The 71845-nt window shown below is 43.4% G+C and overlaps 3 protein-coding genes across 4 annotated transcripts; 2 read left to right on the forward strand and 1 right to left on the reverse strand.

The window, feature by feature from the left end:
- Positions 1-6437: 6437 nt before the first annotated feature.
- On the forward strand, positions 6438-16988 carry CASP6 (caspase 6; the record flags this gene model as incomplete). Its single annotated transcript, XM_080697174.1, has 8 exons — positions 6438-6498; positions 8461-8628; positions 9035-9077; positions 9592-9738; positions 10308-10384; positions 12886-13061; positions 15369-15528; positions 16747-16988. 8 exons carry the CDS (start codon positions 6438-6440, stop codon positions 16986-16988), a joined length of 1074 nt encoding a protein of 357 aa, XP_080553300.1.
- A 2353-nt stretch (positions 16989-19341) lies between these two features.
- Positions 19342-41565, reverse strand: MCUB (mitochondrial calcium uniporter dominant negative subunit beta; the record flags this gene model as incomplete). The annotated part of the gene is made up of 7 exons (XM_080697175.1): positions 19342-19657; positions 23095-23211; positions 24046-24249; positions 28054-28214; positions 36941-37045; positions 40725-40895; positions 41532-41565. The coding sequence occupies 7 exons, from the start codon at positions 41563-41565 to the stop codon at positions 19580-19582; spliced, it is 870 nt and encodes a 289-aa protein (XP_080553301.1). The 3' UTR covers positions 19342-19579.
- On the forward strand, positions 28757-32602 carry LOC308264527 (transcription factor Dp-2-like). Of its 2 annotated transcripts, none has more exons than XM_080697835.1 (2): positions 28757-28970; positions 31766-32602. In XM_080697835.1, the coding sequence occupies exons 1-2, from the start codon at positions 28772-28774 to the stop codon at positions 32491-32493; spliced, it is 927 nt and encodes a 308-aa protein (XP_080553961.1). In that variant the 5' UTR covers positions 28757-28771; the 3' UTR covers positions 32494-32602. The 2 variants fall into 2 exon arrangements, with proteins under 2 accessions (XP_080553961.1, XP_080553962.1); XM_080697836.1 differs by having other exon boundaries at positions 28757-28912; positions 31834-32602.
- Positions 41566-71845: the final 30280 nt, after the last annotated feature.

A 71845-nucleotide genomic window follows, 5' to 3' on the forward strand; every position in this document is an offset into this window, starting at 1 on the left:
CTGTGTAACCTGCAAAGCAAAAATCATTTTCTCATTCATGGAAAAACAATGAAAAAGCTAGTTAAATTGTTTTAGCCACACATAAAGCTGCCTAAGGAATGAACTGTTACCTTTGAGCTGTGAGAGAATTCTGCTCACTGCACTGCAAATTATATTTACCATACCTTGTGTTTTAGACAAATACAATCATGCTTTTCAAAAAATACATATATTTCGCCGGGCGTAGTGGCGCACGCTTGTAATCCCCGCACTGGGGAGGTGGAGACAGGAGGATCGCGCAGGTTCCAAGCCAGCTGCTCTGGCTTAAGAGACCCTGTTTCCAATTACAAAGTATAAAATAGGTCTGGGAGTGTAGCCGGAGGTAGAAGGGCTTCCAGGAACCCCAGTACCACCCAAAAAAAAAAAATATATATATATATATATATATATATATATATATATATATATTTCTATTCCACACACTGAACATGTTCTCCTCTCCAATTTAAACTATGTAATTTAAAGTGTTTGGAGGAGGCAATACCACATGGTCCTGGGCCATCACATTTTCAAAGAAAAATCACTTTTTTTTTCCTTTAAAAGTACTTTAAAAAATATGCAAAAATACAAATGGAATTGCCAAATTATAATGTTTATTTTAGAATGAGAAGCATGTCTCTTCCTCCTTTAAAGTGCTACATAGGGAATGACATAACCATGAGCCACTTCATTTTAAAATCCAATGAAAATGGACTGTTAGAGAATGAAAAGTTTGGAAGACTTCTTGGAGCAGTGAAAGTCTGCTACATGCAACTTAGGCTACAAAGCACTCAGGACTTGGTAGCTTTTCTGGAAATCTGAGTCCCTGTCCGATACTTAATGGAAATTAACATTTACAAGGGTGCATTTTCACACACTATAATACAGGAATGATGTCCCTTTGCCAGAAAGTAAAACTGTATATTTCCTTGCTATTTCTTGTAGGAAATCTTCAGTACCTAAAAATAACTAACACACTAGCCAAGCCTGGGCTCACACTTATGACTCCAGTTCTTGGGAGGCTGAGACAGGAGGCTCATAGGTTCAAGGATAGTCTCAGAGAGCAGTGATACTCTCATCAAACTAGTAAGACCATGTTTCAAAATAAAAATGAAAAGCCAGGCGTGGTGGCGCACTCTTGTAATCTCCTCACTTGGGAGACTGAGAGAGGAGGATCACACAGGTTCGAAGCCAGCCTCCGCTACTTAGTGAGGCTCTTGGTAACTTAATGAGACCCTGTTTCCAAAAATAGGTCTGGGAGTATAGCCCGGAGGTAGAAAGTCTCTGGGTTCCACCCCCAGTACCACAAAAAATAAAAAAAATTAAAAAAAAAATGAAATAAGGCTACGGGTGTAGCTCAGAAGTGGAATGCCAGTGGGTTAAATCCCTAGTACCACACAAAATATAAAAAAATAACACACTATAAGTTTAATGTTAACTTGTACCATTCTAGGAGGTCAGTATTTACTATCCCAAAACTTCTTTGTTGTAGATTCGATCTCCATTTTACAGAGAAGAACTTGAAGCTGTGAGAGGCTAAATATCTCAGAGTAAATATGATGATGGAGATAGTATTAGAACTCAGACAGCCTGCTTCTCAATCCCAAGCACCCCACCATTTACTGTGGTTGGCTCTTGTTTAGAAGTATAAAAGTATCCACCTATAAAATTCAGCTGTAAGTACTGCTGTAGGTTGAACTTTGAACCTCTCGAAGGCCCATGTGTTGAAGGCTTCATCCCAGTCCATGGCATTGTTGGGAGGTGGAGCCTAGAGAAAGGAAGTTAGGTCACTGGGTGTGTCCTTGGAGGAGATATTGGGAACCCTGACCCTCCTCTGCTTCCTGAGGTGAGCAGCAGCTCCCTCTTCTAACAATGATGTACTATTTTGCCAGCACCCCAAAAACATGCACCAACTGACCATGGACTGAAACCTCCGAACTGTGAGCCAAAATAAACTTTTTTTTTTTTCCGGTACTGGAGATGGAACCCAGGGGCATTCTACCTCCAAGCTACACCCCCAGCCCTATTTTTATTCTTTTTATTGTGAAACGGGAACTCACCAAGTTGCAAAGGGCCTCACTAAATAGCTGAGGCTGTCTTCAACTGCAACTTCCTATCTCCGGGAACTCACCAAGTTGCAAAGGGCCTCACTAAATAGCTGAGGCTGTCTTCAACTGCAACTTCCTATCTCAGCCTCCTAAATGCTGGGATTATAAGCATGTGACACCACGCAGAGCTCAAAGTAAACCTTTTAAAAAAATTCTGATGTATCCCAGGTATTTGTTACAGTAAGAGAAAGCTGACTAACATATATACTCAACAAACTTATTCTGTGTCTTAAGATAGACACAATCTTACCTTAAAATGTATAATTACATACACTATAAAAATACAATTAATATTTTGAGGTGATGGAATACCTACAGACAAATGAGATATATTCATATCTGTTCCCATCAGATAGGTGGGAGATCAGCCAGTTAGGGTTCTCCTATATGGACTAGAGTACTTTCAGGACTCAAGCAGAGACCGTGAAAGTCAGGCTGTTAAGTACTGCTGGACAGGAAGTTCTGCTAGTGAGAGAACTTATTTAAAGTGGAGAAGGTCTAGAGTGAGAATGTTGAAACTCATTCAGTGGCTAATTTGAGCACTTCCTACAGGCTGAGCAACTGAGCTAGGTAATGAGGAGTCCTTCCAAACACCATGCCTTTCAATAAGCATAAGAAGGTGATGGCAACCACGCCTGGTGGCACACGCCTATAATCCCAGTTTTTAGGGGCTGAGATAGGAAGATCACAGGCTAAAGGGCAGCCTCAGCAACTTAGCAAGACCCTGCTTCAAAACAAAAGGTGCAAGGGGTGTAGCTTGGAGGTAGAATATCCCTGGGTTCAATCTCCAGTACCATAATAAATAAAATGATGATAATAAGAAATTACTGCTCATGAACTTTGCACGTATCAAGTGTTGTTATGAGACTTTGCAGTCATTTACCTCAATTGTCTTAACCACAATAGTGAAATACATTTTTCCTTACTAGGGTTTGTGTCTGTGACACTCAAACAACAGAAAGTAAACAGGGAGTTTATTGTAAACAGGGTAAAAGAGGCAGATCACCTTTGTGGGCAATGGGGACCCTGGTGTCCAGCACCTGCCTTCTGGATGCTACTTGGGAGTAGCCCAAGCCACTCACTGTTAAATAATTGCAAACTGCTTTCTCCCCACGTCCACATGATCTACTGAAGAGAGTTACAGGTCACCCCTAGGGACTTGGGCTGCCCCTGATGTCCCGCGGTGTGTTCTGGTTGCTGCCTGGGAGTCACCAGGCCAAGCACAGTCGATTACACGCTGTGCGAGTGAGCAGACTGAGACAGGGAGGCGCTGAGGGAGGCTCCCAGGGGAGGGGTTCTGAGTGGGTAACTGTCTAGGAGTTGACATGCATCTTTGAGTTTCCCTCTCCCTGGTGGGGTCCTGGGATTTAGATAGTGTCCACTTATCACCAGAGACAACTGGAATCCTGTAAACATCTTGTCACTCTCTGGAGGTTTTTAATCTTGTTTGCACTCAGTGGGTTTGGGTCCTGTTGACTCTCAGGAGTTAAATTTCCATGAGCTGGTCTTAAACCTGTGATTCTCCTGACTTAGTTATAGGTGTGAATCACCACATCTGGTCTGATACTTTTTCAAGGATGAGGTCCAGAGGAGTTTTTTTAAAAATGTGGACACTTTATCTAATCTTGAAGAATTGCTCCTTGAGGTAAATTCTACACAATAGTCAACCACTCAAGGAGGAGTTAAGCTAAATTCAACTCTGAGCTATCCTGTAGCGCCAATAAGCATTCCCTTTAATGCTTTAAAGGGTGAGGCCAGGAGCTCTGCCTGACCCTACATATTCCTTTCCCAAGTCGGCTATTCTTATAAAAGCCAGATTCAAACCTGGAGTTGATGACAGTTTATTTCAGCTCAAGTAACCTGCATGAACAAAAGCATTTAAAATAAGGCGCACACCTGTAATCCCAGTAGTGGGCCATCTCAAGGGTGAGAGAGGATCCTTTGGAGTCGCCACAGTTTGTATGGGAGACCCCTGTGAGGGGATGGTAGTGGCACACGGCAGAGATGGAGGTCTGCTAACCCAGGTTACTGGTATCTAACTGATGGGTGTCCTCTGCACTAAGCCAAGGGTCAGACACTCCTTATGGATCCGTTGTTTACCAAACACCTCAGAAACTTTAGTTCTTGTGGGGAGACAGGCCTTCAGATCAGGGCCTTTGGAGCATGTTTGCCTGAGGAAAACAGACTCTTGTAGGGTGAAGATAAAGATCTAGAAGGAGTTTTTAGATTTTAAAGTTACTTTCTCTTTGTTTGTTTTCTGTTTTTTTTTTTTTTTTCTCCTGTCTTACCTCACTATCAACTCAGTGGCCCTGCAGAAGGGCTCCACTGGAAACAGGAACCTCGAGGGAGTAGGAAGCACAAGCTCTTGAGCTGCGAGGAGATCAAAAGCTGCCAGGGCTCCACCCGGCTCCCGCAGGCGACGCAGAGGTAGGAGAGGCGGGAACACCACCGCCCCCCCCCCCTGGCGGGAACGCCCCCAGGCTCCAGAGGTGAGCTCCGGGATCAGGTGGAGGAAATGCGCGTGGCTAGGGGGCGGGGCTGGGGCGGGGCTGCGCAGCGCTCGGCTCTGGGGGCGGGGCTGCGCGGGGCTGGGGCGGAGCTTGACTTCGGGGGCGTGTTTAGAGGCGTGGTCGGGTGGGCGGGGCTCGCCCATTGAGGGGCGTGGCTCCGCGGGCGGGCGGGGCTCCGGGAAGCGGCGAGGCTTTCGCGACGGGCGGCTCGCGGACGGGCTGCGGGCGCGATGAGCGGGGCTGCGGGCGCGCGGGCGGCCGGCCCTGCAGGTGGGCGCGGGCGGGTGGCGCCGGCGGGCGCGCGGGGCTCGGGCCCTGGGGCGGCGTGGCGGGCGCTGGGCGTGCCTTCGCCGCCTTTGTCCTCCGCTCGCCCCGCCGTCGAGCCCGGCCTGGGAAAAGTTGGCTTTGACGCTGTCGCTGCTGGGTCCCTAGGGGAGCGTGGGGGGCGGCGCGGGGCGGGCGGGCGCGGGGCGCACCGCCGCGGGCGTCCTGAGCGGGCGCCGCGCTCCTCCACCCAGCGCGGCCTGCGGACGCCCGTCCTGACTCTAACTGGTGAAGCTCAGAAACTCCAGGCCGGCCGTCGTTGAGCGGAGCCTGCCGCGCTCGCGGGGGCGGCAGAGGACCTTACTGCGGGGCTGCTGGCAGCGCCCGGGACCTGGCTTCCGGGGGGTCGCCGGCGTCCAGCTTGCGGGTGGCCTGGGGCTGGACGGCGTGGGGCCGGGGACCCCCAGCTTGGGATCCCGAGGTGAGGGTCCCGAGGCCGCGGGCGGGGCGGGGCCCCTCGGCCTGGTCCTTTGTGGGATGGCTTCTCCACTGCCTACTTCCTTTGTTTTCTCCACCCAGGCTCTTTCCAGGCCCGAGGTGGGTTACTGCATGTTGTAATCTACAGAGGCGTGATAGGGAATATGGGCAGAAAGGTGGCAGAGAGACTCTAGAATCCACAGGTGACCTGGCTTCAATCCCAGCTCCAGGACCTGACCTTGGGCAGGCCTAGCCCACCTCTGTCTCTGCCCTTGGGCAGTGGAGCTGGGTGAGCTAGGTATCTAAACTGTCAGGCCCTCGACCTATGGTAGCTGGTGGGATTATCTGGAAGGACTGTGAAATCGGGTGTGGCGAAAAAAGCATCGATTGAATTTTGTAAAAACTAAACTGATTTAAGAAACAAGAGGGTAATGGGCACATTGTAGTAGAAAAGAAAGGAGAAGTGAGAAATGGTCAAGAATCAGTTTAAATGATTGTGTGTGTGTGTGCTGTATGTGTACGAACACGTATACGCGCTCTCCTGAGGTGCTGGAAATTGAACCCAGCAGCATTTTACCTTTGAGCTACACTCCTAGCCCTATTTTATTTTTTATTTGGAAACAGGGTCTTGCTAAATTGCTGAGAGCGTTCTTAAATTGCTGGGGCAGGCCACTAACCTGAGTACTGGGATTACAGGTGTATCTCAAGTAAATAGGAATTTATACATCCCTTATGTAGGGTATCTCATTAAGATTTTTTTTCTGTGTCAATAAAACCATTTATAGTAATTTTCAGACATTACTTCCTTTCATCTTTGGTTATGTAGTACATACTTATTAAGTGTGCCCTTCTTGGAAGCTTGGCATGTACAGCTAAGCCTAGCTGTGACAGTAGTCATGATGAATTGAATTTCTTTGGAATATGTGGCTAAAGTATATCAACTCCAGGCACTTAATGGAACTTTGGTCCCATTGACTGCGTGACTTTCTCTTCTAATTCAGTGCTCACTAGAATGACCACTGGCCCCAGTCATTAATTGGTACTGCAAGATATGGGATACATGTTATGTTACAGTGAAGGCAACAGTCAGCTGGGGCCAGAACCAAAGTGTACAAGGATCGGTATCCTTTTACATCTATAACATTAACAACAAAATTTTAAAAGTCTCTTTACTGGAATTGTTAAACTTGAACTTAATATTGAATGAGAATGTCATTTTAAACAGATGTTCTTGAGCCAGGCGTGATGGCACACACTTTTAATCTCAATACTTGTGAGTCTGAGACAAGAGGATCACAGGTTCCAGGACAATCTCAGCAAGTCAGTCTCTCATCAACCTAGCTAGACCCTGTTTCAAAAATAAATAAATAAATAATAGGGCTGGGGGTATAGCTCAGAGGTAGAAGTCCCTGAGTTCAATTCCCAATAAATAAATAACATTTTTGTTTGTTTGTTTTGTAGTACTGGGGATGGAACCCAGGGGCATTCTACCTCTGAGTTACTGCCCGATTTTTTATTCTTTCTTTTTTTTTTTTTAAATACCATCTCACTGAATTGCAAAGGGCCTCACTAAGTAGTAGCTGAGGCTGTTTTCGAACCGTGATCCTCCTGTCTCAGCCTCCCAAATGCTGGGATTACAAGTGTGTGCCACCACACCCAGCAAAATACCATATTTTCTTGAGCAGCTACTTAAAACTAACTAGGCCTTTCAAGTCTGTAGGTCTTACCTAAGCTAAGAGAACTATGTGAGACAACGCAAACTTACATCTTTAGTTACACCAGCTAGGAAGAATTGAGAAGCTCATTGGAAAGTATGAAAAAACAAGAGCTTTAAAGACCAGGCAAGAACACATGTTCAGTGCTTTCAACCTCAACTTGAGTTAGTTGGTGACTGGCCATCTTCTCCCCCAAGGCAATGACTGGCTTCTTTCAGAGCTGTACAAGAGAATCCTTAGGGGTGTGGACCAGGCTTGGCTTTCTGATATGGATTTCCTTTGCTTAGTTGGAAGTTTTTCAGTCTCTTTGTAGTATAATTAGCTGACAGATAAGGAGGTGAGGCTATCTAAAGTGGGGAAAGGCCTGGACCTGAGTGTGGGAGGAGCAAAGTCCCTGTACAGCTTCCTCAGAGCAGTTTATGGAGTAGAAAGTATCTGCTACTGATGGCCCAGAGCAAGGGTCAGACTATATGTGGGCAGTTGATCTGAAGGAAACTTCTGGAGACTGGAGACAGAGGAGCTGCCTCTGACTCTCAAACTTGGACATAAAACTCACTTGTTACAAATGCAGATTGCCACTTGTTCCTCCAAGATTCTGATTGTGCAAATTGTAGTTCAGACCCAAGAACCTACTTTAACACTCATACCAGGAATTCAGTTCTTTTCTTTTCCTTTGTGGCACTGCAGATAGAACTCAGGGGCAATCTACCTCTGAGCTACATCCCCAGCTGGCCCTGTTGTATTTTTTATTTTGAAACAGGTTCTCACTAAGTTGCTGAGAGCCTTGCTAAGCGGCTGAGTCTGGCTTCAGACCCACAATCCGGCTATCTCAGCCTCTCAACTACTGGGATTACAGGCATGTGCCATCATGCCTGGCTCATACAAGGAATTCTGGTGCAGGTGGTGAAAATCTGGCTTAGATCCTGTTGGGCAAGGGAAGACTATATGGGGGTTTTCTCTGGGTCTGATTGCTTGAGTAAACTCCTGGAGGCTGAAAGTGACTGGCTAAATAGGACTTGAGCCAAATTCCCCACCTCACCTTCACTCCCAGTGTATCCTTTTTTCAGAAAGAGGTGAGCTTAGAGCTATCAGGGGAACGCTCTTAAGAACAGAGGGAGCATAACCTTCTTGGCTAGGAGGTGGTGGGTAGAAGTCCATACTTTATGGCCATTCTGTTTTCAAAGACCTCAGCCACAGGGTGCATCTTACCATCTTCTTAATATTTCTACATATTTATTCTCTCTCCCCTGTGCATTGTAGTTTAGTCAGCTTCTCTATCACTGACCAAACCTGACTGGAACAACAGAGGAGGGATAGTGTATTTGGCTGCTGGTTTCACAGGTACCGCCCATACTTGGCTGACTTCAGGCAGATGTGATGGTAGCACAGTGTGGCAGAGGAAAACTAAGCTCATCTCAGTGGCAGCTGGGACCAGCGAAGAGATCGGAAGTGACTGGGGACCATATAGTCCCCAAGGCCACCCCCACAGTGACCTGCCTCCTCCAGCTATGGCCCACCTGCCTAAATTACAGCCTAGTAAATAAATAATATTTCAGTGGATTTACCCAGTGATGAGATTAGAGCCCTGATTAAATGTTCACCTGAACATTTTTGCATTGCCAGTTCATGAACTTTTTTTTTTTTTTTTTTTTTTGGTGGTGGTTCTAGGGTTCCTGGAAACCCTTCTACCTCTGGGCTACACTCCCAGACCTATTTTGTATACTTTTTTATTTGGAAACAGGGTCTCTTAAGCCAGTGCGGCTGGCTTCGAACCTGCGCGCGATTCTCCTGTCTCTGCCTCCCAAGTGCGGGGATTACAAGCCTGCACCACCACACCCGGCACCAGTTCATGAACTTTTCCAGAGGACATTCTGTATTCAAACTGTTAACACTATCCTAAGTGAAAAAGAAAAATGATAGAAGTCAACTTTTTTTTTAACAGGTGAGGAAGAAAATATGACAGAAACAGATGCCTACTACAGAAGGTAAAAGTGTGTGTTTTTCTGATAAAGGTCTGTTGTCATGACCATCCTGTAGAGATCAAAGCAAGAATGAAATTTAGGAACTAGAGAAGAAAGCTAAGCATGTTAAAAGTTTAGCATTCAGGGAGTTCATTTGTATGCAGAAGAGTTAGTTGCTGGCCCTGGCTGTCAAAGGGCCCTGAAAGGTGTTCAGAATACTTAATAATTGATATGGCATGGCCCTAGTCCTAGAGCTTGGCCTAAGCCAGGGGTTAGCCTCAGCTGCTGGGTTCTGGGGACTGGGGGAGAGGCCTCGGTGTGATGGGCTGGGTTGGGGTGCTCAGGATGGTGCAGGGCTGACGTTTATTAATGGGGGCAAAAGCATCTTCCCTTGCCAGCACAGCCTTTCCTGGGGCAGTGTACGCCAGCGAGGTTCCAGCCAGACGTGGAAGCAGCAGCCTCCATCCACATGGGACCTTAGCCTCAGAGGGCACGTCACTTAATACACTTGAGCTGATTGTTAAACTTTTTTTAACAGTGAAATGTTTGATCCATCAGAAAAGTACAAAATGGACCATAAGAGGAGAGGCATTGCTCTCATCTTCAATCATGAGACATTCTTCTGGCACTTGACCCTGCCAGAGAGGCGGGGCACCAGCGCGGACAGGAACAACCTTAGTCGCAGGTAGTTTTCTCTGCTGAGATGACAGGACTAACATGTCTTCTTTCCCAGGGCTGAGGGGTTAACAGATCCAGCGTTTCATGTGGACACAGCCAGTCCATTCTTGGCATGCGCAAGGCCTAGGTTCAGTCCCATCACCACAAAACAACCCCCTCAGCAGTGCCTCCCTAAGACGTGCCCAAGTTATCTTCCTTACTTCTATTAATATTAAGAGGCTTTGCACTGTACTAACATATTTGCATAGTAGATGGTAGTATTCCAAATCGAATTGCGTGTCCTGAGTAAAGCATTTCCCACTGTGGATAAACAATGAAAACCACATCATTTTTATTCTTTTCCTCTAAAGAAGAATTGGTTTATTATTATTATTTTTCTGTGTGTGGCACTGGGGATTGAATCCAGGGACATTCTACCTCTGAGCTATTTTATTTTGTATTTTGAAGTAGGGTCTTTAAGTTGTTGAGGCTGGCTTCAAATCTAAAAGTCAACTTATATGTTGTAAACATGTGTATAGATTCAAAAGTAAAGGTACTTGACAACTCTGAAAAGCTAATACTCAATTTTATCACCAGGTTTTCAGAGCTAGGATTTGAAGTGCAATGCTTCGATAACCTTAGAGCAGAAGAACTACTGCGCAAAATTCACGAGGGTAGGTAGTTTTGCTATAAAACAGTTTGTCTTCCTCTGATGAGATCAGGTACACTGTATGCAGAGATAAGTACAGATAATTAACTGGCAAAAAGTAGTATTAATTTAGCATGGGTCATGGGATTTGATCATGCCCCTCTTTATAACGACTAGATCTAGAGGTATTGCAAAGGATAATGCCTCCAGAGGTCATATGCAGAGTTGCACCCCTAACCCTATTTTATTTTTATTTTGAAACAGAGTCTCATCAAGTTACTGAGATTCTCGTTATGGCCTTGAACCTTTGATCCTCCCTGTCCTACCCCCCACCCAGAGATAAGATGTGTGTGTGTGTGTGTGTGTGTGTGTGTGTGTGTGTGTGTGTGTGTGTGAGAGAGAGAGAGAGACAGAGAGAGAGAGAGAGAGAGAGAGACAGAGAGAGAGAGAGAGAGAGAGAGAAGGAGAGACAGACAGAGACAGATAGATAGATACTGGGGATGGAACCCAGGGACATTTCTACCTCTCAGCTACATGCCCAGCCCTATTTTTTATTCTTTATTTTGTTTTGTTTTTGTTTTTGTTTGTGGGTCTGGGGATGGAACCCAGAGGCATTTGACTTCCAAGCTACACCCCCCTGCCCAATTTTTTATTCTTTTTTTTTTTTTTTTTTTTTTTTTGGTGGTACTGGGGTTCCTGGAAGCCCTTCTACCTCCGGACTACACTCCCAGACTTATTTAATATTTTATTTGGAAACGGGGGTCTCTTAAGCCAGCACGATCCTCCTGTCTCAGCCTCCCAAACACAGGGATTATAAACATGCGCCACCATGCCCCACTTATTCTTTATTTTGAAACAAAGTTTCACTAAGTTGTGAAGGGTTTCACTAAGTAGCTGAGGCTGTGTGGGAACCTTGACTCTCCTGTCTCAGCCTCCCATGTATTGGTATTACAAACTTGTGCCACCATGCCTGGTGTAGGCTTTTTTTTTTTTTTTTTTTTTTTTTTTTTTTTTTTTAGCAGTACTGGGGATGGAACTCAGGAACATGCTACCTCCAAGCTACACCCCATCCCTATTTTTTTTTTTTTAATTCTTTATTTTGAAACAGGGTCTCACTGAGTTGCAAAGGGCTTCACTAAGTAGCTGAGGCTTTCCATGAACCGTGATCCTCCTGTCTCATCCTCCCAAATGCCGGGATTATAAGCCTGGGCCACCATGCCCAGCTTCATCATTTTTAATTGATTCCTTTTATTCCCTGTTTTGTCGCTTCAAAATAGTATTGATTTGCATTCATTACATTTTTAATTTCTATAATCTCTACTAAGTAGATATTCTAATTGTAATATAACTTAAAACCATTACTGCCTTTTTGAGTTTTCAAATCACTTGCTAAGGGGCCGTTATGATATTTACATAATTATTTTAAAGTTTCTCCAGAGCTTTTCCTTAGTTAAATTGCAAATCACTGAAATTCTAACTGGCTGTTTATTCGGTTTCTACTTTGCTCATAAGCTTTGGAGGATAGCAGCCTCATGTCTTGACTCTTTGGAAACTCTCAGTCCTGTAGACCATGGGGAGGCTCCGTTGGCGGTGTGGCCACTTGTGGGCCATATTAGTAGTAGTCTCTAGGTCCTTCAGGTCTGCGCTAGGAAAGCCTCTGCTGATTCAAGGAAACTAAGTTTGCTGCCAGGGTAACTTGATCTTAAAAGGAAGTTTCTGTTATATTATCTTTTTTCTTCTTTCCCAGGGTACAGAATCCAGGGGCATTCTACCTCCGAACAACACCCCCATCCCTATTTGTTATTCTTTTTATTTTTAAAACAAGGTCTCACTGAGTTGCAAAGGGCCTTACTAAGTAGTTGAGGCTGTCTGCAAACCACAATCCTCCTGTCTCAAGCCTCCCAAATGCTGGGATTACAAGTGTGTGCCACCATGCCCAATACTATCACATTATATTTATGTTTTCTGCATTATCATTCTATGTTTAAGAGAAGCTAATAAAATTTGGTCAAACTCTTATTTTGATTAATAATTTAGATATTTATTTATTTATTTATTTACTTATTTTGCAGTACTGGAGACTGCTACAACCCCATCCCTATTTTTATTTTATTAGGGGCATCCTTCCTCTGAAATAAACTCCCTAGCCCTATTTTTAATTATTTTAAACAGGAGCTTACTAAATTGCAAAGGGCCTCACTAAGTAGCCAAGGCTGGCTGCGAACCTGTGATCCTTTTGTCTCAGCCTCCCAAGTACTGAAATTATAAACATGTGCCACCATGTCCAACTCTAATTCATATTTTAAAAAATCAGATATAGTTTGGTGTAACTTATTCTATCTGATTAAAACCTATGGTATAATGGGTTAAAGACTAAGTTGTTTTATTACAGATATTTTATGTTTATTAAAGAATAACAGCCAAATTATATGAATATATCTTTGTTGCAGCATTAAATTGAATTTTTACATGTAGATAACAAGCATCTCATTTTCATTTCTGTACGCATTTTGGGGGCCCTCATAGTGTCGACCTCAAGCCATGTAGATGCCGACTGCTTCCTATGTGTCTTCCTTAGCCACGGTGAAGGTAATCACATCTATGCATATGATGCCAAAATTGAAATCCAAACCTTAACTGGCTTGTTCAAAGGAGACAAGTGTAAAAGCCTGGTTGGGAAACCCAAGATATTTATCATTCAGGTAAGACTGATCAGATTACCATCTTACTCATAAAACCTGTGGTTCCGTATGCATGACTTTAAAATTCTAAAAGTGAATTTTGAAAGTAACTTTCTCCAGTAATTGAAAAAAACTTTTTTGAATCCTAGCCAATGAGCATTGTATTTTGAACTATTAGTAAGAATTCTTTCTTTATTTTGTTTTATTTTATTTTATTTTTGCGGTACTGAAAATGGAACCCAGGGGTATTCTACCTCCCAGCTACACCCCCAGCTATTTTTTATTCTTTATTTTGAAATAGGGTGTCATTGAGTTGTGGAGAGCCTAAGTAGCTGAGGCTGTTCACAAACCATGATCCTTCTGTCTCAGCTTCTCAAATGCTGGGATTATAAGAATGCTGGAATTACAAGTGTGTGCCACCACACCTAGCTTTAGTAATAAATCTTTAACATTATTAGAACCTTTTTTTTGGTGCTGGGGGTTAAACTCAGGGGCTGTACTCTGAGCCCTTCATTTATTTATATATATGGAGATATATATATGGAGATATATATATATGGATATATATATGGATATATATATGGGGGGTAGAACCCAGGGGCATTTGCTCTCCAAGCTATATGCCCTGCCCTATGTTTTATTCTTTATTTTGAAACAGGATCTCACTAAGTTGCAGAGAGCCTCACTAAGTAGCTGAGGCTGTCCACAAACCACGATCTTCCAGTCTCAGCCTCCTGAATGCTGGGATTACAAGCATGTGCCACCATGCTCAGCTCATTTATTTATATTTTGGGGGTAAAAAAAAGGTCTTTCTAAGTCACTAAGACTGGCCTTGAACCTGTGATCCTCTTATCTCAGCCTCAGGTGTACTGGGATTGCCAGAGTGCACCACCACACACAGCTATACTATCAGTATCTTTATTACAAAAGAAGAAGAAAAACTACTACCAGTATTTTTTTTCTTTGGTACTGGGGGTTCAACCCAGAGGCATTCTACCTCTGAGCTTCACCACCAACCTTATATTTTATTCTTTATTTTGAAACGGCATCTCACTGAGTTGCAGAGGGCCTCACTGAGTAACAGAGGCTGACCACAAACCTGCAATCCTCCTGTCTCAGCCTCCCAAATACTGGGACTATAACTGTGTACCACTATGCCTGGCTAAAAAAAACACCAGTATTTTATTGTTGTTGTTGTTGTTGTTGTTGTTGTTGCTGCACTGGGGATGGAACCCAGGGGCTTTCTATTTCTGGGCTGTACTTCCAGACCTATTTTATATTTTTATTTGGAAACAGGGTCTCACTGAGCTGCTGAGAGCCTCACTAAATAGCTGAGGCTGGCTTTGAATCTGCGTGATCCTCCTGTCTCAGCCTCCCAAGTACCGGCTAAAAAACACCAGTATTTGGATTGACCTTTGAAATGACAGAAATAACCAATGTGTTACTACTGTCTGGCCAAGCTCAGTGTTCTGGTAGAGCCACTGAGAACAGAATCTGCTAATTGGAGAGGACCAGGCAAGGCAGTCTGATTAGAGGCGGCCTAAGTTGGTCCTGTGGGAGCGGGAGAGCTTGCAAATCAGTGGGAGGGATATAGGAATTGAGACTTCTAGCCAGGAGCAGTAAGCCAGGACTTGGGAGGCTGAGACAGGAGGATCACAAGTTTGAGGCCAGCCTTAGCCATTTAGAGAGACCTTCTTCCAAAAAAAATTAATGAAAGTAATAAAAAAAAAAAAAAGGCTGGGACATAGCTCAGAGTCAGAATGACCCTGAGCTCAATCTCCAGTACAAAAATAATAAGTGACTCTTGGGTGGTATGGAGGTGAAGAAATTTTAAAACCACAACAGCTTTTTCCTCCTCTACAGAATACCTTTTTTTTTTTTTTTGGTGGTCCTGGCGGTGGAACCCAGAGGCTTTCTACCTCCGGGCTATACTCCCAGCCCTATTTTTTGTACTTTATTTGGAAACAGGGTCTCACTAAGTTGCTGAGAGCCTCACTAAGTAGCTGAGGCTGGCTTCGAACCTGCGCGATCCTCCTGTCTCAGCCTCCCAAGCGCGGGGATTACAAGCGTGCACCACCACGCCCGGCTCTACAGAATACCTTTCAACATAGTTAGGTGTGTATTTAGAGATGCCAATATTTTAAAAATACTAACGAAAGGAAAACAGTTTTTCAGCTTTTGTCCCCTCTAAACCTGAATGCATTGTTTTTGAACTGCTTATAACCTGACTTGTGTTGTTGAGATGAGATGTACTGAATTATATATATAAACGTTAAGTTTGGGAAGAAAACAGTAGGCAAAGAGGGCCTTTTTCTCCTGGCCCTGTAGGCGTGTCGAGGAAACCAGCACGACGTGCCAGTCATTCCTTTGGATGCAGTGGATCACCAGACGGGCGGGCCGGAGGACAACGTGACCCAGGTGGACGCAGCCTCTGTGCACACGCTGCCTGCCGGGGCCGACTTCCTCATGTGCTACTCCGTGGCTGAAGGTGAGTGGGTGTTGAACACAGCACACCGTTTGCTGTCTTGGCTGACTTCCTCCTGCCTTCAAGGATCAAATCGCAGCCAGACCCAGCATTCAGATTTAGGAGGGATTCCAGTGATCACATGGCACAGAGTGGTGTATTCAGGTATAAAATACCTTGAAATCAATTCCTCAGAGCCAGGCGTGGGTTTCCTCCCAAATCCCAGCATTTGGGAGGCTGAGACAGGAGGACCGTGGTTTGTGGACAGCCTCAGCTACTCAGGCCCTTTGCAACTCAGTGAGACCCTGTTTCAAAATAAAGAATAAAAACTAGGACTGGGTGTGTAGGTGGGAGGTAGAATGCCCCTGGGTTCTATCCACAGTACCACCAAAATAAAATAAAATATTCCTCAGAGCTATGTCAAGCCAAGCAGCAAGGGTAACTATGAAGTAACTCTAGCAGCCTGCTGTCCATTACTAGTGATGGTGGTGCCATTGTGGTAATACTTAAAGCTTTGCTGAAAAGTATTTTGGAAAGAGTTATTCTTTGCTCTTACAATTTTTTTGTCTTTGTAAGCTCTTGCCTCTTAAAGTCATTGGCTATCAGTTACTTTTAGGAAATAGAGGAAATTACATAAAATTAACCCCATTTATATGACTCTGTAGAATTAGCTGGGTTTTGTGGCACCTGCTTGTAAGTAATCTCAGTTACATGGGAGACTGAGGTAGGAAAATCACAGGTTTGAGCCCTGCCTGGGCAACTTAGCAAGACCCTATCTCACATACACACACACACACACACACACACACACACACACACACAATTGTTAAAAAAAAAGGCTGGGAATGTAGTTTGGTGGTAAAGTACTTACCTGGTATGTGCAAGGTCCTAGGATTGATACCCAGTACTGCAAAAATTAATAAAACTACATAATTAATATATTTTCCCACATGAGAATGGTCAGCAGAAAAAATTTAAAATTGTATCATGAGCCAGGCATGCTGAGGATCTAGTGAGACCCTGTTTCCAAATAAGAAAATAGGGCTGGGGGTATAGCTTGGAGTATAATGCATCTGGGTTCAATCCTCAGTACCAAAAAGTAAATAAAACCATATCCTGGACACACCTTAGTCTCTGTGAAGGATATTTGAGAACCTAATGCTTCTGTAATTATGAGTTATGAAGGTATTTTTCAGTCACTTTGAGTTAAAGGATAGAAAACTCCTCAACATCTCTCTTCAGGCTACTATTCTCACCGAGAAACTGTGAATGGCTCATGGTACATCCAAGATTTGTGTGAGATGCTGCATAGGTATGGCTCCTCCTTGGAGTTCACAGAACTCCTCACGCTGGTGAACAGGAAGGTGTCTCAGCGCCGAGTGGACTTCTGCAAAGATCCAAGTGCAATTGGCAAGAAGCAGGTGCCTTGCTTCGCCTCCATGCTGACCAAGAAGCTGCACTTCACTCCAAAGTCTAGTAAATAGAGGCCGTGTTGTCCTAGTATCTGTATTCTACATACGTTTCCCTTTTTACATAAATATCACTAAGGGTGATTTCGTTCCAAGCACCCCATGTTACCCCTGGGTAATATGAGGCTGTAACTATCTTCTGTATTTCTATCTTTTTAATAAACTCCTTTAAATCTTCAAAAAAAATAAATATCACTAAGTTGAAGCAACTTAAAATGTCTTAATACCCAGCAGAGAGATGCTTTTAAAAAAAAAATAGTTGTTCATATTGGATAGGGTGAAAGAAATAAAATATTTTAGCTGGGCGTGGTGGCTCATGCCAGCATTTGGGAGGCTGAGACAGTAGGATCCAGGTTCAAGGACATCTTCAGCTACTACTTAGTGAGGCCCTTTGCAATTTAGTGAGACCCTGTTTTAAAATAAAGAATAAAAAATGGGACTGGGGGTGTAGCTCAGAGCTAGAATGCCTCTGGGTTCCATCCCCAGTACTGGGGGGAAAAAAAAATGGAGAGAGAAATCCTAACCAGGCATAGTGGCACATGCTTATAATCCCAGTACTCATGCTGCTGAGACAGGAGAATCACAGGTTCAAAGCCAGCCTTAGCAACTTAGTGAGACCCTATTTCCAAGCTCTAGCTTGGAGGTAGAAGATCCCTGGGTTCCATCCTTAGTGCCACAAAAAAAAAAAAAAAAAAAAAAAAAAAAGAGAGCGAGAGAGAGAGAGAGAGAAATCCTCAGGAAATTACTAGAAATAAAAATTTATAAGGATTTATTCATTTTTTTAAGAAGTAAACTGGAAGGTTGCCCAAAATATTTGGCTCATTTAACTTGTATTTTTGAGACTTTTTCTGTGAAAGTTTATTTCATAATGTTTTTAAAGGTCTTATAATCAGATAATTATATTCCTTTAGTAAGATATTTGAAACTCATGTTTTATTAAAATTTTCTAAACTATATTCATTTGTGTAATTTATGCTTGACTTGGTCATTGTGTGTGTTGCCACGTCACTTACATATGAATAAACACTTTTTGTATTTTGTTTGTGGTACTGGGGGTGGAACCCAGGGGATTTTCCACCTCCAGGCTATACTCCCAGACCTATTTTATATTTTATTTGGAAACAGGGCCTCACTAAGTTGCTGAAAGCCCCACTAAGTAGCTGAGGCTGGCTTCGAACCTGTGCGATCCTCTTGTCTCAGCCTCCCAAGCGCTGGGACTACAAGTGTGCGCCACCACGCCTTGCTTACATTTTGTATTACTTTCACTTTTTTTTTTTTTTTTCAGTAGCAGGGCTAAAGCCCTGGTACATTCTATCTCCGAGCTACACCCCTAGCTCTATTTTTTATTCTTTATTTTTAAACAGGGTCTCACTAAGTTGTGGAGGCTGTCCTTCAACCTGCAAGCCTTCCAAGTACTGGGATTACAAGCATGCACCACCACACTCAGCTAACTCCCATTTTTTATTTCTTTTTGCAGTACTGGGGATGGAACCCAGGGGCATTCTACCTCCAAGCTACACCCCCAGACCTATTTTTTCTTTTTTATTTTGCAACAGGGTCTCACTGAGTTGTAAAGGGCATAAGTAGTACTTGAAGCTGTCCTCGAACCTGTGATACTCCTGTCTCAGCCTCCCAAATGCTGGGATTACAAGCATGTGCCACCATCAGCTTAACTCCCACTTTTAAGAAACTGACCTTTAAGAACTACTTTACAGCCGGGCGTGGTGGTGCACTCTTGGAATCCCCGTGTTTGGGAGGCAGAGACAGGAGGCTCGCGCAGGTTTGAAGCCAGCCACGCTAGCTTAAGAGACCCTGTTTCCAAATGAAAGGTATAAAAATAGGTCTGGGAGTGAGTCCTGAGGTAGAAGGGTTTCCAGGAACCCCAGGACCACCACCACCAAAAAAAAAAAAAAAGAACTACTTTACAGCATTCTGAGGATAAGATATACACAATTCTTAGACACCTGCAAAATCTCCTTTTAGCATCTTCCATGTTAAGTCACTATACACTGTCCAGTAGTCATCGGACTCATCCACGATGGCATTAACAGATTAACATGTCACTTCTCAGGTTCAGTTCTTACTAATATGATACATAAATTTTGAATAATACTGTTTTGTAAGTAACCTGGGATGAAGATTATTAAATGTTTAGGCTTTGAGTCCCTAGTGAAAAGCAATAGTGTATCAATTGCATTTCAGAGAATACTGAGTACAAATCACAGAGGCGATACCTTTTTGGTAAATGATATTTATTGCATGTGAAAAAAAGATAATGACAAGATGATTACAAATGAAGCCTGGGGAGGAAAGTGGGCCCACGCGCGTGGCCCGCTTCTGAGGACAGACAGGGCTGTGAGGGTCGAGGGCACCGCAGCAGCTGCGGCTGTGATGGAGGCACACGGCGCTGCCCAACATGAACAAGTCACGAGCATCACGCCAAGAATCTCAACTAACTCAACCAGCACTTCTCATTACATGAATTTACTAACAAAAAGATCAAACTGAAATTGAAATGAACTATGAGACCCCAAAATGTCCGATTTATAAATTTTTTATCAATATACATGATGAAAAAAAACGCAATGACATTTAAAGATGTAAAATCAAGTCTCTTCCCTGAGCTCCTCTGCTCGCCTTCTCAGGTACAGAGACTGGCGCACGCGTTTCAGGGATTCTTTGGCCTGTCATGGGAAGAAAAAGCGTGTTGTCAGAGAGGAGAAGAAGCCAGCATTACCGCTTGAGAGGAATTCAACTATTATTGGGGAATGCCCAAGTTACTTTATTTTACATGGATCCCTTTTTATTTCCCGGATTCTTGGGATTGAACCCAGGGGCACTCTACCTCAAAGCCACAACCCTAGTCCTTTTAAAAAATATTCTGAAAATGAGTCTAAGTTGCTGGAGCTGGCTTTGAACCTATGATCCTCCTATTTCAGCCAGCCTCCCAAGTACTGGGATTTATAGGATTTACAGGCATATACCTCCATGATTGGGTCGGGTGTGTGTGTCTGTGTGTGTATAACTGGAGATGGAACCCAGGGATATTCTATCTCCAAGCTGTTTTTGTTTTGTTTTGTTTTGCAGTACTGGGGATGGGACTCAGGGGCATTCTACCTCTGAGCTACACCCTCTGCCTTATTTTTTATTCTTTATTTTGAAACAGGGTTTCACTGAGTTACAAAGGGCCTCACTAAGTAGCTGAGGCTATCTTAGCCTCCCAAATGATGGGATTATAAGCATGTGCCACCACACCCGGCTTCCTATTTTATGTTTTGAAATGGTCTTGCTAAGTTGCTGAGAATCTCACTATATGCTGAGGCTGACCTTGAACTTGCAATCCTCCCAAGTAGCAGGATTACAGGCATATGCCACCATGGCTAGCTGCAGGTGTTATTTTAAATCTTAAATGCTCTGTCCCATGAGCTAGCTGGAATAATACTCCTTAGCCTTGAATTGTATTGTTCAAATGTTAGAGAATCCTAACAAAATCAAAGTAATTATTGTATTTTTCCTATATAATGATTTTATGAAAAATTTTAAAGGCTCTTCAATTTTGGGATTATAAAATTCTGGCAGTTTCTTTTTCAGGATGAGTAATTTAGAAAACACTTAACAAGCTGGGCATGGTGGCACACGCTTGTAATCCTAGCATTTCGGCGGCTGAGACAGGACCATCCGGGTTTTGCAGCCACGCTCAGCTACTTAGGCCCTCTGCAACTCAGTGAGACACTGTTTTAAAATAAAGAATAAGCTGGGTGTGGTGGTGCACACTTATAATCCCTGCGCTTGGGAGACGGAGACAGGAGAATCGCACAGGGCACAGGTTCGAAGCCAGCCTCACTGGCTTAAGAGACCCTGTTTCCAAATAAAATATATATATAAAAAAATGGGTCTGGGAGTGTAGCCCAGAGGTAGAAGGGTTCCATCCCCAGTACCACCAAAGATAAATAAATAAATAAATAAATTAATTAATTAAAAATAAAGAATAAAAAATAGGGCTGGGGGTGTAGCTCAGAGGTGAATACCCCTAAGTCCATCCCCAGTACTGAAAAAAAAAAAAAAGACACATAACAAAACATATGATTACTGATTGTGAAATGAACATGTATGGAATAATGGAGAATATTTTTACCAAAATTTTTAAAATTATTTATTTATTTATTGCGGTACTGGGGACGGAACGCAGGGCATACTACCTCTAAGCAACACTTCTCACCCTAGTTTTTACTCTTTATTTTGAAACAGGGTCTCATTGAGTTGCAAAGGGCCTAAGTATCTGAGGCTGCCTGCAAACCGTGATCCTCTTGTCTCAGCCTCCCAAATGCTGGGATTACACCGACTCCAAAACTTTTATTTAAAACAATTAGTAAGAAAAATTAAAAATATAAGACAGGTGTGGTAGTGCGCACTTATGTAATCCCAATACTTGGGAGGCTGAGACAGGAGAGTTACAGGTTCAAGGCCAGCCTCAGGAATTTAGTGAAGCCCTCCCCAACATATTGAGACCCTGTTCCAAAATACAAAATAAAATAGAGGGGGTGTAGCTCAGAGGTAGAATGCCCTTGAGTTCAACTTCCAGTAAACACACACACACACACACACACACACACACACACACACACACACAAACAAGATCTGATTTTGTGGCACATGTCTGTAATCGTAGTACTTGGGAGGCTGAGACAGGAAGATTGCAGGTTCAAGGACAGTCTCACCAAGTAGTGAGACTCATTAACCTAGTGAGACCCTTTTTCAAAATAAATATAAAATAGGGCTGAGGGTGTAGCTAGGAGATAGAGTGCCCCTGGGTTCAATTCCCAATGCCACACACACACACACACACACTCACACACATAAAAATAAAATAGGGCTGGGAGCTGGGCATTGTGGCTCACACTTGTAATCCTAGCATTCGGGAGGCTGAGACAGGAGGATTGCGGTTCCCAGACAGCCTCAGATACTCAGTGAGTCCCTTTGCAACTCAGTGAGACCCTGTTTAAAAATAAGAATAAAAAATCAGTCTGGTGGTGTAACTCAGAGGTAGAATGCCCCCCCCCCACTTCCATCCCTTAGTACCACAAAAAAAGATAATTAATTAATTAATTAACTAAAATAAAACAGGGCTAAGGTGTAGCTCAGAGGTAGAATGCTCCTGGGCTCAATCCCCATTACCACACACACAAAAAATTAAATTATATGCTGGAAAGTTACCACATGTCGAGTTAATTAGTATATTGAGAGGCCCATGCACACCTGGGCAAATGACTTCAATAGCCTGTCTGAGAGAGGGGGAAGAAGGGCTACCATAATAAATCTTCTATCTAAGGAAATTAATATAAATACCTTTACAGTTTAAAATTCCTCCATCACAGTGTTTACCTTTCTCAAATTCAACTTCCTTTTTGCTGGCAGATTTCTAGTGAAATCTTTGTTTTGCTACTTCAAAATCATATAAGAGTGTGTGTGTGTGTGTGTGTGTGTGTGTGTGTGTGTGTGTGGTACAGGGGATGGAACCCAGGAGCATTCTACCTCTGAGCTACACCCCCAGCCCTATTTTTTTTTTTAAATCTCTATTTTGAAATAGGGTCTCATTGAGTTGCAAAGGGCCTCACTAAGTAGTAGATGAGGCTGACCACGAACCGCGATCGTCCTGTCTCAGCCTCCCAAATGCTAGGTTTACAAGTGTGTGCCACCACATCCGGCTTTAAGATATTTTCAATACATTTTAAACTATCCCTATGTAGACTACAGAAAAAACTTAGGCTATGAGATATGTCAACACGATATACAGAAATCTATCCAAGAACAAGGTTTAATCTGCCAAACAACTGCATTTCCCTAGGTTCTGGCTCCCAAGCAAAATCAGCAATAAACTGTATTTACAGACGCTGGGAGTGGTGGTGCACTCTAGTAATCCCAGTACCTAGGAGGTAAAGACAGGGAATTACAGGTTTAAGACCAGCACTCAGCAATTAAGCGAGACTCCCAACAACCTAGCAAGACCCTATTTCAAAACAAAAAATAAAAAAAGGGCCAGGGGTGTGGCTCAGAGGTCGAATGTCCCTGGGTTTAATCCCCAGTCTACCCCCTACACACAAATGTATTTACAGTAAGATACCATAGCAAGATCTTCTTTTAACTTGTTGTATTGTTCCACGTCGAAATGTTGTTGTTGTGATTTCTTGTAGAAGAACTGAAGAAACTGCCTACTCCTAAGAGATGAGTAAGTATAATTCTAAAAAAAAAGAAAAAGAAAAGAAAATGACATGTTTTTGAGTGGACATACTGCCTCTGTAAGAACAACGCTTGACTCAGCAACACCAAAGCAAAGGCGGGCAGATGAGTGAATATAAATATTTGCAGTGGCCACTGGAGCACACAGAAGCTGCACAAGGAAAACAGTCCGTCTCCTTGGAAATCAGCTGCTGCCTTTGAAAGCAAGCAAGCTGGAAAGAGAAAACATACAAGTGGGGAAAGAAGAGGGAAAAGGAGAAGGGAGACTTTGGGCAAAACACCCAGGAGACAAAGCTGCGGTCACTGACTGTTTTGCGGTAGGGTTTCTATTTTATAAGTGAGGGCACTGAGAATATAATTTGAATAATGGAGGAATCTGTGTGTCACAGTAATTCCTCTATAGAGGTTGTACATAATTTCTCTGTGTTGTAAGTCTCTATCTAGCCTTATGAGAAAAAATAAACTTGCCAGTTTATGAAAACTCAGAAAGCAGAAATTCAATAAGTAAAAAGATTTTATTATTTGACTTGGATAAGAATTCTTTGTAAAGATGTTTGAATTAGCCAAGCGCGGTGGCGCACGCTTGTACTCCCAGCATTTTGGAGGCTGACACCGGAGGATCCTGGTTCGCGGACAGCCTCAGCTACTTAGTGAGGCCCTCTGCAACTCAAAGAGACCCGGTTTCAAAATAAAGAATAAAAGATTGGGCAGGGGGTGTAACTCGGAGGTCAAATGCCTCTGGGTTCCATCCCCAGACCCGCAAAAAAAAAAAAAAAAAAAAAAAAGAAAGAAAAAAGATGTTTGAACTTAACTATGTTCCCAACAAACTACTCACCTGTCGAGTTACTATAAAGTATGCAAAGAAGACCATGGAGTTTGCGAATGTGAGGAAGTATGTAACTGGTTCCATGATATCCCAGGAGTACACCCACCAGGTGAGCCAGGCCATTGCCCCGCCCTGGACGGACAGCAGAGCTAATCCCGTCCACAGGAGCCCGCTGGTTTTGGCTTCTGAGCCAGCTTCAATTCTAGCTTTCACCTAGGAGGAGGGGAAACTGTTAGTTCAGTTTACAAGTGCACCGGCCTAAGGGAAAACATAGCAAGAAGAAAGGGAACATTTGAACCCGTACATATCTCTATTACTTTAAAGAGAGGTCAGGTGTATGGAAAATTTTGAAAATTTATTTTATTATTATTATTTTGGTGGTACTGGGGATGGAATCCAGGGGCCTTCTACCTCTGGGCTACACTCACAGACCTATTTTATATTTTATTTGGAAACAGGGTCTCTTAAGCCAGTGTGGCTGGCTTTGAACCTGCGCGATCCTCCTGTCTCCGCCTCCCAAGAGCGGGGATTACAAGCGTGCGCCACCATGCCTGGCTGGAAAATTTTTCTTTAAACATACACATTAGTTACTCATTTTGAAATCAGTTCATTAATTTTTAAAAAATTATAAAGGCAATATCTGCTTATGAATAAATATAGAAGGCATATGTAATGAAATCCTCCACTGAAAAGTAATATCACAGGCCCATTTTTTTTCTTTTGACCCAGAACTTCCACGTCTAGGAATTCATCCTGCAGATGTACTCATACATGTGATTCATTACGTTCATTCTTCTTTCTTTTTCTTTTTCTTTCTTTCCTTTTTTTTTTTTTTTTTTTTTTTTGGTAGTACTGGGGTTCCTGGAAACCCTTCTACCTCTGGGCTATACTCCCAGACCTATTTTTATATTTTTTTATTTTTACATTCATTCTTAATAGCAAAAGACTGAAATCAATCCACATTGCATCGAGATGCTATGCAACTATAAGAAAGAAGTTCATGTATTGTGAGAGGTTTTCAGGGAAAGGTAAGAATATGTGCAAAGATAAAATCTAAAATGATTCCTAGTGTAGGGGTACAGTAACTGAGAGAGCAGAGCAAGAAGAAAACTATCCATTGAGCACCTATTTATTTATTTATTTATTTATTTATTTATTTATTTATTTTGGTAGTACTAGAGGTGGAACCCAGGGGCTTTCTACCTCTGAGCTACACCCCAGTCCTATTTTATAATTTATTTGGAAACAGAGTCTCACTAAGTTGCTGAGAGCCTAAGTAGCTGAGGTTGGCTTCAAACCTGTGTGATCCTCCTCTCTCAGCCTCCCAAGTGCTGGGATTACAAGTGTGCACCACCACACCCGGTGGGTTCCTTTTAAAATCTAATATAAACATCCATTTCTTGGCAGGCGTGGTAGCTCATGCTTATAATCCCAGCATTAGGGAGACTGAGACAAGAGGATCGTGGTTTGAGGACAGCCTCAGCTACTTAGTGAGGCCCTTTACAATTCAGTGAAACCCTGTTGCAAAATAAAAATAATAAAAAATAGGGCTGGGGGTGTACCTCAGAGGTAGAATGTCCCTGGGTTGTTCCATCCCGGGTAACACACACACACACACACACACACACACACACACACACATCAATTTCTTAAAAAAAAAAAAAAAGAATGCGGGGCATAGTGGCACACATACGCTTATAATCTCAGTACTTGGAGGCTGAGACAGGAGGATCTCAGGTTCGTGGTCAACCTCAGCTACTTAATGAGGCCCTCCACACTTAATGAGACCCTGTTTCAAGATAAAGAATAAAATGCCAGGCATGGTGATGCACACTTGTAATCCCTGAGTTTGGGGATAAAACAGAAGGATTGCGCAGGTTCAAAGCCAGCCTCAGCTATTTAGTGAGGCTCTCAGCAACTTTGAGACCCTATTTCCAAATAAAGTATAAAATAGGTCTGGGAGTATAGCCCGGAGATAGAAAAGCCCCTGGGTTCCACCCCCCAGTACCACAAAAAACTAAAACAAATAAAATATAAAATAGGTCTGGGAATATAGCCTGGAGGTAGAAAGCTAGGGCTTGGGGTAGATTGCCCTGGGTTCAATCCCCAGTACTGGGGGAAAAAAAAGGGATTGCAGACTTGAAGAATATATTTCCCCACCTTAAACAGACCCCTGCAGCCCTATCCCTAAAACATGACAGTTTTTTCCCCCACTGTTAACTATCTGCAGAGGTTAGGAAGCTTGCTAATGTTCCAGCCAAGATTCTGCTGAGCAGGGCTGGGCCTGTGAGACGCGTTCCCACAGCACATCTCAGCGCAGGCTGCACTTCTTTCGAGTCGGGGCTGACTGTGGAGACGAAGGGCAGAGTTCAAGTTCAGGGTGTTCCACATATGAGCTGTGTACCCCAGTCTCCTAACTCAGACCCACGAGGTTGAAGGGGAAACGAGCATGCGTGAAGCACTCAGAAAAATGCATGTGTATTTTTGTTCGTAGCTGCACAATTCACCACAGCCAAACTGTGGAACCAGCCAACATGTCCATAAACAGGTGAATGGATTACAAAACTGTGGGATTTGTACACAATGGAATTTTACTCAGCCATAAAAAAATACAATTGTGGTATTTTCAGGGAAATACTTGACATTATGCTAAGTAAGGAATCGAATGCTTTCCCTAATATGTGAAAGCTAGGGTGAATGGGGTCATAGGAGAAGCCCCAGGTGAAAAAAGAGATTCTATAGAGGAGCAAATAAGACAGCCTAACTGTGGGGATGGGAGGTGGGGAAGGAGAAACGCTTTAAAGCGCTTGATGTACTTACTCATATCAAAGTCAATCACTAAACAAAGCATGGGAGGGAGGGATGGGAGGGAGTGAGGTGGGGACTGGATGGGGGCTGGCTGGGTGATGTGTGCATTTATGTCTACACAAGTTTTTTACCCCATTATGATGTATATGCACCAATAAAAAATTAATTAAGAAAATGAAGAATTATGCCATAGTGCATAAAAAAAAGAAAAATGCTCCTGTTATAGCCGAGCATGGTGGTATATTCTTGGTGTAGGAGGCTGAGACCTGAGTATCACGGTTCGCAGACAGCCTCAGCTACTTAGTGGGTGTAGCTTGGAGGTCAAATGCCCCTGGGTTCCATCCCCAGACCCTCGAAAGAAAGATAGAAAGAAAGAAAGAAAGAAAGAAAGAAAGAAAGGAAGGAAGGAAGGAAGGAAGGAAGGAAAGAGAAAAATGCTCCTGTGCGAAGCACTCAAGAAATATTCGGTATTGCTTTCAAGCCAGGTGCGATGGCATACACTGGTGATCCCAGTGCTTGGCAGGCTAAGACAGGAGGATCGCAGTCCAGCCTCGGCAATTTAGCAAGACTTTGTTTCAAAAATGAAATATATTGCCGGCATGGTGGCACACGCTTGTAATCCCCACGCTTGGGAGGCAGAGACAGGAGGATTGCGCAGGTTCGAAGCCAGTGGCGCTGGCTGAAGAGACCCTGTTTCCAAATTTAAAAAATATAAAAATAGGTCTGGGAGTGTAGCCTGGAGGTAGAAGGGCTTCCAGGAACCCCAGTACCACACACACACACACACACACACACACGCACACACACACACTGAAATATATCTGGGCGTGGTGGCGCACGCTTGTAATCCCCACGCTTGGGAGGCAGAAACAGGAGGATCGCGCAGGTTCGAAGCCAGCTGCTCTGGCTTAAGAGACCCTGTTTCCAAATAAAAAATATAAAATAGGGCTGGGAGTGTAGCCCAGAGGTAGAAGGGTTTCCATCCCCAGTACCACAAAAGAAAAGGAAAGAAAGAAAGAAAAGAAAGAAAGAAAGAAAGGAAGGAAGGAAGAAAGAAAGAAAGAAAGAAAGAAAGAAAGAAAGAAAGAAAGGAAGAAAGAAAGGAAAGAAAGAAAATAGGGCTGGGGGTGTAGCTCAGAGGTAGAATGTCCTTGGGTTCCATCCCCACACGCACAAAGGTGTTACTTCTAAAAAGACACTGACTCCCACCTGCTCAAGGGGCTGCAGCTGCTGCTTCAGGCAGTCGATTTCCTTCAGCAAATGGTATTCTCTTTTCTTCTGAGACTCTTCTAAATGCAAGACTGTAAACAGTCTGTGAACCAAAGATCTCACGTTTTCCATCTCAGGCATGTGCTCCTTACTTGGTTTTTCTGAGAAAAGAGAACCAAGAAAGGCAGTAACGCCCTGTTTCCTCAGGCAAGTCCTGGGAGCCAGCCTGAGCCGCCCTGCCTCCTGCCCAAGGCTCATCTCCTGGGAGGGGCCCAGGATGGCCTAGACTCCCACTCAGAATGCTCCAACAGTCCCTCCCACATCAAGACAAGCTATAGTGATAAATTACCAGACAGTAGGCTTAAACATTATGTTTGTTGTTTTTTTGAAACAAGACTTTTGCTGTCACTTTAAAAATACATAGACGTTCCTTAGACCAGGTAACATTTCATTTGTTGGATTTCCAGTTTCCAGCACCAACTCACCAACCAAGATTTTACCAAAAACCTTAGGACCAATAAATGTGAATGTTGGACCCCAAATGATTATAAGCACACCCCAGAGGCTAACCAGTTCGGGAAGTGTTTTGATTGGGAGTCCCTACACCCCTGCACCAGCGATGGTCACTCAGACACACATAGGCAAAGCCACTGGCTGGGTCCCCGGCAAACGAAGCAAGAAAGGAGACAAAAACGGGAAAGGGCTGAGACATTTCTCCATGAAGGTGTGTGAGAAAGTTCAGTGGAAAGGCAGGACGTCCTACAACGAGGTGGCGGACGAGCTGGTGTCCAAGTTCACCAGCTCCAACAACCACCTGGCGGCAGATTCGGCTTATGACCAGAAGAACATCAGGCGAAGAGTTTATGATGCTCTAAATGTGCTAATGGCAATGAACATAATTTCAAAGGAAAAAAAAAATAGGAGGACTTCCGGGAAGATGGCGACCAAGAAAAGCGGGGCTTAAGAGCCCCGCTAACAACCAATTTCCATTACCACAAAATCAGCGCCTTTCATAGCCAGAAAACACCATCACCAGAGAAACAAAAAAAATCACCAGGCTCCAGAGAGAAAGCGGACTGAGAACAGAGCTCAGAGCCACAGAGGAGATACACTGGCCTCATGCCCAAGGACGCAGCAGCAGCGCCATACTGCCGGCGGTAGCGGCAAATTCACTGGACGGCTACAGCAAGCCGAGGTGAGCCGCTGCGGAACAGCCAGGCGGAATTTCTCGCCGCAGGTAAAATCTAAAGCTCCCAGTGGCTGAGCTCAGCACACGCCGCAGGGATTCAGAGTGGAAATCAAAACCAAGAAGAAATACGCCAGCCTCACGGCCGAGGGCGTAGCAGCGGCGCCATATTGCCACCGGTGGCAGCAGCAGAGAATTCACTGAATCCAGTACAGCTACATCTGCGTACTGAAGAACAGTGAGTCAAATTGCGGGCCACAGAGGAGAAATCCCAGTACTGTACTCCCTGGGACTTGACCCAGTGGGGGAGGGGCGGTGGCAGAGATATCACACCATAAGAGAACGTGCAACCTGGCACCCCCCACAGTCTAAAGCAGCCTCTATCGACTCTCTGGGTCAGAGACTCTGTGATACAACCCAGTAAAGGAGTAGTGGGGTCTGAGATACTACTGACTCGAGATCCAGAACACCTTAAGTGAAGTCATAGTGACCCAAGGGAAGAACCCAGAGAAGGCACAAACTTCCGAAATCATGGGAAAGATGAATAATACTGGAGCAATGAATGCCCACAACCCCACAACATCAGAACCCTATAAAACAGAAAATCAGAGATTTCTAGAAGATCAAATCAGGAAAATAACTGTAGAAATAATAGAGGTGCTTCGAAAAGAACTCAGAGAGAGCCAAAAAGAGATAAAGGATACAATTAATGAAGTAAAGGCCTCAATTCAAAGCACAAACAACCGATTAGAACACATGGAGAACAGAATCTCGCTCTTAGAAGATGATCATTCAAAAAATGAACGCATAGTTTCTAATCTAGGAAAAAATATCCGGCAGCAGGAATCTGATATTGAAGAAATATGGGCCCATTTTAAGAGAGCTAACCTAAGAATAAGTGGAATAGAGGAGGGAAAAGAAAGTGAAACCAAAGGGATCAACAATCTCTTCAAGGAAGTAATAGCAGAAAATTTTCCAAACATAGAGCAAGAGGTTGATACACAGGTCCAGGAAACTTATAGAACTCCCTTTAGACAGGATCGATGAAGAGGATCCCCACGCCACATAATTGTCAAAATGACCAATGTGGAAGCCAAGCAGAGAATCTTAAAGGCAACAAAAACAAAGGGCCAAGTGACATTCAGAGGCAAGCCAATTAGAATCACTCCAGACTTCCCAAACCAAGTCATGAGAGCCAGAAGGGCTTGGAGTAACATATTCCAAACTCTGAAAGAAAACAACTTCCAGCCAAAAATTTCCTACCCAGCAAAACTTTCTATCAAATTAGATGGAGAAATAAGAAACTTCCAAGACAAACAGAAACTGAAGGAATTTTTGTCTTCAAAACCAGCACTAGAGAAAATACTCAAAGAGATTAACTACAAAGAAGAAATAGGTAACACACACCAGAACCAGAGAAACAAGAGTTTCCATCCAACAGGCAACTAAGATTGGTTATCTGTGGAGATTCATTATTTATTTTAGTCTTTTATCTATCTCTAAATTGTATTGTTTGCCTTTATTATTGTTAATTTTTAGGATTTCTAGTTGGAATATTAATATACCTTCAGATATAGCATTTGGAAATATTTTATCCCATTCTATTAGTAACTGTTAACTCTGTTTACATTGTCTTTGGATATACAATATTTTTTTTTATTTTTTAGGGAGTTTGTATACTCTTCTGTTGCCTGTGCCATTGAAATCATATCCAAGAAATCACTGCCAATTTCAGTGTTGTGAGGTTTTATGACCTAGATTTTCTCCTAAAAGTTTATAGTCTTAAGATTTATATTTAGATCTTTTATCTATTTTGAGTTAATATTTGTATATGGGATTAGGTAAGGGTCCAACTTTATTCTTTTCCATGTAATTATTATGTTTCAACAATATTTAGTTAAAATATTATTATTTCTAACACCAAATGTTTGTGGAAACCTTGTCAAAAATAACTTGACAATATAGGGAAGAATTTAGCTCTAGGCTTTTATTTAACTCCAATGGTTTATATATCTGCCTTTAGAATAGTACTACAGTGTTTCAATTATTGTAGCTTTATATGGTTTGAAATCAGAAAATATATATCTTCTAGCTTTGTTCTTTTTCAAGATCGTTTTGGGTATCTAGAATCCATATTCCATATTAGGATAGAGTTTTTTTCTGAAAATTAAATATATAAATATATGATAGTTTCACCTAAAAAAATAGAAAAAAAATATTCTCTGGTAAGAAAGAAAGTAAAAAGAAATATTGAAATGTTATCTTTAAGTCACCAAAAGCTTGGTATCAGACAAATGAAACTGTTATGTGAGATTATCATTTTTAATTTTGGATAAATTGCTATAATACTAGATGTCAACCACTAAGCCAAGCATGGGAGGGAGGGATGGGGAGAGAATGGGGTGGGGATCGGGTGGGGGCTGACTGGGCGATGTGTGCATGTATGTCTACAAAAGTTTGTATCCCACTATGATGTATGAATACAGTGCACCAATAAAAAATAAATAAATAAATAAATAAATAAATAAATCAAATGGATCAGCCTGCCTACCAATTCTGCTCAGGAGTGTCAGAGCCTGGAGATAGAGAAGCAGATAGAACGGATAAAGCAGGAGCGCGCCCAGCTGCAAGAACTTCTCCTCCAGCAAATTGCTTTCAAAAACCTGGTACAGAGAAATCGGCAAAATGAACAGCAAAACCAGGGCCCTCTAGCTCTGAACTCCACAATCCAGCTGCCGTTTATAATCATCAATACAAGCAGAAAAACCATCATAGACTGGAGCATCTCCAGTGATAAGTTTGAGTATCTTTTTAATTTCGACAACATCTTCGAGATCCACGACGACATAGAGGTGCTGAAGCGGATGGGGATGTCCTTCGATCTGGAGTCAGGCAAGTGCTCTCTGGAGGACCTGAAACTGGCTAAGTCCCTGGTGCCAAAGGCTTTAGAAGGCTATATCACAGATATCTCCACGGGACCTTCTTGGTTAAACCAGGGACTACTTTTGAACTCTACCCAATCGGTTTCAAATTTAGACCTGACTGCTGGTGCCACCCTACCCCAATCAAGCGTAAGCCAAGGGTTATGCTTGGATGCCGAAGTGGCCTTAGCAACCGGGCAGCTCCTTGCCCCAAACAGTCACCAGTCGAGTAGCGCTGCGTCGCACTGCTCCGAGTCCCGAGGCGAGACACCCTGCTCCTTCAATGACGAGGATGAGGAAGAGGACGAGGAGGACTCCTCCTCCCCAGAATAAAGACCGGAGAAAACCCGCCTCTTAAAATAAAATAAAATAAAAATAAAAATACATAGACAAGAAGCCGGGCATGATGGCACACATTTGTAATCCCTGCGCTTGGGAGGCTGAGACAGGAGGATTGCATAGGTTCTAAACCAGCCTCAGCTACTGAGTGAGGCTCTCAGCAACTTAGTGAGACCCTATTTCCAAATAAAGTATAAAATAGGTCTGGAAATGTAGTCCAGAGGTAGAAAAGCCCCTGGGTTCCACCCCCAGATACACACACACTAAGATAGATAGATAGATAGATAGATAGATAGATAGATAGATATAATATAGATATATAGATATATTTATATTATATATGTAATATATATATACTTACTTTTCTTGTCTTTATATAGATATATGTATGTATACATGCAACACTATATACTTTCACTATTTTTTTTTTTGTGTGTGTGTGTGGTACTGGGGATGGAACCCAGGGGTAGTCTACCTCTGAACTACACCTCCATTCCTATTTATTTTTTATTTTTTAATTTTTTTCGCAGGTTTGGGGATGGAACTCAGAGGCATCTGACCTCCGAGCTACACCCCCTGACCAATTTTTTTTAATTCTTTATTTTGAAACCAGGTCTCACTGAGTTGCAGAGGGCCTCACTAAGTAGCTGAGGCTGTCTGTGAACCACGATCCTCTGGTCTCAGCCTCCCAAATGCTGGGATTACAAGCATGCGCCACCACGCCTGGCTTTGTATTCTTTATTTTGAAACAGGGTCTCACTGACTTACAAAGGGCCTCACTAAGTAGCTGAGGCTGTCCGTGAACCTCGATCCTCCTGTCTCAGCCTCCCGAATGCTGGGATTACAAGTGTGCGGCCACCACGCTGGGCTATGCATTCACTTTTATACCTGAGTTCAACCTCAAATCCCCCTTCCTGTCCCAAGCATCCTTCCAACAGTTATCTCAAGATCCACAGGGAAAGAAAGCTGCTGTGCAGACATGTAAACAAAAGTAAAATATACATTTAAAAAGTAGTTCAAGCACACAAAACAGGATACACATTTACAAGTCTTCCCTCCCCTCTCTACCAAAAAGAACAGAGGCTGGTCACCTGAGACTTATCTAGACCCTCGTCAGCCTGAAGATGGCACCAGAGCGATCTATGTAACACATTCTATTAGCATTTTTCTACCACTAAGTATTAGCCTTCTCGCAAGGAGTTCCCTTGTAAGCTTCCAGGTCTGTAGAAGACTCAGAGTTTTGTGTTTACCATGAAAAACTTTCTGATATTTAAAAGGTCTAACTATATAGAGAGGGAAGACTTAGATTGGCAGGCTTTTGTCCAAAGCTGCCAAGTATAGCCAAGATAAACAGAGCTGGACACTGAGGTGCTAAGGACTTGCTTGGCTCCTCCCTCTGAGGGTGGAGCCCTGAGCCTCAGACCCATAGGCAGGAGCTCTACCTGGGCTACACGCCCAGCCCGGGAGACATTTCATTACTACTGCAATAGGGAAGTAGGTCCAGCATAAACTGAACGACCTGATCAGTGCAGAGATGACCGGGTGTTTTAAAGGGGAAGTGAGAGTCTAGGGAGGGACAACAGTGGGGTTCTAGCAGCCGCTAGTGGGAAGGGGAGTTACTGTGCCAGGCCATGGGGCTCATTAATTGCACTTAGAGAAGAAACAAGTTCTCCTGTATCTTCATGACAGGAGGCAGGGGTGCAAGCTAGAGGTGTGTACTGCCTGGAGCAGCAGCAGGAGGTAAGTCCTCAAACATCTGCATTTCAGAGAAGGCGCCCAGGTGCTTGAGACGGCAGGTCTGGGTGGCAGAAGATGTATACCTCAAGGAGTAGGGAAGGCTTTCTGAAGTGACAGCTCTAGGTGGGCTTCGGAGGCCTACTGGCCTATCACCAGGTTTGGGCTGGAACAGGGAAAATTCTCCACTGTTCAGCCCCTTTAGACAGGCATTTTTTGGAGGAGAGAGAGAGAGAGAGTGTGTGTGTGTGTGTGTGTGTGTGTGTGTGTGTGTGTGTGTGTGTGTGTGATTCTTTTCTTTTTTTCTTTCTTTCTTTCTTTTTTTTTTTTTTTTTTTTGGTGGTACTGAGGTTCCTGGAAGCCCTTCTACCTCCAGGATACACTCCCATGGGCTACACTCCCAGACCTATTTTTTACTTTTTTATGTGGAAAAAGGGTCTCTTAAGCCAGCGAGGCTGGCTCCGAACCAGTGCGATCCTCCTGTCTCAGCCTCCCAAGCGCGGGGATTACAAGCGTGCGCCACCACGCCCCGCAAGCCCTATTTTATTTTCAAACAGGGTCTCACTAAGTTGCTGAACCTGGCTGTGAGCCTGCAATACTCTGGTCTCAGCCTCCCAAGTACTGGGATTACAGGCATATGCCACCACGCCCAGCTTTAAGGAGTTTTTTGTTTGTTCTCTGATTCATTATTTTTTCTTTATCTCAAGGATATGGCCTTAAGCTGTAAGAAACTATGCAATGCTTGTTCAAGTGTCTAGTAGGGATGGGAGGGGATGTGGTTGTATGTATAGTGTGTGTATAATCACTTGTGCTTAGAGTTTGCACTTTTTATATAAAACTAAGGCCTTGTCAAGCAGAGGGCTCAGAAGAGCCTGATTGTCTTTAGTCAAAGAAAAAGTCTTTACATTTGTCTGAATTCAATGACAAGCACACTTGGCTCTGTTCTTTCATCAGTATGGGTGCCACATAACTCATGCCACCAACCTAAACTGGCATGATGTTTGTGGCATCTCCTAAAAAGACCAGGTATGAAGCAATTATTTCTTTTCCTCATAACTGGTTTCCTACATGTGTCTTCCATTTTCATCTCCTACTTTTCTTTCTTTCTTTCTTTCTTTCTTTCTTTCTTTCTTTCTTTCTTTCTTTCCTTCTTTCTTTTCTTTCTCTCTATGGTGCTGGGGATTGAACCCAGAGGCATTCTACCTCTGAGCTACACCTCCAGCCCTATTTTTTATTCCTTATTTCATTCCTTATTTTTTATTCCTTATTTTATTCCTATATTTTATTCCTTATTTTATTCCTTATTTTTTATTCCTATTTTTTATTCCTTATTTTTATTCCTTATTTTTTATTCCTTATTCCTTATTTTTATTCCTTATTCCTTACTTTTATTCCTTATTTTTATTCCTTATTTTTTTATTCCTTATCAGGGTCTCACTGAGTTGCAGAGGGCCTCACTAAGTAGCTGAGGCTGTCTGCGAATGGCGATCCTCCGGTCTCAGCCTCCCAAATGCTGGGATTAAAAGTGTGTACCACCATGCCCGGCTTTATCTTCCACATTTTAAAATCCAAATTTCCCAGTATTTTAGGAAAAAATAGAGTTTAATATTTTAACTCCAAAGTTATAATTTATAAGTTTCATTTTCAATTACCCCAGTCTAACTCCTCTGTCATTCTCCTCCTAACCATGCCTACCATGCCTGTTACTTAGCTCGGAGGTAGAATGCCCCTGGGTTCCATCCTCAGTACCACAAACCAGAAGTTAAGACTTCCAGTTTTTGAACTAATATATAAGGAGCTAAAAGCAATAAATGTTGAACAAACTAAAAATCAACAACCCTTTGTAAGCCTGTAAGAGAGGCAAAAAGATAGCCAAGCTGGAGGCCAACCTGGGCAACTTACAAAGACCCTGTCTCAAAATAAAAAGTAACAAACCCCAGGACCAAAAAAGAGAAATAAAAAAGACATAGCTTATTAGTAGAGTTCTCCTGGGTTAAAAACTTAGTTTCTCTCTCTCTCTCTCTCTCTCTCTCTCTCTCTCTCTCTCTCTCTCTCTCTCTCTCTCCTCTCCCTCTCCCTCTCCCTCTCCCTCTCCCCCACCCTCTCTCTCTAAGAACTGAGACATTAGGCAAACCAATGACCTCAAAATTGAAGACAGAGGTAAACAGAATCACTCACAGGCGCAGACCTGCAAAGCACTGGCAGAATAGGAGCAGCGGAAGCAGAGCTGACAAACTGCTGTAGGCTTGATGTGGACAACTCTTGAGACTCAAAAGCTCCAGTGGGGCCCGGTCTTGGGGTCATGTCCACACTTTAGTGAGTTTTATAATGGGAGGGAGCTCCACCAGGTCCTCAGAGTAAGAATCAGAGGAAAAACTCCCTGCTACTTTTGGCAGGGAAAAAGTCGCAATTTGGGAACATCTCAGAGAGTTTTATTCATTTGTTTAATGGTACACCCCCAGCCCTATTTTATTTTATTTTTGGAACAGGGTATCATTAGGTTGATGAGCGTCTCACTACTTGCTGAGGCTGTCCGCGAACCGTGATCCTCCAGTCTCAGCCTCCCAAATCCTGGGATTACAAGCATGCACCACCACGCCCGGCGCCCGGCTAGGAATTCTATTCTTAAAGAGCCCAACTGTGCTCTCTGTAAAGGACCCACAGATAAAGGTGGAAGATAAGACAGTTGGAGAGCTGTGTTTCTTACCTTTCTGGGGACACTGTACATCATATGCTATTTCATTAATGACAAGTTTAAAATCTTTCATTAGCAGAACATCCATCAAGGTTGAGGCTGGAATCTCACTGCCATCTAAAATGGAAAATATCATAAAAAAATATGTCTTTGTTTTAGAACAATAAGAACTTTTTTTTTTTCAATACTGGGGATTGAATCCAGGGGCATTCTACCTCCAAGCTACATCCCAGCCCTATTTTATTTTTTATTTTGAAACAGGGTCTCGCTGGGCGTGGTGGCACACACTTCTAATCCCCGCACTTGGGAGGCTGAGACAGGAGGATCGCACAGGTTCGAAGCCAGCTCAGGTACTTAGTGAGGCTCTCGGCAACTTAGTGAGACCCTGTTTCCAAATAAAGTATAAAATAGGTCTGGAAGTATAGCCCAGAGGTAGAAATGACCTTGGGTTCTATCCCCAGTAACACACACACACACACACACACACACACACACACACACACACACATATATATATATATATATATATATATATATATATATATATATCCTTAGCTCTAGGCCCAGCAGGTAGTTTTAGAAATTTGTCTCAGGATCTAACATCAGTAACAGCTTAATAAATCCTTTCCTTCCATCTCAAAAGTTTGGGGCTTAGCACCAGGAACATTTCAAAGAAAATTTTCTTTGAAATTTTTAGCCTCAATGTGCTTTGCACAGCTTCTCTTACAGACTACTTTTTTTCTTTACAACCAAAATTTAGTATAATCCAGGTGTTCAAAAAGCAAACTCGCTGAACAATAAATAGAAAACTCATGCTGGGTGGGGGTTTCTCTCTCATTTTCCTACAGAACAGTCCACATATGACTACATGAAATGAAGTCTGGCAAATGCTGCAGGTGCAGTTTCTCTTGGCCCCATCTGCCTGGCTACAATCAGGGAAGGCACTGCAGCGATATTGATATTTGTCCTGGCAGGAATCCCGCGGTGAGATCAGAGTGCACCTGGTCGCCAGCCTCCCTCTGTGGTCCTTTGTTCCAGAAGGCGATCAGTCTGCACCTGGGTCTGTTCCTAGAATTTGGCTGTTTGGGTTTCTGTTAATCAGTTGGGATGAGAGCATTTTCTGCGAAATTGCCAAATAATTCAACCCACACAATGGACGACTATGACAAACTCAGCTCACTCTTCTCAAGCCAAACAGGAATACGCCAATCGTTTTATCTGACTTTCCAAGTGTCATTTAAAGTATTACATTTAACCGTCTTTAAATCAGCTTCTTAAACTATTACTAGAAAAAGAAATCAACTGAATATTTTTCTCAGATGAAATCCTACACTATAATCCGGGTGTGGTGGCGCACACTTGTAATACCAGCACTTGGGGAGGCTGAGACGGAGGATCGGGGTTCGATGACAGCTACTACTTTGCAATTCAGTGAGACCCTGTTTCAAAATAAAGAATAAAAAAATAAGGCTGGGGAAGTCGCTCAGAAGTAGAATGCCCCTGGGTTCCATCCCCAGACCCGCCAAAAAAAAAAAAAAAAAAAATTGTGTGTGTGGTACACTGGGGATTGAATCCACAGGTATTCTACCTTTGAGCTACATTCCTAACCCTATAGTGAGACCCTGTTTCCAAATAAAATAGAAAATAGGTCTGGAAATATATAGCCTGGAGGTAGAAAGCCTCTGGGTTCCACCCCCAGTACAACCAAAACAAACAAAAAAAAAACTGCAACAATAATCATTTTTTATCTTATTTTCATTTAAATTTTTGGCAGTGCTGGAATTGAACCAGGACCTGACATATTCTAGGTAAGCACTCTACTAATGAGCAACATCTCAGCCATCACTAGCTTTATTATTATTATTATTATTATTATTATTACTATTATTATTATTATTTGTACTGGACATAGAATCCAAGGGCTTTCTACCTCTGGGCTACACTCCCAGACCTACTTTGGAAACAGGGTCTCACTAAGTTGCTGAGAGCCTCACTAAGTACCTGAGGGTGGCTTCGAACCTGTGCGATCCTCCTGTCTCAGCCTCCCAAGTGTTGGGATTACAATATGCACCACCACAGCCATCACTAGTTTTTAAATAAATATATGCTAAGCAGTTATTATTAATATTTGTCAGCCAGGAGTGGTGGTGCACGCTTGTAATCCCAGCATTCAGGAGGCTGAGACCAGAGGATCGCAGTTTGCCGACAGCCTCAGCTACTTAGTGAGGGCCTCCGCAACTCAGTGAGACCCTGTTTCAAAATAAAGAATAAAAAACAGGGCAGGGGGCATGGCTCGGAGGTCAAATGCCCCTGGGTTTCATCCCCAGACCTGCAAAAAAAAAAAAAAAATTGTGTGTGAGTGGTATACTGGGGATTGAATCCACAGGTATTCTACCTTTGAGCTACATTCCTAACCCTATTTTATTTTATTTGTGTGTGTGTGTGTGTGTGTGTGTGTGTGTGTGTGTGTGTGTGTGTGTGTGGTGCTGGGGATTGAACTAGGAGCATTTTACCTTCAAGCTATACTGCCAGCCCTATTTTATTCTTTTCTTTTATATTTTTGAGGTACTTGGGATGAAACCCAGGGGCATTCTACCTCCGAGCTACACCCCCAGCCCTATTTTTTATTCTTTATTTTGAAACATGGTTTCAGTGAGTTCAAAGGACCTCACAAAGTAGCTGAGGCTGTCCACAAACCTCGATCCTCCTGTCTCAGCCTCCCAAATGCTGGGATTACAAGCATGTACCACCACACCTGGCTATTCTTTTATTTTAAAACAGGATCTAAGTTGCAGAGGGCCTCAATAAGTTGCTGAGGCTGGCCTCAAACCTGCGATCTTCCTGTCTCAGCCTCCCAAGTATAGAATTACAGGTGTGCACCACCATGCCCAGCTAATAGTTATTATTATAATATAATAGCTGCAAATAAGTTCTGGGGCTACAAATCTGTTAGGCTGGGTTAAATAATTCTTTATTCTACTTTAGGGGCAGCTGGCCTAAGACCATTTTAGACCATGAGGACATAAGAACCATATCCTAAATTTAAGATATCTAAATGATTAACCACCTCTGCTAATATTAAAATTTATATATAAAGCTGGGTGTGAAGCTGGGAGGCGCATGCTTGTAATCCCAGCATTTGGGAGGCTGAGACAGAAGAATCTTGGTTCTCAGATAGCCTCAGCTACTTAGTGAGGCCCTTTGGAACTCAGTGAGACCCTGTTTCACAATAAAAAGAATAAAAAATAGGGCTGGTGGGTGTAGCTTGAAAGTAGAATTCCCCTGGGTTCCATCCCCAGTACTGGGGGAAAAAAAAAAAAAAGAAAAAAAAAAAGCTGTGTATAGTCACACATGCCTGTAATCCCAGTAATTGAGAGGCTGAGATGGGAGGATTGCAGGTTAGAGACCAGCCTCAGCAATTAGCAAGGGCTTCAGCAATTTAATGAGATTGTGTTTTAAAATAAAATATAAAAGCCAGGCGTGGTGGTGCACGCTTGCAATCCCAGCATTTGGGAAGCTGAAACAGTAATATCGCGGTTCACAGACAGCCTCAGCTACTTAGTGAGGTGTTTTGCAACTCAGTGAGACCCTGCTTCAAAGTAAAGAACAAAAAATAGGGCTGGGGGTATAGCTTGGGGGTAGAATGCCTCTGGATTCCATCCCCAATACTGCACAATAAAAAATTAAAATATTAAAAAAATATAAAAGAGTTATTTAAAAAAAAGAAAAAGTAAAGAAAGCAAAGGTGCAGGAGGGGAGGAAGGGAGCCTGGGGCGCGGCTGCAGTGGGCGTCCACCTGGGGCCAGCACTGCCGCAGCTCTGATGCCTTTGTCTTCATCCTGCAGGTCCTGGAGGAATGAGGCCACCGTCGACAGCAGCGGTTTGACTACGAATCGGCAGCGCTCTTTTCGCGACGGCAAAGTAAGCGTCACCAAGGGAAGGCCGTGTCTATAATTAACTGTTATTTCTGTTAAGAAAAGAAGAAAGAAGATGGCAACAGAGTAAAATACACGTAAAACAACTTTACATGTATAAAAGGAATGCTTACACATGGAATTCATAAATCTCAGTTTGGGAAGGGGGCACAGCTTAGTGGTAGAGCATGATTCCTTGAGGCCGTGGGTTCCATCCCCAGCACTGCAACACACACACACACACACACACACACACTCACTCTCTCTCTCTCTCTCTCTCTCTCTCTCTCTCTCTCTCTCTCTCTCTGAATTTCAAGTGCTTGGATAGTCCTTCACTGTACCAGAATTTATAGGTCCTACCATTCCATTCCATTTTACTGTAGCTTGTACCTCACTGTGATTCTCTGCTTACTGTCTTCTGGGTAAAGAGCGCGGTTCTAGCCGGCCACGGTGGAGCTCACCTGTCATCCCAGTACTTGGGAGGCTGAGACAGGATCATGGCCAGCCTTAGAACTTAGGCCCTCAGCAACATAGTGAGACCCTGTTTCAAAACAAAAAATAAAATAGGGCTAGGGGTGTAGCTCAGAGGTAGAACAGCCCTCAGTTCAATCCTCAGTGTCACACACACACACACACACACACACACACACAGTTCTCAAGGTTAGAAACTTTCTCACTCCTCTGATTACTGGGGTGGCAGTTTGCCAAAAGACCAAAAGACATCTCGGGAATATTATGGGAACAGAAAAGAAGAGGGAGAAAACAACGCGACAATGAGGAGGTGCCTGGGTGGGGTGCGAGAGAAAGGTGTTCTGCCCACACCGCCCAGGCTGTCTATTTTTGGAAGTTCCGCTATCAATTGGTCCAGGACCCGAAGGGATGGAAAGCTTACCATCAGGTGGCGCCACTGAGCCATACGGGTGTGATGGTTCACACTTCACAAGTTCACACAGCTTCACACACAAAACCTGTAACAAACAGTTGTTTTGTTGGTTTGTGGTTGTGCTGGAGGCTGAACCCAGGAGCATGCTGCCTCTGAGCTACACCTCCAGCCCCTTTTATTTTGAAACAGGGTCTCACCAAGTTTCTGAGGGTCTCACTAACTTGCTGATGCTGGCCTCAAACCTGTGATCCTCCTGCCTAAGCCTTCCAAATATCGGGATTCTAGGCATGTCCTACCCTGCCTACATTTTTTGTAGTACTGGGGACAGAAACCAAGGGTGCTCCACAACTGAGATGCATCCCAGCCCTTTTTATTTTTTATTTTGAGAGCATCTCACTGACTTGACTCAAGCCTGTGATTGTCTTGTCTCAGTCCCCTCAGTTGCTGGATTATAGGCCTGTACCATTACACCTAGATTTTTTTTTTCTTTTAAAAGTATTATTTGCGCCAGGCATGGTGGCACATGCTTGTAATCCCAGCACTTGGGAGGCTGAGACAGGAGGATCGCAAAAGTTTGAAGCCAGCCTCAGCTACTTAGTGAGGCTCTCAGCAACTAAGTGAGACCCTGTTTCCAAATAAAGTATAAAATAGGTCTGGGAGTATAGCCCAGAGGTAGAAAAGCCCCTGGGTTCCATCCCCAGTACACCCCCCCCAACACACACAGATGGGATTTGAGCTTGGCATGGTGGTACATGCTTGTAATTCCAGCACTTGGGAGGCTGAGACAGGAGAATCACAGGTTGGAGGACAGCCTCAGCAAGTAGTGAGATTCTTATTAACCTAGTGAGACCCTATTTCGAAATAAAAATAAGTAGACCTGGGGGGTGTCGCTCAGAGGTAGAATGCCCCTGGTTCTATCCCCAGTACAAATAAATAAATAAAATGGAATTTGAGTTATACCCTTAGCCTCTCCCTCTTTTTTTTTTGGGGGGGGGATGGAATCCAGAGGCATTCTACCTTTGAGCTACACCCCCAGTCCTATTTTTTATTTTGAAACAGGTTCTCACTAAGTTGCAAAGGGCCTCACTAAGTAGCTAAGTCTACCTGTGAACCTGTAATCCTCCTGTCTCAGCCTCCCAAATACTGGGATTACAAGCATGCACCACCATGCCTGGATTTTCTCTCTCCTTTTAAAACAGAGCTTCACTAGGTTGCTGAGGGTCTTGGTAAGTTGCTGGGGCTGTAATCAAACCTGTATCACTCCAGTCTTAGCCTCCTAAGTGCATTACCAAACCAAGCCCTTGCTGGTTTCTTTTTGTTTGTTTGTTTGTTTGTTTTTGGTACTGGAGATTGAGCCCAAAGGCATTCTACCTCCACACTACACCCTCACCCTAATTTTATTTTTATTTTTTGAAACAGAGTCTCATTAAGTTGGTGAGAGTCTCATTATTGCTGAGGCTATACTCAAACCTGTGACCCTCCTGTCTTGGCCTTCCAAGGACTGGGATTACAGACATGTACCACCTCACCCAGCTTTAAGGTGAGGAACTCCTTCCCCCGACCCCTGCCATGAGGCCCAAAAAGTAAAGGGGCCAACAGACTGTGAGCTGAAGCCCTTCAGACTGTGAGCCAGAGCAAACTTCCTCCTGATCAGTCCATTTCACATGTGTAGGTAATGGGAGTCGACCTCACTAAACCTTTCTGGCTGCTGAAGGCCTGTAACTGGACATGCAGGGCAGTAACACACTGGGACAGAATTCTCAAAGTGGGGTGTGAGGACCCCTAAAAATTCTAGAGAATTTTTTAATTCAGTTTTCCTTTTAGGGGATAATTTAAAGAATTTACAGTGTATATATTCAAGATACTTCACAAAATTTGGTCCCAGACTAGAAGCATCAGCCTGCCCTGGGGCTGATTAGAAGAGCAGAATCTCAGACTCAGTCCAGACAGTGGAATGCGAGCTGCATTTCCCAAGATCCTTAGGAAATTCTCTAATCTGGCTGCCCAATATTGTAGCCACTAGACATGATGTGTTGCTATTTTTTCTTTTTGTTTGGTACTGGGGATTGTTGGACCCAGGGACGTTCTACCTTTGAGCTACATTGCCAGCCCTGTTTTTATTTATTTGTTTGTTTGTTTATTTGTTTGTTTATTTATTGTGGTGCTGGGGATGGAACCCAGGGGCATTCTACCTCTGAGCTACACCGCTAGCCCTATTTTTTTTTTTTTTTTTTTTTTTTGCGGGTCTGGGGATGGAACCCAGGGGCATTTGACGTCTGAGCTATATCCCCTGCCCTATTTTTTATTCTTTATTTTGAAACCGGGTCTCACTGAGTTGCAGAGGGCCTCACTAAGTAGCTGAGGCTGTCGGCAAACTGCGATCCTCTGGTCTCAGCCTCCCGAATGCTGGGATGACAAGTGTGCGCCACCACACCCGCTCTCAGCCCTATTTTTTTTTTATTCTTTATTTTGTTGTTGTTGTTTGTGGTACCGGGGTGTGGAATCCAGGGGCATTTGTACCTTTGAGCTACACCCCCAGCCCTATTTTTTATTCCTTTTATTTGTGAAACAGGTTCTCACTGAGTTGCGCAGGGCCTTGCTAAGTAGCTGAGGTTGTAGTAACCATGATCCGCGACCCTCCGGTCTCAGCCTCCCAAATACCGGGATTATAAGCGTGCGCCACCACGCCCAGCTTTATTTTTTATTTTGAGACTGGATCTCACTAAATTGCTGACACTGGTCTCGAACTGGAGATCTTCCTGTCTCAGCCTCCCAAGTACTGAGATTACAGGTGTGCATCATCACGCCCACCAAAATTAAAGTTAACAGAAGAACTCTGTCCCTCAAAAACCTTGGTCATGTACCAAGTGCTCAAAAGCCCTGCATGCTTAGAGCTCCCCTATCAGCACAGAAATAGAGCATTTCTGTGAGGAATGGTAGCACACACCTATAATCCCAATACTTAGGAGGTGAGACAGGAGATTTGCAGGTTCGAGGCCAGCTTCAGCAATTTAGTGAGACCCTCAGCAACTTAGACTGATTCAAAGTAAAAAATAAAAAGGGGTGGGGAGGATCAGAGGTAGAATGCCCCTGAGTCTAATCCCAGAGAGAGGGTGAGGGAATAGTGCATTTCCATCATCACAAAAGCTTGTACTGAACAGCACTGCTGAGTCCACAGCATCTGAACAGCCACCTTACTGTGGTACCTGTTCTTAGAATTTGCATTGGTTTTATGTTTACAGTTGCATTTGGTGTTAATGAAATTTAAACATCATAGGGGTAGAAAGGAAGGGCACTGAAAAATTGATTCATAGGTCTTTGCAACTCAAAGAATTTGTGCTAGAAGAATTAGCTGCATAGTTACACGATGGTGGCTATTTCATATCAATTCAGCTTTTTAAAGGCATCATTTTCTAATACTTTATAAGCAGTAAGTTTGCAATTATGTAGTGAACAACTCTTATAAATTGCACTCTTCAAGTTTTCAGGATTTGAGGGCACATTAGTAAGATAACAGATCGGTGGTTTAAGGTTTATACCCTTCAATGCACTGACTCAGAGTTTAAGATAATGCACCGACTCACAGCTTCATCAGTGTGTGAATCAGCGTTCAAACGTATCTCTCTAGTATTAAACACCTCATAGGCAATAACTTCAGAAAAACATTGTCTGTCACGTTAAGGCTGTTCATTTGAATTTCATTTCTAAAAGTATAACTCATTACACCAAGATGAGAAAGAAGAATTCTGATTACCTCTCAAAATAGATGCAGCGCTCAATAAATAAATATGTATATGAGTTCTCTAAGTTTGAATAATTAATATTACAATGCTTGTTTCTTACTTTTAGTGAAACCACATGAAACAGAAAAATGTATCTATTGAAACCATATCAGAATCAATGCTCTATCTTTAAAATATAAAAGCACTTAATAAGCCAGGTGCAGTGGTGCACACCTGTAATTCCAAGAGGCGGAGACAGGGAGATCTCAGTTTCAAGCCTTAACAATTTAGTGAGCCCCTGGTGGGGGGGTCCAGCAAGTGCTTACTATCAATATGATTTACCTTATGATGTGAGACTATAATGTACCAATAAAAGCACATTAAAAATAAAATAAAATGAAAAGGGCTGGTGTGTAGCTCAGAGGTAGAACACTCCGGGGCTCAATTCCCAGTACCAAAACAAAAAAAAGTTTAATAATACAACTGATTCTGCATGTATAAGAGTCAAACACAAAAACACAGGGGGTAAAATCTCCTATGTTTAATTCTCCACATCTCAAAGATAACTGCGTAAGTTAGTAGTTTGGTGTATCATTTCGGACTTTCCCCCTATACATTACCACCTTTGCATGAGTCAGTTCTAAGCTAGAGTCTGTATAGTGCTGCAGATAGTTGTAAGCCAGGTCCAGGATGCCAACTATCTAATTCCTGATCACACAGTACTCTTCACGTCATTTAGTGTGCTAATCATGCTTCTCATCTACTATTGATGAAGTCATTTTAAAAGGAACTCAGCCGGGCGTGGTGGCACACGCTTGTAATCCCCGCACTTGGGAGGCTGAGACAGGAGGATCATGCAGGCTCTAAGCCAGCCTCAGCTACTTAGTGAGGGCCTCAGCAACTTAATGAGACTCTGTTTCCAAATAAAGTATAAAAAATAGGTCTGGGAGTATGGCCCAGACATAGATAAGCCCCTGGGTTCCACCCCCAGGACCACACACAGAAACAAACAAACAAACAAAGGAACTCACTTGACAATACTGTAAGAAGGGAGTTTCCCAAGCTGTTAGGTCTAGGAATTACTTGGCTTGTTAAAACACAGATTCCTCAGCCATGCTCTCAAACACTTTTTCTTTTTTTTTTTTTTTTGGTGGTACTGGGGTTTCTGGAAGCCCTTCTACCTCCGGGCTACACTCCCAGACCTATTTTTTATTTTTGGAAACAGGGTCTCCTAAGCAAGCAAGCGCGGCTGGCTTCGAACCTGCACGATCCTCCTGTCTCTGCCTCCCAAGCGCAGGGATTACAAGCGTGCGCCTCCACGCCTGGCTAAACATCAGTCTTATTAAAGATGCAGTTTCTGCCCAAGATGTTGGGGTGCATTCACATTTAAGGGCTTCCTCTGCTCCACGCTCTGAAACAACATATGTGTCTCCATGTACCAAAAACGTAATGTGGTAGGCAAAGCACACATGGTGCGTCAGCTAGGTTCTAGGTTCCGCAGAAAAGAAAATTAAAACATCATGCGCCGTCTACAGCGTAGCTTGTTAGGTCCTAACCTCTTCATTTGCTTGGAGCCATTTTTGTAACCATTCGTAAACTGTAGGTAAGGGATAGGTATGTAAATCCTGTCCAATCTGATTAAATATACTTGGCTTTCCCTTCTGTAGAAGCACCAGTGTTATCTCTATTTGCACCTTATCTTAACACTCATCTCCATAATCGGAATTGCTTTTTTCCCTTTTATTAATTAATTTATTAATTCATTCAATTTTGCAGAACTGGGGATTGAACCAGGGGCATTCTACCTCTGAGTTATACCCCAGCCCTATTTTTTTTTGGGGGGGGCGGGTCTGGGGATGGAACCCAGGGGCATTCAACCTCCGACCTACACCCCCTACCCTATTTTTTATTATTTATTTTGAAACCGGGTCTCACTGAGTTGCAAAGGACCTCACTAAGTGAGGCTGTCTGCGAACCGCGATCCTCCAGGTCTCAGCCTCCCAAATGCTGGGATTACAAGCGTGCGCCACCATGCCCTGCTTACCCCAGCCCTATTTTTATTCTTTATTTTGAAACAGGGTCTCACTAAGTTGCAGAAGCTGGCCATGAACCTGTGATCCTCCTGTCTTAGCTTCCCAAGTACTAGGATTACAAACGTAAGCCACCATACCTGGCTTTTTTTCCCCTTTTAACCAGCTATAATTCTACCTGGTTCTTTCATATCATAATAGTAAATTAAATTCTTTAGTGTGTGTGTGTGTGTGTGTGTGTGTGTGTGTGTGTGTGTGTGTGTGTTGTGTGTGTGTGTTTTAATCTAGGTAGAATTATACAAAAAATGTATTTAATGCCTGAAAGCCCCCTTCCTTGGGAGGGTGAGGCACAGGATCTCAAGTGTGAGGCCAGTCTGGGCAGCTGGTAAGACACTCTCAAAATGAAAAATAAAAAGCTGGGTGTGGAGGTGAATGCTTGTAATCCCAGTATTTGAGAGGCTGAGACAGGAGGACCACAGATCTGTGGCCAGCCTCAGCTACTTAGGCCCTCCGCAACTTAGTTAGACCCTATTTCAAAATTAAGAATAAAAATTAGGGCTGGAGGTATTGCTCAGAGGTAGAATGTCCCAGGCTCAATCACCAGAACTGCAAAAAATAAATAAGTAAATAAATAAAATAAAAACTAAAATAAAAAGGCTGAGCTGTCGCTTAGCGGACAACACTTGCCTCTTTTTTTTTTTTTTTTTTTGGTGGTGGTACTGGGGGTGGAACCCGGGGGCTTTCTACCTCTGGGCTATACTTTATTTGGAAACAGGGTCTCACTAAGTAGCTGAGGCTGGCTTCGAACCTGTGCGATCCTCCTGTCTCAGCCTCCCAAGCCTGCGCCACCACGCCTGGCTGCCTTTTTTGTTCTAATGAGGCAACTCTTGGGGGATCCTAGGCCGCTTCAGGATAGCAGAAAGACTAAGGATGCCAGAAGGACTAAGCCTTGATTGGAAACCACAAACTGTCAGTCCCACCTTCTCTAACCTACAGAGAGGGGAGGGGAGAAGAGCAAAGAGCTACGAGTTGAGTTTCTACATCTATCACACCTGTGTTCTGTGAGCTACTGTAGCAAACTGCCGAGCCCTAGGAGGGGGCCGAATCCTAGCTGGGGGGGTCAGAGGTACCCCACTTGCAAATGCTTTGGAAGAGGGACTAGCTTGTGGGATTGAGCCTTAACTCGTGGGATCTGATCTAACTCTGGTAGTCTGTGCCAGGCCTGACTGCAGGACACCCCGGTAGCATATGAAGAGTTGAGATCTAGTTGGTGGTGTGAACAAACCCCACATTTGGTGTCGGAAATATTCTATGGGCAGAAACACATCCTAGTTAGCCAGATGGGGATGTGAGTTTTCTGAAAACTAACTTTTAACTCTGCAGAAGACGTGACTGAGCGTTTGACTTTTTGGTGAAAGGAGGCACTAAAAGTGGCCTTTGGCAAGCCCCACTGCAATTTCACGGCTTGATCTACATCTCTCCATTGTCACCACAGCACCCCAGGACAGAGCCAGTGCATGCCATTTTAAGAACTGACTCTGAGCTCAGACCACAGGATTTCAGTGGGAGGCAACATAAAATTACTATCCAGGAAGAGATACGTAAGAATGAAAGAAAACTCCTGCTTAGAGCCTGTAATTCAAAATTCTTAGCTGGGCTTGGTGGCGCACGCTTGTAATCCCAGCATTCAGGAGGCTGAGACTGGAGGATCACGGTTCGCGGACAGCCTCAGCTACTTAGGAGGCCCTCTGCAACTCAGTGAGACCCTGTTTCAAAATAAAGAAAGCCAGGCCGGGCGTGGTGGCGCACGCTTGTAATCCCCGCGCTTGGGAGGTGGAGACAGGAGGATCGCGCAGGTTCGAAGCCAGCCGGGCTGGCGTAAGAGACCCTGTTTCAAAAATATAAAATAGGTCTGGGAGTGTAGCCCGGAGGAAGAAGGGCTTCCAGGAACCCCAGTACCACCAAAAAAATAAATAAATAAATAAATAAATAAATAAATAAAAAATAAAAAAAAAATAAAGAAAGAAAGCCAGGCGTGGTGGCACACGGTTGTAATCCCGTGCTTGGGAGGCTGAGACAGGAGGATCGCACAGGTTCGAAGCCAGCCTCAGCTACTTAATGAGGCTCTCAGCAACTTAGTGAGACCCCGTTTCCCAATAAAATATAAAATAGGTCTGAGAGTATAGCCTGGAGGTAGAAAGCCCCTGGGTTCCACACCCAGTGCCACAAAATAAATAAATAAATAAATAAATAAATAAATAAGAAGAAGTATAGGACAGGAGGTGTAGTTTGGAGGTCAAACACCCCTGGATTCCATCCCCAGACCCACCCCCCAAATTCTAAAATATAAAAAATGCTAAGAAAAACATAAAAATGTATTTTGAAGGTTAATTCACCTTGGTAAAAATAAAAATAAGAAAGTCATTTAAAACTACTAATATTTCTGGCTTTCAAAAAGGTAAGTGGAAAAATTGACTTAAAAATAAATGTCTATAGCCAGGCGTGGTGGTGCATGCCTATAATCTGAGGAGTTGGGAGACTGAGACAGGAGAATCATAGGTTTAAGGACAGCCTCAACAATGTAGTGAGATTCTCAGCAACCTAGTGAAAGCTTGCTTCAAAAACTAAACGAAAAGGGTTGGAGGTATAGCTTGAAGGTAGAATCCCTTGGTTTAATCTGTAACACACAACTAATCAGGAGTCCTGGAAATGAAAATGTACAACTATGTACATGTTTGGTGGGGCGGGGGGGTTGGTGGTACTGCGGTTCCTGGAAGCCCTTCTACCTCCGGGCTACACTCCCAGACCTATTTTTTATATTTTTATTTGGAAACAAGGTCTCCTAAGCCAGCGCGGCTGGCTTCAAACCTGCGCGATCCTCCTGTCTCTGCCTCCCAAGTGCGGGGATTACAAGCGTGCGCCACCACGCCCGGCTATGTACATGTTTAAAGAAAAAAAAAAAAAAGCTCTGCTTAATGGAACAGATAAATTCTAGATGGGATAAAGTCAACAGAAAGGATAATTAGCCTAGAGCACTGAATAATATTTCACCCAGGGCCAGCTCAAAAGATACAGAAAGTTTAAAAATACAAAAGGCAGTTAAGTTTATACAATGCCGGTGAGAATATAAAACGGCACACTCATTCTAGAAAACACTCGGCAGTTTCTCTTCATTTTTCTGTGTGTGGGGGGGGAGGGAGGCAGTACTGGGGATTAACCCAGGGGCATTCTACCTCTGAGCTAAACTAGCTTTTTAATTTTTTATATTTATTACTTACTTACTCACTTACTTAATTGGTGGTACTGGGGATTGACTGGAGGCATACTATCTCTAAGCTGGTCTCCCAGCCTGATTTTTAAAATTTTTGTCCTTTTTTTTTTTTTTTTTTTTTTTGCGGTAATATAATGGGGATAGAACCCAGGGGCATTCTAACTCTGAGCTATACCTAGCCCAATTTTCTTTTTCTTTTTTTTTTTTTTTTTTTTTTTTCCGGTACTGGGGATGGAACCCAGGAGCATTCTACCTCCAAGCTACACTCCCAGCCCTATTTTTTTTTTTTTATTCCTTATTTTGAAACAGGGTCTTAGTAAGTTGCAGAGGCCTCACTAAGAAGCTGAGGCTGTTTTCGAACCGCTATCCTCCTTCTCAGCCTCCCAAATGCTGGGATTACAAGCATGCACCACCACGCCGGTTCCTTTATTCTTTATTTTGAAACAGTGTCTCACTGAGTTGCAGAGGGCCTCACTAAGTAGCTGAGGCTGTCCATGTACCCAGATCCCCCTGCTGTCTCTTTATTTTGAAACAGGGTCTTGCTAAATTGCTGAGGCTGTTTTCTAATCTGTGAAGCTCCTGTCTCAGCTTCCCAAGTACTGGGATTATAACCATGTGCCACATGCCCGGCTAATTTTTTATTTTGAGACAAGGTCTTGCTAAGTTGCTGAGGGTGTCACTAAGTTGGTGAGGCTAGCTTGAACCTGCGATCCTCTTGTCTCAGCCTCTCAAGTATTGGGACTGCAAGCAAGTGCAGCCCCGCCTGCCTTTGCAGTTTCTTATAAGGTTAAACATGTAGCCACATGTGACTCAGCAGTCCCAATAATAGCTATTTTCCTTAGAGAAAAGGAAAGGCCCCTTCACACAATCTGCACAGATGCCATTTCATTTCCTGCCACCAGAGTGCATGCTTCTGAGCACAGGCAGGGAGCTGCGGCCTCAGGGCTGTGTCCCAGCCCCTGGAACAGAGCCTGTAATAGAGCAAGGCTAAGTGAACACACCTTAAACATATGCATGCAAATCTTCAAGACGCCAAGGGAAAATAACCACCCTATACCCGAAGGGAAATTACTTAAGGCTGAAAAAAATGAAGAGCTTTTCAGACATATAGGATCATAGTTTCTTTTCCACAGATCTTTGCTAAGGAACATCTTCAGGAAGAAGGGAACTAAACCCCAGTGTAAACAGAATGAAGGATTACACTGTTATGGCTGAGCTATGCCTCCCTCCCAGTTCATACGAAGTTCTAAACCCTGAGAACATGATTGTATTTTTGTTGCTGCTGCTGTTGTTACTAGTGATTGAATCCAGGGGCAGTCTACCTCTGAGCTATATTCCCAGCCTTTCTTTTATTTTTTATTTTGAAACAAGGTCTCACTAAGTCACTAAGTCACTGAGGTTGGCCTCAAACCTGCAATACTGCTTTCTTAATCTCCTAAATACTGGTGTATACTACCACACCCAGCTAACGTGATTTTTTGGGGGTTTTGGGGGTTTTTTGGTATTGAGGATTGAACCCTAAAACATTCTACCTCCAACCTACACCCCAAGCCCAATTTTATTTATTTGGAAACAGGGTCTTACTAGGTTGTTGAGAGCCTCACTAAGTTGCCAAGGCAGGCTTTGAACTTACAATTCTCCTGTCTCAGTCTCCCAAGTACACCACTGCACCAAGCTAATGTGACTGTATTTTATTTTATTTTATTTTATTTTTTTGTGGGTCTGGGGATGGAACCCAGGGGCATTCGACCTCCAAGCTACACCCCCTGCCCTATTTTTTATTCTTTATTTTGAAACCAGGTCTCACTGATTTGCAAAGGGCCTCACTAAGTAGCTGAGGCTGTCCGAGAACCGCGATCCTCTGGTCTCAGCCTCCCGAATGCTGGGATTACAAGCGTGCGCCACCACGCCCGGCTATGTGACTGTATTTTAAAGAGATTATTAAGTGAACGCCATTAATGTGAACTCTAATTGCATATGACTTCTGATTCTGTAAGAGGAGGAGATTTGCACACACTAACATGTGTGCCCACAGAAGAAAGACTGTGTGTGGACACAGAAGACAGCCACTTTTGAACCAGAGAGAAGCTCGGAAGGAAGCAGTGCTGCAGACATCTCGACTGGACCCCTGGCCTCCAGAACTGCGAGGAAATGAACTTCTATGAAGCTGGCTAGATTGCAGTTTGTTGAGGCAACTGTTAAGAATTTTTGTGTTAAAATGAGCAAAGGGTTGCAGATGTGGTAGGGGTGCTTGCCTGGCAGGCGTGAGGCCCTGGGTTTGAACTGCAGCACTGCATTCAACAATGACAACAACAAAAATGGAAAATACCAAATAAGACGATATTCAGTAGATTCTTAGAACATGTGAAGGTCCTTTTCATGTTTAACAGGAGGGCTAAAATACTAAAAAATGAGACTTTTTTTGTTTTGTTTTTTGAGTGATACTGGGGGTGGAACCCAGAGGCTTTCTACCTCCGGGCTATACTCCCAGACCTTTTTAATATTTTATTTGGAAAGAGGGTCTCACTAGGTTGCTGAGAGCCTCACTAAGTAGCTGAGGCTGGCTTTGAACCAACGCGATCCTCCTGTCTCAGCCTCCCAAGCGCTGGGATTACAAGCGTGCGCCCGGCTAAAACTTGCGACTTTATTAGAATAGTTATAAATGCACATATTTATTAAACTAGAAGTCATAGTCATATTAAAATTATTTTCTAATGCCAGGCGTGGTTGCGCATGCTTGTAATCCCCGTGTTTGGGAGGCTGAGACAGGAGAATCACGCAGGTTCGAAGCCAGCCTCAGCTACTTAGTGAGGCTCTCAGCAACTTAATGAGACCCTGTTTCTAAATAAAGTATAAAATGGGTCTCGGAGTATAGCCCGGAGGTAGAAAGCCTCTGGGTTCCACCCGCAGTACCACACACACACACACAAATAAATAAATAAAATAAAATTATTTTCTAAAGTCAAAGGGAAAATAAGTTTGGACTGAGCCAATAGGTTACTACAGAAGCATACAGATTACATTGTAGAATATAATAGAAGAAAGCTTAAGTGACTGCCAGTAAAGGATTGGTTACAAAAGATATGGTTCAACCATTAAGAAAATCTGCAAGCCGGGCGTGGTGGCGCACGCTTGTAATCCCAGTATTTGGGAGGCTGAGGTTCGCAGCCAGCCTCAGCTACTTAGTGAGGCCCTCTATAACTTAGACCCTGTTTCAAAATAAAGAATAAAAAATAGAGCAGGGGGTGTATCTCTGAGGTCGGATGCTCCTGGGTTCTATCCCCAGACCCTCAAAAAAAAAAATATATATATATATATGCATATCTGTTAAAATAAACAAGGTCATCCATTGTGAATGGACATGAGGAAATGGCCATGATATATTAAGCAAAACAAGCTATTGAGAGAAAAGCATATAGTGTGGATTAAATTAAAAATGTGTGCTTATGTTTGTAACTGCATATAAGTCTATTAATGGCTTCCAATATATTCTTAATGTTTCAATATGTATTCTGACAGACTAAAGTGGGACAGAAAAATTGGTCTAATATCTTCTTTCTCTCTATAATCCATTATTTGCTCTAAAAAAATATTTCCCTGTTGAAGCCAACCATTGTGGCCCACGCTTGTAATCCCAGTACTTGGGAGGCTGAGACAGGATTGCAGATTCGCGGCCAGCCTCAAGTACTTATGCCTCTGCAACTTAGTGAGATCCTGTTTCAAAATAAAAACCAAAACAGGGATAGGGGTGTATCTCGGAGGTAGAATGCCCCTGGGTTCAATGCCCAGTGCCGCCCATCCCTGTTGAACAGGAAGAGGGAGAAGATACGTTTACACGGGAATGTTGTAACCTGAAGGTACAGTCTGAAGGGATGACCGACTTGGCTGCTTAGTTCTCATTAGGAGGGTTATAAATGTGGCCTGGCGGAGAGGGGGTCGGCTGAGACATGCACTCCATGTCTTGGTCACTAGCCAAATGCTGCCTGCAGAGCTTCTGTTCCCATTCCTTTTCAATCATGCTATGGATTAATGACTCTTTTTGGGCTGCCAGACCAAAAAAAAAAAAAAAAATTTTTTTTTGTGGTGCTGGGAATTGAACCCAGGGGTATTCTACCTCTAAACTATACCCCCAGCCCTACTTTTTTATTTTTTTATTTTGAAACAGGGTCTCACTAAGTTGTGGAGGGCCTAAGTAGCTGAGGCTAGCTGTGAACCCGGATCCTACAGTCTCAGTCTCCTAAATACTGGGATTACAAAGGTGCACCACCACTCCTGGCAGAAAAACAGTTTTCTTTTTTATTTATTTATTTTTTTGGTGGTACTGGGGTTCCTGAAAGCCCTTCTACCTCCGGGATACACTCCCAGACCTATTTTTACATTTTTTTAAAATTTGGAAACAGGGTCTCCTAAGCCAGCGCGCGCGGCTGGCTTCGAACCTGTGCGAACCTCCTGTCTCTGCCTCCTGAGCGCGGGGATTACAAGCGTGCACCACCACGCCTGGCTACAGTTTTCTTTTTTAACAGTTATGATTCATTTAATACCTAAGACAGATTAAAATATTAACCAAGTTATCTGCCCATTATATGCTACAAGATGCAAATTGGTCAGGCAGATTTTTAAATATAGATCAAGAGGCAAGTAAGAATTCATCAAAAGCTGCAACATAGCAGTTTGCTTTTTTTTTTTTTTTGTACAGTGAAGGAAAAAGAAATCATGAAAGCTTGGAGCTCAGTGTGAAGTTCTACAAATAATCATGACACACCACAGGGTGGAAAACTAATGAACCCCAGGATGAGCTTCAAGGCAGAACAATGGTCTGCGAGGAGTTTACAGAGCTCTGAGCCCCAGAGCAGACGGCCTTGCTCCCCACGTCCCCCGGAAGGACTCCGCGGCAAGCGGCTCGTCACGCAGCATCGTAAGCAATTCAGTTTTCATTTTATGTGCCCAGGCTTCCAATTTCTTCTGTATTCTCACGCCTTCCTTCCGTGTTGCATTTGGCCCACGATGGCTTTGAGTACCTGCAATGACAGCCTGTGGGTGGTAAGCCCTCAGTCCATGTTGATACAAATGCAACAGCTCTTTTTAACTGATGTTTGATCTGTTGACTTTTATTGTGATTCCAGATAAGTCTAGGTACCTGCCATCTTATTCTGTGCTATTAATCCTGCTTTTTCTTTGCTTCTGTTCTTCCTCTTTTCTTGTCTTCTAAAATGTCTTTTTTTTTTTTCTTTTTGGGGAACTGGGGATTGAACCCAGGAGCATTTTACCTCCAAGATATACTTCTAGTCTTTTCTTGTTTTTGTTTCGAATTGGGTCTTGACAGGTTGCTGAGAGTTTAAGTTACTGATGCTGGTCTCAAATGGGCCATCCTCCTGTCTTAGCCTCCCAAATACTGGGGATTACAAGCATGCCCACCAGGCCCAGCTATTCTCTCCTTCTGTGAGGGCCTGTGGGTGGTACCACACTCAGCATACTTCATATTCAGATCTTTGCACTAACTACTATTCTTACTCAACAGGAACCAGAGCTCCTTGGAGAAACACGATCCTGGGGCTGGGCCTGGAAAGGATGGGATGACCTGGGCTACAAGGGTTTGCTCCAGGAACTGAGGGCCATTCAGCCAAGGCTGTCAGGAGGCTGCAGAGCACCATTAGAGTAAGTAACAGATTACTTATAATCCAGTGAAGAAAACAGGAACCCACGAGTCCACTCTGACACAATTGAGAGAATAAATTAAAAGCTTAAGAAGGAATGAGACAGACGGGTGTAGTGGCGCACGCTTGTAATCCCCGCGCTTGGGAGGCTGAGACAGGAGGATCGCACAGGTTCAAAGCCAGCCTCAGCTACTTATTGAGGCTCTCAGCAACTTAGTGAGACCCTCTTTCCAAATAAAATATAAATGGGTCTGGGAGTATAGCCCGGAGGTAGAAAGCCTCTGGGTTCCACCCCGAGTACCACGAAAAAAAAAAAAAAAAAAAGAAGAAGGAACGAGACATTAGTTTTAAAATGCCTCCACATGACACATTAATACATTAATCCCTCAAAGGAGAAAGAAACTTCAAAGGAAAGAAGAGTGGCAGATCACCTTAATCAAGTGATCAAAATCAATATTATCAAGCCGGGTATGGTGGCACACACCTGTAATCCCAGGACTTGGGAGGTGAGAGGGGAGGATTGCAGGTTCAAGGGCACCTTCAACAACCTAGTTGTTCAACCCTCAGCAACTCAGACCTTGTTTCAAATACTAAAATAGGGCTGGGGTGTAGTTTGGAGTAGAATATCTCTGGGTTCAATCCTCAGTACCAAAAAAGAAAAATATTAGTAATGGGGCAAATTAAAATAATGCAGTGAAAACACACGCAGCACTTCTGCAATGTCCTGACAGATGTATAATACTAATGAAGTCGCAACACTAACAAAACCAACAGAGGGCCGGGTGTGGTGGCGGATGCTTGTAATCCCCGCGCTTGGGAGGCTGAGACAGGAGGATCATACAGGTTCAGAGCCAGCCTCAGCTACTTAGTGAGGCTCTCAGCAACTCAGTAAGACCCTGTTTCCAAATAAAATATAAAAATAGGTCTGGGAGTATAGCCCAGAGGTAGAAAGCCTCTGGGTTCCACCCCCAGTAACACACACACACACACACACACACACACACACACACACACACACAAAGACTTCCGGGAAGATGGCAACGGAGAAAAGTGGGGCTTATGAGCCCCGTTAACAACCAATCTCTATTACCGCAAAATCAGCGCCTTTCATAGCCAGAAAACACCATCAGCAGAGAAACAAAAAATATAATTACAAGGGATAGAGAAAAAGAGGGCTGAAAAAACGAGACATCAGAAAGAAACCAGACTGCAGTGCTGCAGCTGGAGCCACGGCGCGAAGCGGTAGGCGCCATTTTCCTTTGCAGCACCAGGCTCCAGAGAGGAGGGGAACTCATAATGGAGCTCAGAGCCACAGAGGAGATACGCCGGCCTCACGCTCAAGGACGCGGCAGCAGCGTCTTACTGCCAGTGGCAGCGGCGAATTCACCGGGCGGCACCAGACCAATGAACTCAACAGCCCACAAGGCTCCAGAGAGGAGCGGCGGACAGCGAGCCGAGGTGAGCCACTGCGGAACAGCCGGGAGGAATTCGGCAGATTTCTCGGTGCAGGGAGCATCTAAAGCTCCCAGAGGTTGGGCTCAGCACACCCTGCAGGGACTCAGAGTGGAGCACAAAAACAGAAAAGAAATACACCAGCCTCACGGCCGAGGACATGGCAGCGGTGCCAAATTGCCACTGGTGGCAGCAGCAGCGAATTCACCGAGTCCACTACAGCTCCATCTGCGCACTCAACAATGGTGAGTCAAATTGTGGCCCCTAGAGGAGAAATCCCAGTACTGCACTCCCAGAGACTTGACCCAGTGGGGGAGTGGCGGTGGCAGAGATATCACACCATAGGAGAACGCCCAACCTGGCACCCCCCATGGTCTAAAGCAGCCTCAATTGACTCCCTGGGTCTGAGACTCTGCGATACAACCCAGTAAAGGAGTAGTGGGGACCGAGATACCAGAGACTCGAGATCCAGAGCACCGTAAGTGAAGTCATAGTGACCCAAGGGAAGAACCCAGAGAAGGCAAAAACTTCTGAAATCATGGGAAAGAGGAATAACAATGGAGTAATGAATGCCCACAACACCACAACATCAGAACCCGATAAAACAGAAATTCAGAGATTTCTAGAAGATCAAATCAGGAAAATAACTGTAGAAATAATAGAGGTGCTTCGAAAAGAATTCAGAGAGAGCCAAAAAGAGATAAAGGATGCAATTAATGAAGTAACGGCCTCAATTCAAAGTACAAACAACCGATTAGACCACATGGAGAATAGAATCTCACTCTTACAAGATGATCATTCAAAAGATGAACGCATAGTTTCTAATGTAGAAAAAAAATACAACAGCAGGAATCTGACATTGAAGAAATATGGGTCCATTTTAAGAGAGCTAACCTAAGAATAATTGGAACAGAGGAGGGAAAAGAAGGTGAAACCAAAGGGATCAACAATCTCTTCAAGGAAGTAATAGCAGAAAATTTTCCAAACATAGAGCAAGAGGTTGATACACAGGTCCAGGAAACTTATAGAACTCCCTTTAGAGAGGAGCAGAGAAGAGGATCCCCACGCCACATAATTGTCAAAATGACCAATGTGGAAGCCAAGCAGAGAATCTTAAAGGCAACAAAAACAAAGGGCCAAGTGACATTCAGAGGCAAACCAATTAGAATCACTGCAGACTTCCCAAACCAAGTCATGAGAGCCAGAAGGGCTTGGAGTAACATATTCCAAACTCTGAAAGAAAACAACTTCCAGCCAAAAATTTCCTACCCAGCAAAACTTTCTATCAAATTAGATGGGGAAATAAGAAGCTTCCATGACAAACAGACACTGAAGAAATTTATGTCTTCAAAACCAGCGCTAGAGAAAATATTCAAAGGGATTAACTACAAAGAAGAAATAGGTAACACACACCAGAACCAGAGAAAAAAGATTTTCCATCCAACAGGCAACTAAGACTGGTTATCTGTGGAGATTCATTATTTATGCTAGTCTTTTACCTATCTCTAAATTGTATTTTTTGCTTTTATTGTTGCTAATTTTTAGGAATTCTAGTTGGAATATTAATATACCTTCAGATATAGCATTTGGAAATATTTTATCCCATTCTATCAGTAACTTTTAACTGTTTACATTGTCTTTGGATATACAATTTTTTTTTTATTTTTTAGGGAGTTTGTTGCCTGTGCCATTGAAATCATATCCAAGAAATCACTGCCAATTTCAGTGTTGTGAGGTTTTATGACCCAGATTTTCTTCTAAAAGTTTATAGTCTTAAGATTTATATTTAGGTCTTTTATCTATTTTGAGTTAATATTTATATATGATGTTAGGTAAGGGTCCAATTTTATTCTTTTTCATGTAATTATTATTTTTCAACAATATTTAGTTAAAAGATTATTTCCTCCACCAAATGTTCGTGGAAACCTTGTCAAAAATAACTTGACAATATAAGGAAGAATTTATCTCTAGGCTTTTATTTAACTCCAATGGTTTATATATCTGCCTTTAGAACAGTACTACACTGTTTCAATTATTGTAGCTTTATATGGCTTGAAATCAGAAAATATGCATCTTCTAGCTTTGTTCTTCTTCAAGATTGTTTTGGGTACCTAGAGTCCATATTCCATATCAGGATAGATTTTTTCTAATAAATAAATAAATAAATAAATAAATAAATGTATGATAGTTTCACCTAAAAAAAAAAAGAAAAAAATATTCTCTGGTAAGAAAGAAAGCAAAAAGAAATATTGAAATGTTATCTCTAAGTCATCAAAAGCTTGGTATCAGACAAATGAAACTTATGTGAGATTATCATCGTTAATATTGGATAAATTGCTATAAAACTAGATGTCAACCACTGAGCCAAGCATGGGAAGGAGGGATGGGGAGGGAACGGGGGATCGGGTAGGGGCTAACTGGGCGATGTGTGCATGTATGTCTACAAAAGTATTTTCTTTATATCATTATGATGTATGAATACAGTGTACCAATAAAAAAATAGATGAAAAAAAAACTAAGAAGAAAAAAAAAAACTAAGAAGAAAAAAAAACAGAGGCGTTCCACAATGGAACCACAGCCTTCACGGTCCCATCGTGAGAGTCAAGGGAAGAGAGTAGTGCTGAGCAAGAGGGAAGGAAACATGGCAACTAAATCCAGCTGTGATTCTGAACTTTTCCAAATGAAGATTATGACTGGGAAAATTGGCAAAATTTGAATGGGGTCTAAGAATTAGACAGTAACAAATAATCAGTGTTAACTTCCTGACTTTGTGATTCTTTTGTTGGAGGATGTCCTTGTTATTTTGTGTGTGTGTGTATGTGTGTGTGTGTGTGTGTGTGTGTGTGTATGTGTGTGTGTGTGTGTGTGTGTTACTAGGGATTTAATTCAGGGACCTTTTACCTCCAAGCTATCCCTGAGTCCTATTTTATTTTTATTTTGAAACAGGGTCTCACTAAGTTGATGAGAGTCTCACTACTTGCTGAGGCTGTCTTGAACCTGTAGTCCTCCTTTCTCAGCCTCCCAAGTACTGGGATTACATGCATTTGTCACCATGCCTGGCTACTTTTCTATGAGTTTAAACTATTTCAATTTTTTTGAAATTATAATTTATAATTTCAAAATTATAAAAACAATAGTTTTAGACCAATGATGATAAAGAACACAAGGTGGCCAGCTGGAGTAAGGGTTGGGGCTTGCTGGCTTCTAGGTCAAGAATGATCAGTTATTCCAAAGAGGTACTGAAATTGGACCAATCAGGGCCCAGATCAAAGGACCAATCAGTAGAGTTGTCAAGATATATAAGCTAGCCTCCACACGCAGAGAAAAAGAGATCAGAGAAACAGAGATACTTAGGAAGATGAAATAGGTCGATCATAGATTCAAGGCCAGGCTCAGCAACTTAGTGAGACCCTCAATAACTTACTGAGAACTTGTTTCAAAGTAAAAAAGGGCTGGGGGCGTAGCTCAGAGGTACTCAGTTAACTTTATTTATTTATTTATTTATTTTGGTACTGGGGACAGAACCCAGGGGCCTTCTACCTCCAGGATATACCCCCAGACCTATTTTATATTTTATTTGGAAACAGGGTCTCACTAAGTTGTTGAGAGCCTCACTAAGTAGCTGAGGCTGGCTTTGAACCTGCATGATCCTCCTGTCTCAGCATCCCAAATTCTGGGATTACAAGCATGCCCCACCATGCCAGGCTTCAGTTAACTTTAAATAATACTACTTCTGCATGTTAAGAAATGATAAATTGTCTTCAATAATTTTATCTTTTGATGTGCTGGGGACTGTGAACTCTGTCTCATCAGTGATAGGCAATCTCTCTGTCACTGAGTTATGAAGACAAGTCTATTTTTTAGTAATAAAATCTAGATGTAGTATCTAGCTGGAGTATATCATTAACTCTGCTACATGCTATCTCACTAAAAAATAATCTGTCAGGGAGTGTAACAGAAAGAAAAATTTAGTTTAAAAAAATCACTATTTTTATGCCGGGCGTGGTGGCACACACTTGTAATCCCCGCGCTTCGGAGGCGGAGACAGGAGGATCGCGCAGGTTTGAAGCCAGCCGCGCTGGCTTGAGAGACCCTGTTTCCAAATAAAAATATAAAATAGGACTGGGAGTGTAGCTCTGAGGTAGAAGGGTTCCATCCCCAGTACCACCAAAAATAAATAAATAATCACTTTTTTTTTTACCCCTAAAGAAGAGCAGCTTTCTGTGATTTTACCTTACAGTCTCGATGGATTAGGAAAATGCTAAGTATCAAGAAGTAGAAAGTAGAGCAGACAGCTCTTTTTGAGCTGAGAATGAAGAAGATGGAGCAGCATGACTTTAAAAAAGAAACAGAAATTTTCCCCCTGGGGAGGGGGAGGGTTATTTATGTATAAAGGATCAGGGCAATTAACATGATGACTATCAGTAAGATAGTAGCAGTTTATGTTTAAATTCTTAGTTGAAAGGCAACAGTGATTATATATATATATATATATATATATATATATATATATATATAGTCTGTGTGTGTGTCTGTGTGTGTGTGTGTGTCTGTGTGTGAATGGAACCCAGGGGCATTTGACCTCCGAGCTACACCCCCTGCCCTATTTTTTATTCTTTATTTTTAAACAGGGCCTCACTGTCCGTGAACCTTGATCCTCCGGTCTCAGCCTCTCAAATGCTGGGATTACAAGCATGCGCCACCACAGCTGGCCCTATTAACAACATTTAAAAGATGGCTCCAGGTCTGAAAACACTCTAAAAATGTAGTCATCATTATTTTTAAAAATCAATAAAATTACTGTATACAATCAAATCAATACAATTAAATATGTTCTCAAGCTAAGATAATATTTGATATGTATACAGACTAGTGTTTATATACATATACTAGTTCTAGAACCTAGTGTATATTCTTTTTATTCATAAACACATTTATTCAAGCCAGTGCACATTTTACAACCTTTAAGTAATGTGTAAATACTTGAATATCTGTCCATGATGTAGGTGAAAGTCCATATTGGAAAACAAACAGGAATGAGCTAAAGGTACCACACCTGGATTTCTTTCTTTCTTTCTTTCTTTCTTTCTTTCTTTCTTTCTTTCTTTCTTTCTTTCTTCTTCCTTTCTTACTCTTTCTTTCTTTCTTTCTTTCTTTCTTTCTTTCTTTCTTTCTTTCTTTCTTTCTTCTTTCTTTTTGGTGTTACTGGGGTTCCTGGAAGCCCTTCTACCTCCGGGCTACACTCCCAGACCTATTTTTATACTTTTTTTTTTTTAATTTGGAAACAGGGTCTCTTAAGCCAGTGCGGCTGGCTTCGAACCTGTGCGACCCTCCTGTTTCCGCCTCCCAAGCGCGGGGATTACAAGCGGGCGCCACCACGCCCGGCAGATGAAGTCACCTGGATGTCTTTAGCGACCATATTAATTCCAATCTCTTATGCACCCTGTTGGGGTAGGAGAAGAAAGCAACAGTAGCGATCGGCAACCACAGAAGTGCAACTGTAATAAATAATGCCCAGAAAGCAATTCAGTCAACAATTCAACTAACGTGTACTCAGTACCTATCATGTGCTGAGTGGCTCCCAGACTACTTAAAACCTCTGCCATCAAACCACCAACATTCCCTGCTTTCTTATTGTCACCATGGAAGACGTCTTTCCATGTGTCCAAGTCCAGCGCAGTTCACCATTTTGGGGTCCTGTTGCCTCCTGCCACCCTAGGAACCTCGCTTTCCCAAGTATTTTTCAACTAGACTTTGCCGGTGAACGGGTAAGCATGCCGAGCTTCTCCTGCCTTTCACCGCCTTCTCTCCATGCTCAACCCCGCCCCCATTTCCTTCCACATGACGTGGAAAAGGCCCGCCATGTTTCCTAGCTACTCTCTCACCCTTCAACAGTCCTTACTCCTGCGATCTGGCTTCCGCCCCATCATTTCTCAAACATCACTCTCAGCAGACCACTGACCGCCTCATTAAGAGACCAAATGAAAATTCATTATTGACTTTGTGGCAGCAATCATTACTTTTGTGTGTGTGCGTGGAGGGGTGGTACTGGAGGATGAACCCAGGGGTGTTCTACCTTTGAGCTACACCCCTGGCCCAATTTTATTTTACTTTTTTTGAAACAGGGTCTCACTAAGTTGCTGAGCGCCAAGTTGCTGGAGCTGGCCTCAAACCCGATCCTCCTGTCTCAGCCTCCCAAGTACTAGGATTACCAGCATGTGCCACCACACCCGAAGCAGTAATTACTTTTTTTTTTTTCTTTTTGCTGGTCTGGGGATGGAACCCAGAGGCATTTGACCTCCAAGCCACACTCCCTGCCCGATTTTTTATTCTTTATTTTGAAAAAGGGCCTCACTAAGTAGCTGAGGCTGTCCGCGAACCGCAATCCTCCGGTCTCAGCCTCCCGAATGCTGGGATTACAAGCGTGCGCCACCACGCCCGGCTTTGCAATAATTACCTTTGATAATCTTCTCCTTGAGACATTCTCTTTGTTTTCCATGATACCACATCCCATAGGAGCTCTGATATCATCTTCTCCAATTCTTTATAGATTCCTTTTCTGTAAACGTTGTTGTTTTCTGCTGTCCCCGTTTCACTCTGTACCCTCTCCTCAGGCAATCTCATCCAGTCTCATAGCTTCAGCTGCTTTACTCTGCTGATCCAGAGCCTCTTCCTGTGTCTAATTTGGATATCCATGGTTGAAACCTTCTAGACTATATGAGCTTCTACCCAGCTCATATAGTCTCTCATTTCCTAGAAGCATCTCTACTTTCACCTAGAGGGTAGCAGTGGTGTGCTCCCGAAGCCATGTCTGCCCTATGTGACCCCATTCTCCTCATTGTAACTGACCAGACACTTGTTCCAAACTAGACCAGATTCTGAGCTCAGGAATCTGATTGAGACTAAGGATCTGTGTTCAGACTGGAGTTTTTGTACATTACCAATGTAAACTACCACTTTAGAAAACTGGCAGTTTATTTCTAAATACACAAATACTCTACTAATATATATATATATATATATATATATATATATATATATTTTTTTTTTTTTTTTTTTTGGCAGTGTTGGGGATGGATTCCAGAAGCATTCAACCTCCAAGCTATACCTCCAGCCCTATTTTTTAGTCTTTATTTTTTTAAAACAGGGTCTCACTGAGTTGCAAAGAGCCTCACTAAGTAGTAGCTGAGGCTGTCTGCGAACCGCGATCTTCCAGTCTCAGCCTCCCAAGTGCTGGGATTACAAGTGTGCGCCACCACACCTGGCTTGAGCCCAGGGGTATTCTACTTCTGAGCTACACGCCTAGCCTTTTCACTTTTTATTTTGACATGGTCTCACACTAAATTGCTGAGGCTGGCCTGAAGCCTGTGATCCTCCTTTCTCAGCCTCCCAAGTGCTGGGATTATAGGTGTTTGCCACCATGCTCAGCCAGAAATACTATTTCTAAGTATAAACCAAGATAAATAATTGCACATGTGCTTAAACAACAAATAAAAGAATGTTCGTGGCAGCAATTTTCATAGTAAGCAACCCTAGAAACACAAATCTTCAGCATCTGTGTGATGAATACATCACACTGTTGACCAGCTGGAACTCAAACGCTGCAGGCATGGATGAATTGAGGACATAATGCTAACATAAAGATACAAAAGAGCATTTGCTGTAAGAGTCCATCTAAGCAGATTTCAAAATCAGGGCAAAGTCCCCTGAGGTGGCGGGAGGGTGGCTACAGCCCTGCTACGTGACTAATGGGGAGAAGGGAGCCCCCAGTGTGCTGGCAGTGTTCTCGCTCTTGCTTGGGGTTCAACATGGCAGGTTCACTTTGTGAAGGCTCATTAAACTACGGACTGTGCATTCCCTGTGTGAATATTAATTTTCAAGATTCTCAGCTAAATCTGGACTGGACTCTAGAACTAAGATTTAAATCGCCCCCTGTGATGATTGTTTGTAATAATAGGATTAGGGCAGGTGTAACACATTGAGAAAGTATCATCGTGAAGGTACAATCAATCCCCAGAGAAGAAATAATTTAGGAAGGAAGAGGTGCCTCTCAGATAAGAACACAGACCAACTTTCCGCTCCTAACTTAAGCTAATCATTATTAAGAATTTTGTCAAAGGAAGAAACTCACATTTGGGGCTATAGCCGGATGGTAGTAACACAGCTGTCTTCGTCGCTTTGATGCCTGCGTGTCTGAGAGGACAAAGGCCGCGTGGGCACAACTGGCAACTCCACTCAGGAGATCCAAAGCATAAGATGCTTTATATTTACTTTTATTTATTTATTTTTTTAGGTACTGTCGATTGAACCTGGGGCATTCACACCCCCAGCCCTACTTTTTTTATTCCTTATTTTGAAACAAGGTCTCACTAAGTTGCAGAGAGCCTCACTAAATAGCTGAGGCTTGTCTGTGAACCCGCAATCCTCCTGTCTCAGCCTCCCCAGTACTGGGATTACAAGCGTGTGCCATCATACCTGACTTAAATAGGCATATTTATTGATATAGTTACAGATTCTTTTTAAACCCTCTTATAAAATATGTTCTACACAAATAATACAAAAGAAAAGATTTCCACTAGAAACTAGAAAGACTTAAGTTTTATTTTGTTTATTTATTTAGTTATTTTTACAGTACTGGGGATGGAACTGAGGGACATTCATTCTACCTCCAAGCTACACTCCCAGCCCTATTTTTTATTCTTTATTTGGAAACAGGGTCTCAATTAGTTGCAAAGGGCCTAAGGAGCTGAAGCTGTCTTCAAACTGTGATCCTCCCATCTCAGCCTCCCAAGTGCTGGGATTATAAGTGTGTGCCACCATGCCTGACGCTGAGTTTTATTTTATTTTTATTTTTTTTGATGGTACTGTGGTTCCTGGAAGCCCTTCTACCTCCGGGCTACACTCCCAGACCTATTTTATATTTTTATTTGGAAAAAGAGTCTCTTAAACCAGCAAAGCTGGCTTCGAACCAGTGCAATCCTCAAATCTCCGCCTCCCAAGCACGGGGATTACAAGTGTGAGTCACCACGCCTGGCTTAAGTTTTAATTTTAAATAGGCATTTCGCTCGTCACTTTTAATGTTATACTTTATAATTTTACATTGCAATTTGGATCCCTTCCTAAAATGTAACGTACATATTTCTATCTCATATCTGTGTTTTATACTTCAACTTCCTAACCTTACACTTTATTGTCTATATTATAATCCTTTCTTTGAGAGGGAATCAGCTGACCAGTATTCTACCATAACCGTATCTATAAGGCATCATTTGAAATTTTCAGCTTCTGTTTCTTTACAGAAAGATATTCAAGACACTTGAGGATTCTTCTGAGTCCAGGATTTCAGGATTTTTGCTTCTGGTCTTTTGCTACTGGCAAGGCCACAATTAATTCAATTTAAGTAATTCTTTTTTTATCAACTTATCCAAAGTATTTAACTTAATTTTTTCAGAGAACTCTTGTATTTATATTTCTTTGGTTTATGTATGGTACTATTTATAGTACATTATTATAAAAATAAATAAATTGCTATGCATATTCTTAGGAACAAATTGTTGATTTTTAGTAGGTCAACAACTCAACATATGCCTTGAGAATCTATCATACCTGTATGCTTCACAAAGGAAAGGAGGAGTGTTCAGTGGAACCAGGTTAAGAGGAGCATGGTTAAATGAATGGTTGAGAACACTTCTTCTGTACATAATTCTACCTAAATTAAACTTTTTAGAAGCTGCTATTTTAGGAAATTTTGTATTAACTGTATATCATTTTATTTATCAAATGTCTTTTTTAGTTTTTGGTGCTGCAGATTGAACCCAGGGGCATTCTACCTCTGAGCTATGCCCCCAGCCCTTTTTATTTTTATTTAGAAACAGAGATTTGCAAGTTGCTGAGGACGGTCTGGAACCTGCAATACTCTGGACTCAGCTCCCCAAGTACTAGGATTATAAGCAAGTATCACTAGGCACAGCTTCATTTGTCAAATTTCTAAAGCAGTATGCTTCTAGGATTTTTATTAACACCAAGCATCACTGAATACATCCTAAAGTAATTATTTGTAAGTCTTGGGATAATCCACTTCCCAAATGGTCCTTAATAATTTACCTCTCCTGATATTCTCGCACTTGTGTAATACTCTCCCACATGAATCAGAGCTGACCCACATGGCCAACACAGTACAGAAGGGGCACTGGCATGTTACTTCTGAGGCTAGGTCAACAGGGCATGGTAGCTTTGACTCCGTCTCTTGGATCACTCTCGGGGGATGCCAGCAGCCATACTACAAGGATATTCAAGGAACCACCAGAAAGGCCCCCACAAAAAGGTACTGAGGCTTCCAGCCAACAGCCAGCCATGCAGGCCTGCTGATGACTGTACCTTTTACCAGCATCTACATCCTAGCATAAGACACTGAGCTAGAACTAACCAGTTAAACTGCTCCAAAATTCTTGCACCATAGATTTTTATTAATTTATTAACTTGCACAAGTCATTTCTGAAGGGACCGCTGGGCTCATGTCCTGAACAAAGGAAGGAGAACCAGGCTGGGAGAGAGTGTCTCCCTGCTGCTGCCCCTTGGAGTGCCCCCTGGGCCTCCACTGGCAAAGCCGAGGCTGCACCAGCTGGCAGAGGAGAGATGTGTACATGGTCCAACTCCTGTACCCAGGAGCAGGGCATAAGACATGTAGATTTGGAGCTGGGATACTAAATCGATAACTCCAACACTCCTGACAACTAGCACATACTTCCTCTCTTTTTCTAGACCACTATATCCTGCATGTAAAAAAGAAAATCCCTCAAGCATGTGCTGCATCCAAAGTGTATAATGATATTCAGTAGTTGTCACTGCCGTATGCATGCCACTCAATTTCATTCTATTTTCTGAAAAACAGCTATACTGAGTTAAAGAAATTTCACATTCCTAATTGAATTATCTGATGTGGGGTAGGATGAAGTGTGAAGAAGTATGATATTTGAAAAGTGACAAGTCAGGTCCCTCCCCCCTTTCCCGCAGGAGGCAGAACCCTGGAGAAGGAGGAGGAGACTCTGCTAGGCAGGCGGGCAATATCGCGAGGCAAGCCATATCCGAGAGAAGCAGCGTTCCCACGCGTAGTCCCACCCCGAAGCCGTATACCTTAAAAAGAGAGGCATTTTCCCTCTAACCTCAGATGGGCCCACAGCTCTTCAGGACCGTCCAGCCCTCATCCCCGAGGGGACCGCATTAAAACTGGTACCGCGCTCCCTGGTCTCTCTTGTGCCTTTACTTACCGTGCAAACCTAACATCTGGTGCCGACCCTGGGATGATTATTTTTTATTTTAATTTAATTAAAATTTTTTTCTTCTTTTTTAATTCTCTGCCGCCACCAATGCCGCAGCATGCTCTGTGCAGCCTTGGCAGCTAGGATCGCAGGTCGGCTGGGACAGCGCCCGCCCCACCCGCCGCTTTTTCACTAGACGGCCACTGCCCCGGAACTGCGGCCAACCCGGGAACCACCGCCACTGCCCTGTGCCGGCCGGGGACGGGGACGGGAGCCACATCCCGTGGCTGCGGCTCTGCACGGCTCCACGTAGGCCTGACATTCAGCCAACCTGGGCAAGCACCCAGGTAACTCCCACCCGACCCTGACCCAGACTCTGGCCCTCCTGCCCGCCCGGTCAGACCCGCGGGGGTGCATGCCACGTGGCCCGGCCTCAGCGTCTCCCGAATGCCATACCACGGACCTGGTAAACATGCTGTTCAACTAGGAGCCAGCAGGACCAGCCGGCAGTCATCTTACCCATCCAGACACTCATACTAGGACCAGCTGGTGGCCATCTTATCCAGCCGCACGCTCGCCCTGAGAGCCGGCGGCCATCTTACTCAGCCAGACACTCATCCTGGGACCAGCCAGCGGCCATCTTACCTAGTCAGACGCTCGCCCAGAGCCAGCCAACACGTTGGATCCTCCATCTTGAATGCATCCAGCCCAGAGAGCCAGCCGCCATCTTAGATACCACCCAGCCAAGCCCCAAAGGCCATCTTAAATCTCATCCAGCCCTGATTCCACCCCAAAGCTTCACAGCGTGCCCCCGGTTCTACAGCCTCTCAGCGCTTCGGTTCCAGTCAGCACTGGCTGATAATACTGCACTGTGGTAAGCTTCCCCTTCCTTGGGCAAGCGGGTTCCAGCATTTAACCTCTTCCAGACTTGGACTCATGGCTCTTAAAAAAACCCAAATATTTGGTGGCCAAGTTCTTTGAGGGTAGCCAGGCTTATCTACGGTTGTGTAAAGAGAACGGAGACGTCCTTCTCTAACACAACCACTGTGTTTCCAGACATTAGGCAGAATCTTGGAACACCAAATTCCTGTTTTCATCCTCACCTGCTGACCAGTCATGGGGGGAAGCCAGCCATCAAAGACAGATTCCCAGTCCGCACTAGGCTGTGTTCTGGTTAATCTCCAGACTCTAGGTTTATCCGGGGAACTGTGCCCCAAGCGGCTCATTTTTTTTCTGCCCACTTATGAGTTTGGGAGTCTGGCCCACTTATGAGTTCAGTAATGGTTCTCAGTGGCCTGAGATGGGTAAGTTAGATCTCAAAAACTGACTGATCTCAGTAACTTTTGCAAATGGGCAGGTAAATGGTCAGAGGTTCTGTATGTATACACTTTTCTGTGCATGTGTTCCCCGCTTTCCCTTTCCACCCCTCCGGGCTCTACTGCTGGAGTCATGCTGGCTGGGGATTCCCGCCAGCCGCAGCCTCCATCTTGGTCACCATGTGGCAACTCACAGGTGCCACCTGGTGGTCTTTCTGGGTCACAGGCCTGCAATTCTGCTGACTCATGGTTGCCATTTTGTGAGGACATGTGGATGCCGGAGTCTGACCCAACCGAGTTACAGGCCCCACAGGTTCCTGACGACCCTGACCCACAAGACCTCTCCTTACCACCACGGTCATCATCTTATTCCAGGGCAGCCTCCTACTCTAACCCACTTCTTTCTCCCCCCACCTTCCTCCCTTAAGAGACCATACCTTACCACCCCCTCGCCTACCCCTGTAAGTCACCATACCCATTCCAGAGACACCCCCATCTCTCATGGCCCCCCTTCGTGAGGTGGCTGGTGCAGAAGGTGTGGTCCATGTCCATGTTCCTTTTTCCCTTCCTTACCTTGCTCAACTTCAAAAGAGACTGGGTTCTTTCTCTGCCAATCTTCCCGGTTTTAAGCCAGGGGATCATGTCCTCCCCAAGTCGCTTCAACCAAAACATCTCCAACCATGGTGGACTGGGCCTTCACAGTGATCCTCACCACACCTACCACAGCCAAACTGCTGGGGGACCCCAACTGGCATCATCTTACCCCGCTAAGAAGGGCTCCGTTACAACAGTCCCATGACAAATTCTCTTGCACAGTGTTGGGTCTTACTAAGCTTCGTTTTTCTTGTCATAATTCTCTTTGATGTTTTTTATTTTAGCAGGTCCACTTGTTTACATACTACGGTGCTCTCTCTCTTCGGATGCCGTAATGCCATAACTCCTCGTCTGCTAAAGTCTCCTTAAGCACACATCACCAAGCAGGGTAACCTCCGACTCACACCGCAGCTATACTCCCACCTGCCCGCTTCTGGAGGTCCCGACCTCTCCTGGCCAAGGGGCCCCCTTACGACGCCCCTTGACAGCAGGAAGTAGTTTAAGATTCGAATTTCTGCCCATTATCACCCAAAGGACGGGATGACAAGTCAGGTCCCTCTGCCTTCCCCACAGAAGGTGGAACCCTGGAGGAGAAGGAGATTCTGCTAGGCAGGCAGGCAATATCGCAAGAGAAGTGACGTTCCCACACATAGTCCCACCCCCAAGACGTATACCTTAAAAAGAGAGGCATTTTCCCTCTAGCCTCGGATGGGCCCACAGCTCTTTGGGACTGTCTAGCCCTCATCCCTGAGAGGACCGCATTAAAACCGGTACCGCGCTCCCTGGTCTCTCTCGTGCCTTTACTTACCGCGCAAACCTAACA

The sequence above is a fragment of the Muscardinus avellanarius genome (assembly GCF_963383645.1).
Source record: "Muscardinus avellanarius genome assembly, chromosome: 6".
Classification (NCBI taxonomy): domain Eukaryota; kingdom Metazoa; phylum Chordata; class Mammalia; order Rodentia; family Gliridae; genus Muscardinus; species Muscardinus avellanarius.

Coding starts and splice junctions, on each gene's coding strand:
- LOC308264527 (XM_080697835.1), top strand. CDS start 28,772: ATGAAGGTGTGTGAGAAAGTTCAGTGGAAAGGCAGGACGTCCTACAAC. Junction 28,971..31,765: donor AATTTCAAAGGAAAAAAAAA/ATAGGAGGACTT, acceptor AAATAAATAAAT/AAATCAAATGGATCAGCCTG.